Here is a 72089-nt window from a genome sequence, read left to right on the forward strand (position 1 = left end):
TATTGATGACATACTGCTTTGCAGTAGAGTTCTCTGTGTACATATCTTATTTCTCCTTCTAAATCCTATCTAATTTATCTGTAAATCCCATAGTGGTTAGCAAAAAACTTGATGTACGTTTCAATAAACTTATATATTTGTTTGATAAATATTTCCTGAGCACCTACTATGTACCAGAATTATGATAGTCATGTTATAACCACAGCAAAAAAGTAAGAGGGATGCAGTTCCTGCTACTGTGGGTTTCAGTACTGTGGAGCAAGCAAATATTAATTAACTATATAAATATGTATAGAATTCCAATTGACTGCAGTGTCATAAAGGCACTGGGTCCAGTGAGAAGACAGAAGAGGCAGGTATGATCGTGGCAGCAGTGACTGTGCTCGTGAGGAACCAGAGAGAGGGAAGAACATGTCAGGAGGCTGTTGAATTAAAGCGAAGAAGGTAATACTGAAACAAGGAAAGTAATCACTTATGCTACCGTGTCTCTACTATGAGCAGTCATATAAATATTTACATTGAAACAGAATTATTGATGAGGGAGAGTCACCTGATTTGCTTTTCATTAATATCATGTAACTGTTATATAGATGTTAATTGTACAATATTTGGTGCATTATGCATACGCACATGCACGCTCATGCCGCCCCCCCTCCCCCAGTTACTCTTCCAAGCCCTGCTCAACTAGGAGGATGGCTCTGTTTTTACAAAACCAGGGAACTCATCCTCAGAAGTTGCCTCTGAATTCAGAGGTCTCACCAGATTCTAATCTGCATTCTCCTGAAGAGGGGATGAGAGTGGAGGTTGATCAAATGTCCCATTTGGTTGGGGTTCCTCGATATGACTCTCCAGCAGTTCAGAATCTCTGCATGGGGGGAGGACTGGAAACTATGGACCATCCCCAGAATTCTTCTTGAGCTTCATCATTACTCTTTGCTAGCTTCTGACTGAAGCGGAACTCTATAAACTGTGCTTGAATGGACTGATGTCTCCCCAGCTCCTTCTCACTCAGTTGATGCAGTAACTACTGTGGACTAGAAAGCAATAGAAATTTCATCATTCTGGTATGGTTCCACACAACTTCTCCCTTAGGGCTTTAAGAGTGCCCTTTGAACACCTCCACACCATCCTGTGATATGTGCTCTGCCTTTGCTTTAGACATAAACCTTGTCTTGAATTTAACTGATGGAAAGAAATGGTGGTAATTTGAGATAGCACCAGCATTCTGATATTTGAGTCAGATGAGCTTTCTTCAGATTGTTTTGTGTTATATTTTTAGGCTATCACTAGGTGTTTTTTTCTTTCACAAAGAAAAACATGTTTTTATTAAAATTATATACAGAATATACCTTTGCCCCAAGACAGTATGCGTGTTTATTTTATTGCACGATCTGTTTTCTTAGTGAAACGCAAGGTCGGGGGAGCTGCTAAATTGGGATATTAGCTTTTATGAGGTTCATTAAATGACTGCGAGTAGAGAATCAGAAGAAAGGAAATTTGGCAGACTTCTTACCAGAGGCAAAAGTTGCTGTCCAGCTCAATAGAGAGACTCTTGGTAGGAGTTAATTTGGTCTTGACTGATATATTGGTCACTGGCTGGACAGTCTTATTTTTTCTTCATCACCAATGCATGTAAAACAGTGTATTTGCACATCAGTTCATCACTACCTATTTTACAGAGAAAATGTGACTCTTAGTAGGTCATTTTATATTGCTACAGATAAAAATTGATGCTAGCAGTTAGCAGACGTTCATAAGTTAATCTTTGCTCTCTGTCCAGGAGTTGTATGCAAACTGATATATTGTATCAAATCGGAGAATTAGTTCTCCCAACCTCAACACTTCATAGAACATGTTTCATCTCAAGCTTTTATTTTTCTTCCATGTATAGCAAAAACAATTAAAGTTAGTTTTAATTATTAGTAACAGATAAATTCAAGATGTCAGTGCCTTAAATTTTCTGGCTCAGTGACTTTAAACTATAATTCTGCAATATTCAAAGTATTTTCATATTCATTTTCTTCCTTGATTCCTACAACAGTTCTGGAATGGAAGCAAAATAGATGTTTGAATGTGACTAAGCTCAGGCTCCGAGACAATCAGTATTGTTCCCATCTTAGAAGATTTCACCAGCCCAAAAGAAGAGCCCAGACTTAAGTGAAAGCATTGGGAGCATGGAGTCCTTCTGCTGCTGGCCTATTGGATCATTAGAACAGATGAGCTATCAACATATAGATCTTGTATGACGTGGATAAGGCTGAGATAGATGGGGAAGTAGAATAAATATAAGTTCATAATCCCTCAAAATATTTTCAGTGAGTTATTTGGTTAAATCTTGTGCTGCCATTTTTGGCTAGCAGTTATTTCAAAAGAAGTTTTGCCTACTGGAGATGATCAATATTGAACCTGACTTACATGAAAGGGCTTATAAATTGCACTGAGGTCCTTACTATTAGTCTGATCTCTAGAAGTAGTCAAGCAGAAAGAGGAGAAAGACATTGGACATTGGACATTGGACCCAAACAGAATTAAATCTGGGCTATGGCTTTGCCACTTCCTTGTTGTGTAGCCTTGGACAAGTTATTTAAGACTCTGGCCTCTGGCTCATAGGGTCGTTATGATCATCTGATGAGATGATGTCTGTGAATGTACCTGGCACAGTGCTAGGCAATATGAAGGCACTCTCTAAAACGTAACTATTATTATTCAAAGGAGACTAAGGTAGAGTCCAACTACTCCATCTCTTTTGCTGAACTCAAGTCTAGAAACAGACGGAAAGGGGTCAAAGAAGTTAAGGGATTCCAGATGTAGCCAAAGCCACAGGGTGGTAGAAGGTTGTCTGAGAGCCTGGATGCCAGAAGGAAAGTGGGAACCAGAAAAAGGAAAAATTCCGCCTCCCTACCCTGCTGCTACTCAGTCCTCTTTTTCTTTTTTTTAAGTCTTTGAACTACTTAATAAACACTAATTAACCCTGTGCCCTGTGAGACAGACTTGCCTAGAGCACCATGCTCTTAAGAACTATACACATCTCCTGTAACTGACTCGGGTACTCTCGTTGCCTGGGATATCAGGAAAGCTTTCTTTCGCCAGCATCTTAGGACCATCAAGAAAACCTTGCATAAGTGTACCTATATATGATCTCATGAAATTGAGAGTTTAGTCCAAGTGCAGCAGAGAACAGATACCATCCTTCTAGCACAAAAAACAAAAACAAAAACAAAAACAAAAAACTCCTGACTTAAATTAATAGAAGAGTATTGACCCCAAATGATTCTTTAAGTCTTATAAAAAAATAAGTGAGCAAAAGCTAGCACCTAAAACATCATAACCATGGGTACACTTGTATGTATAAGACATGTTTGATTATCTCCCTCTGTGGCCAAAGCAACTGCAAAGGATCTTTCAAGCTCAAATCGTGCAGTATTAAAAACTTAGTTTTAGTGTTAAGTCTTTTCTGCCAAGCACCTGCTGTCTTCTTGCATATGTCTGTTTTATAAGGTTCTCTGTTTATTTTTGCATGTTTATGCACCTCAGGTCGATCACCTTCTCCTTGAAGATGGAAACCTGGTAGTTCCTGGTTTGACTCCTCCTTACTGCCTGGTCTGGCAAGGCACACAGGGTATTGTTAAGCATCCGACTTTTGATTGGCTCCTGTCCTATTTGACATACACACTCTCCGCCTATGTGGTCATTCACCTGGGTTTTTCTGCCTGGTTTACGGCTTCTTCTCACACTTTCTCCATGACCCCGATTCCTCTCCCATTTCTATTGTCCATCCATACCTCAAGGCCCAATTCTAGCATCGGCTTCTCCGAGAAGATTCTGTCCACCGGATCATTCCTTTTCCTGGATTCAGATCAGGCTACCCAGCATAACGTTCAATTATCCCCAGTTGCTTAATGGTTTCTGGATTTATTTCTACAACTAAGTGCCTTAAGGAGAAATGCTTTTGTCTGAAATGTCTTTCATTGATTGATTCAGCAAATATATGTCTTTTGTTATCCCCAGTTGCCTAACCAGTACAGGATAGAAACGTAGTAGATACTCAGTAAGTACTGGTTGTTGGTTCAGACCAGCCACAATTTCCAACAAGGGTCTAATCTCCAGTAGAAAGCCTTTCCTTAGATTTTACTAGGAAAGTGATTCTAGTTTTAAGTTGCACTTGCTTTATGTATCTGTCCAAAAGTTTTACCTTGCATTTCTTGTTAAAATAGGACAGACATTTTTTGGCCATTAAAAGGGTGGGGGGAATAAATATTATGTTGTTATAGTTGTCAGTGTTGCACGTGTTTTTGGTTTCTGTCCCAGTGTTCAACACTCCTCCTCTGATCTACCCACTGCCCGTCTCTGCAGCCCCTTCTCTCAACATTCTGGCCCCTGACCACTATTTTCCAGACATTCTCACTTCTTTGAATTCTTGTAACTCGCCATGGTCTCTCTGGCTTTTAGATCTTTCTGCACAAGCTGTAGAACCTTGAAGAATTATCTCCCAACTCTAGCCCCTCTTATCTGTTTTCTCCTATGTTGCTCTAACTGACCTTTCAGGATTCAGCTTGAATGTCACTTTTTCTGGAATGTCTTTTCTGATGCTGCAGCCTAAGGAGATATAAACTCCCAGAATATGTTTTACTTCCCCAGTGAGAAGATGTCATCCATTGTCAATGCCTGAAAGCTAAGCTTGAGGAGACAGGTCCTATGTCTGTTTTGTTTACCATTAATATCTTCAGGGCCCACCCAGTGCCAGATATAGATGAGGTAGGTGCTCATTACCTACCAGTGAATGAATGGTCATAAAGGATCTCTGTATGAGGGAGTCTGATGCTCTGCTTCTCCCAAGTAACCCAAATAGCAGGGTCCTGTTGGTTTGTTCATTCCCTAATTTATCCTAATAGCTCAGTTTACTTTCTTTTATTTTTTTTAAGTTTTGGAACCCCCCAGTACATAAAATTACATTAATCATAATCCTTGTTTCATTTTGAATTGCATAATTGGAGAAATTCTGGCAAGCGTTTTTCTAGAACAACATAGTTCTTTGTGGGATGGCACGTTCTCTTTGAACATTTTCCAAGTGTGTGCCCATTTAAATATTTACTTGGAAGTGTCTTTTGTTTTTAAGAAACTTATTTGGAAATTCTGAGTGCAAATTATGGCTATGTAATCCATTTGGACAAAAGCAAGCTGGTTGCCAGGTTACCATTTTAAATGGGCTCATAAAATAGCGCTTGGTAATATCACTTTAATCCAGTGTTTACTGTACCTGGCAACTGTCCTCCTCCTAAGCCTCGAAAGTATTTAGATAGGATGTGGTTTCTAATGACCAAGGGACCACCACTGCTTGGTAAATAGGATTAGAGGCAAGACTAAGATATTTTGCTTCTCATAACATGCATTTAAATATAAGAGTTAAATTTGGCAAACTGGATGAAGTTTCTTTTATGTAGATGAGTGCTTTTCTTGCCTGGAATATTTTATTTATTGGAATCCTAGAAGGGCTACTTAACACTTTAGGAAATGCTGTCATATGTGGTTCTGCTTCTGGAAACGTTCAGAAAGGAGGCCCAGGCGCACGGTGCGGACACCGGCATGCGGCTCGGTGTGCAGGTGCGTGGACGGCCCCGCGGCGTGCCTGCAGCTGCATCTCTCTGGCAGGTGGCTCTGTGCAGCACCCAAAAATAGACACTTTTCCCTTCGCTTCCTTTCCTGACTCACCTCAGGGATAACGAGACTTTCCGCTGACAAAAAGCACAGTTTTCTTTATTTTTCTGCACACAGAATCACCTCCTAACACTAGAGTGCCAGGGATTAAAGGCAGGCAGTTTGATGTCTTCTCTGCTGGACCCCAAACACACCGGCTTCTGGGCCTGTTGTATGCAGCGGGCTTTAGTCTCAGGGATCTCCGAGGCTTCTTTTGAAAGAGCTAGCTGCCCTTCCTGAGACCTTTGCAAAAGAGTTGTGGAGAGTGTCTGTGTGACAAAGTTCCTGTTAATAGTTTTGTGCAGTAAAGAACGAGTCCCCTCCTCCCCCCACCTTTTTTTTTTGGCTTATAGCAGAGTCTGCTAGTTAGTCACCAACTGTTTGCCTTTTCCTTCTGGGCACACACAACTAGGCCACATGTCCCAGCCTCGCTCTCGGGGCCAGGAGCAGCTGTGGGATGAAGCTCGGCCAATGCAATGTGGGCAGAAGGGATGGGCACAATTTCCAGGCGTGGCCAATAAGATCTCCTGCTCAGCCCTCCGCAGCCTGCCTCCTGCCTTCAGGGACAGTGTTAGGGTCTCCCAGGCTCTGAATAGAAGGAGTCGTAGTGGAGTGTTCTGCTGACCACCACTGGACCGTGACGTGAGCAAGAAATCTACTTGTATTGTGTAAAGCCATTGAGATTTGGGGGGGTTGTTGGGGCAGTTGACCCAACCTGACAATCGCAGAGCTCTTTAACTCCTGTGACCTTCACAGACTCGTGAAAACCAGTGAAAATGGCTAGCATGAAAGAAAAACAGCAGTCCACAGTCAAGCTAACATGCAACCTGAATGGGGAGGGTGGACCTACGCTGGGGTGGCTGCCTGTCACTCCTTAGCCTGCCCCTGCCCCTTTACTGCACCAAACTATTAACCATGTCCCCTTCCTCCTGCCTTATTTTGCGGATACAGCATGCACCTCTTCAAAACGTGCCTACACACGGTCGTAGCCTTTACAGACCACCCATGCATTGATAATTCTGACTTGTACTGTAGAGACAATTCTACTCAGGCCCTTCTCTTGCTCCCTTCTACACAAGGACATTTTCTTTAATGCTGTGAGTAGATGTACTTGGCCTCGAGACCGCAGGGTCATTGCAGGCTTTTGGGGTCACAAGTTGTGCTTGTAAAAATGCTGGTTGTACCCATTGGACATGCTTCCCATTCTTTGTTTAAGCTTAAGAGTATGTTCAAGAAGCAAAAGAAAAAAAATTGAGTGTAGATTTGGCAACGATTCAGTTAATCTGATCACCGTAGCCAGAGAAACCAGGTAATTCAAGCTGCAAATGAAAATTCACTTAGATAAGGCGTTTTCAGCTAGGGCCACACATGAACATCTGCTAGCTTCTAGGCTGTCAAGTTTTTGAAGAAGTGTTTTATTTTCTTGGGAAGTACAAGTGTAGAAGTATCCAAGTACTTGAAATAACCTTTTCTCTCCCCACATAGCCTTGGGCAACCAGGTCCCAGAAAGGAAGCAGGCATTTCCCCCTCTGAAAAAGCTTTCTCTCAGGAAGGGGGAAATCCTAATCCGCCTCCCCCCACCCCCCAGCTATATTACAGCCCTGGCAATATCTCAGCCACAGTAGAGCTGGCTGTCTTTTAGCACCTGCGTTGGTGAATCTCCCAAGGCCTCTAAATTCAATTTTTAAAAATTGACTCTAAAATTTTCCAAGGGCTATGGGATGGGGAAAATTGGAGATTAGAGTCCAAAAGGGGCTGTCGAGGATACAGTAGAAATTTAATCTGCCTTCTGTGTGCACAGCTGCCCCGTGAATAATGCTTTCGCCCAAGAACATCTGCCTCAGGCCTCACCACACACCCCGGGTGCAGGCTGAGGGTTCGGTAATGCAAACCGTGCTGCGGGATTATCCTTGCGTGCCTTCTCTCCTGAAACTGTGGCTCGTTCCAAATGGAGCTGTTGATGATCCAGAAACAAAGTGGACTCCCTTCCAGGAAGCTGTACTAAGGAGATTAAGAAACTATGGAGGCCTACGAACATGTTCCATGTTACTTAGAACTTGACCAGACTTAGCTTTAATCAAAGTTAATCAACCTACGTGAGGCAGATCAGAGGAGAGATCCAAACGGGGATGAACGCTAATGCAGTGGGGGCGCTGAGGGCCTAACTGGTAATAGGCAAGAAAGCCTCTTTCTCCAAATGTGAGAGATGCTCTACGGTACACTACCATATGTCTGCTGCAATCTGCAGCCTTATGGAGGAAGGACTCTCTCGACCCCAAGGCACCATGTTGAACATGGGACAAAACTGACAGTGCCCAAGGGTGAAAGGCATTTGCTGTGTTTCAAAGACAATCGAAATATTTAGTAACAAAGGTGTTAGTAAATGAATATGCCAGTGATGCTGATTGCCGTCTACATTATTTGATCCAAGTGAAAGAAGAGAGAGCTTTTGTTTTTTGGTTTTTTTTAATTTTCTAAAATTGACCACTATAATAGCAGGGGTTTCATTTTCTTTTAAAACACAAGAATACCTTAATCGCAGGAAACAAACTGAGTATTGTTGGAGTGGGGGGTGGGGTGGGAGGGATGGGGTGACTGGCTGATAGACACTGGGGAGGGTATGTGCTCTGGTAAGCGCTGTGAATTGTGCAAGACTGTTGAATCTCAGATCTGTACCTCTGAAACAAATAATGCAATATATGTTAAGAAAAAAAAAAGAAGAAGATAGCAGGAGGGGAAGAATGAAGGGGGGGAATCGGAGGGGTAGACGAACCATGAGAGACGATGGACTCTGAAAAACAAACTGAGGGTTCTAGAGGGGAGGGGGGTGGGAGGATGGGTTGGCCTGGTGGTGGGTATTGAGGAGGGCACATTCTGCATGGAGCACTGGGTGTTATGCACAAACAATGAATCATGGAACACTTCATCTAGAACTAATGATGTAATGTATGGGGATTAACATAAGAATAAAAAAAATATATATATATATAAAATAAATAAATAATAAATAAATAAATAAATAAAACACAAAAATACCAACATATCCAAACATTCTTGGCGAAGTTACAATTGGTGAGACTCTGCACACACCACCAATAAAATTGCCAGGTTTTCAAATAATGTTTTGGACTTTTCCTCAGAAGTGCCTTCAGAAGCTGTGGCATATTTTATCTAAGAATCAGGAGTGGCCACTCTCCATGTATAAACTGCAGATTTGATTTTTTTCTAAATAGCCAAAAGTTATAAACCTATGAGTAATGATTAGTATGTGATCAAAGTGTTGCATTGGGTGAGTTGGGGGAAGGAACTATTTAACTTTAAAAGTAACAAAATGCAACTTTGTAACCAAAATTAACTTTTGGCTGATTGGCGAAGTGACTCTAAAAACAGCGATCTAAAAGGAGTTTCTGAAATGCTTTGCACTCTGGTAAAATGCTGGAATATGTGGCTAACTCTCAAAGGTGATTTGACAGGGAAATATTTATTTGGATGTTTATACCCTAGCATAATTGTTTAAAAGGCCAATGTGACAGAGTTTAAGGAGGGCTTCTTGATACTCACTTTCGGTAATGAAGGATTAGATAATCTGGACAGCCTCCTGCCGAGGACAACTAGGAGAGATGCATATGTGTGTGTGTGTGTGTGTGTGTGTGTCAAAGGCATGGGGAAGCCAATAAGGCATGGTAGGATTACAAGGTCAAGATTTTGTAAAAGACAGACATTCAAAGAGAAGAATGCTGCCTTGGGGGCAACTTTTCCTCTCTCAGTTCCGGAATGGGTGGCTCGGTAGCCAAGAAGACTTGATGCTCATTATAGAAAGTCATATGGAGTTAGGGGGACAAAAGCTAGAATACACGGGCTGCTGCTGGTGCTGGTAAAACCAATATTTTGGGTTAAATCCCAAAGATGTCTAGAGTAAGGATTTTAAGAGTCAGGGTGAACCAGAAGCACTGAGTTTCTCAAAGGGATTGAAGTTCAGATGTAAATGATCAGAATTCTTAAAAATAGATTAAGATGTGCCTATATTTCTAGTGTGCTTAGCTGTCTGCAAAAAAAGCCATCGTAAGTCATCTCTAGGGAAAGATAACATCAGTATAGGGCTAACTTTATCTCCATAATTTTTCATGTACAATATTCAGCAAGCAATCAAAAATAATCAGGCACATGAAGAGACAAGACAGCGTGAAGGGAAAATGGACCATAGAAACACTCTGAACTACAGATAAAGACTTCAGAATAGCTATGTTTGATATATCTTAGGAGGTAACAGATATTACGGAGAAGTTAGCCAGAACTCCAGAAACTATTTTTTTAAAAACCACATAGAAATCAAGAACTCAATCAGAGCAATAGCATATTAGACACAATTGAAGAATCAATAAATCATTCAAAAGCTAGATCAGAAGGAAATATCCAAAATGAACAACGGTGAGTAAAGAGAATCTGAAATTTAAAAGAGAGGGAAAAAAACACGGAGGGCAGTATGAAAAGGTATAATGGACAAAAAATTCGAGAACTAGAAAAGATGAGAGAAAACAGGGCATTAGTGATCAATGATAAAATGATAATAGCTGATTATTCTCCCAAACTGAAGAAAACATCAACCCCATATTCAAGAAGAATCATGAACCCCATGAAAGATTAAAAAAATAAAATTACACCCAGATGCATCATAGTAAAACTGCTAAAACTCAACAGAAAAAAAATGTCTGAAAAAGGATAGGGCAAAAACTAAAAGAAAGATTTAGATTGACAACTATCTTCTGAAAAGTAATAGTGAAAACTGGGTGAAAATACACTAACATCTTTAAAGAAAAGCAAACAAATAACTACCAACTTAGCATTCTAGAGCCAGTGAAAACCCCTTCAAACATAAAGGTAAAATAAAGGCTAAAATTTAAAAAAATATTAAACCCTGTACAAATTCATCACTACCAGACCTGAACTAACATACTAAGAAACATTTTTCAGGCAGAAGGAAAGCAATCCCAGATGAAAAGGTATAGATTCAGGAGGAATTAAGCAGCAGAACACCATCCACCACAACATAAAGTAAATATGCGGGCAAATCTAAAACAATGCAAATTTTAATAAATGATACCAGTGATGTCTTATGGAGTTTAAAATATACAGAGAATTTAGATACACAAAACCAATGGTTCAAGTGTCCTAAGGTCCTCATGTTGGCAGAGGTAAGATTAGTAATTTATATAACAGCTTGAATAAACCTAGGGTGCACATGGTCATCTCTAGGACCAACAGTAAAAGAATAAGAAAAGCTAATAGAAGTGAATACCTCATATAAGTTGAATCATGCAGTTTTTGTCTTTCTATGACTTATTTCACTTAGCATAATGGTATCAAGATTCATCTTTGTCACTGCATATTATCAAATTTCCTTCTTTTTAAGGCTGAATAGTATAGACACTATGGAAAACACCTACGCCCTTTTCCATTTGTAACGAAATTTATCAATTCACAGAATCAAAGAATGGAATAGTTTTTCCCAGGGGCTGGGGGGAGAGGAAAATTGGCAGTTACTAATCAAAGCACAGACCAGCTGTGCAACATTATACCTATAGTCAACTATAATGTGTTGTGCACTTAAAAATTAGTTAAGGGGGTAGATCTCATGTTAAGTGTTCTTACCAAAATAAAATAATAAAATAAAATGAAATAAAATAATAGAGGTAGAACTGGAATAATTGTTAAAAATAGCAAATATTTCCAAAAGAAAGTGGGGGGAGGGGCCGAAGGCAGGGGAAGAAAACGTACATAGAGCAGGCAGGACAAATAAAAAGCAAATAGTTAGATAATTGATTTACACCAAAATACAGTAGTAATTGCGTGAATGTAAATAGGATAAACAATATTGAACAGGAGGTCTTGTTGATTAAATATGACTAAAAAACAAAAAGTATAAGGTTTGGAAAGAAAGAAGGCTATTATTATCAATAGATGCTATAATAATATATATGTCAAAAATCCAGAGAATCTACAGATAAATTATGGGAATAATAGATGAGTTTAGCAAAACTGCTGAATGTAAGAGCAATTTTAAAGTCAGCTTCTTTTCTTTCTTTCTTTCTTTCTTTCTTTCTTTCTTTCTTTCTTTCTTCTTTCTTTCTTTCTTTCTTTCTTTCTTTCTTTCTTTCTTTCTTTCTTTCTTTCTTTCTTTCTTTCTTTCTTTCTTTCTCATCCTCTCCCACTTCTCCTCCTCCTCCTTCTTCTTCTACTAAATTCAGATGTCGGTTTCGAAATAAAAAGACTCTGGCTTCTACCTTGGAAACTCTTTCTTAGGCCCTTGGTCTCTCTCTCCCTTTCCCTTGCTTTCTCTTTGGTTGCCCACTTCTAGGGAAAACAGAAGCCATCTTGTGAGGCAGCCCTGTAGACAGGCTCACGTAGCAAAGTTCTGCCAACATGAGTCAGCTTAGAAGTGATGTTGTATTTTTTTGTAAAGACTCATTTATTTGAGAGAGAGAGAGAGAGAGAGAGCACACATGCAAAGGCATGAGCGTAGGGGAGGGGCAGAAGGAGAGGGAGAGAGTGAATCCCCAAGAAGACTACTGAGTGCAGATTACTGGCGTAGACCTGGTATCTGTGTCCTTGGGAGCTGGTCTGGTGCTGGAGTGAGTGGGAGCCTGGGTTCACAGGAAACATCTAGTGATGGTATGGGCCTGGTAGTGGGATCCATGGTGAAGTTGGGAGTTCACTTTACTCTCCTTCTCACGTGGGGAGGGTGTCTCTCTCCAGACAGGGCTGCCCTTGCTTGAAAGAGGAGAGATGGGGGTAATGTGAAACTGTTTTCCTACCCTCTTCAATGCATCTTTGCTCATTTCTGTGCTCCACCCAAGTGCTGTAGCCCCTCACGTGGAATGCTTACTTCTTGTGAAGGTATTTTTGTGTACAGATAGTTACTCCAATTGGTGTTTCTGAGAGAGGATGAACACTAGAAATTCCTATATTGGAATGTTAATCTCCTAACTCACTACATTTATCTTCCATAATAAAAGTGATTTAAATCACTATATTTGAGTAACAAATCTAGAATATTTAGCCTGTAAGCACAAAGTATTTAAAATAATTAATTAACAACTTTTCAAATAAATTACACAGTTATACTAGAAAACAAAATATATTAAAATAATTTTTAAAAAATCTAACTGCCCCAGGGGGTAACATGACCAGTTATTACCCTATAAACTTAGTTAGTCAATCTTCAGGTAGACAAACACCTTTTAATTTATTCTTTCAACATTCAACATTTAGTAAATGTTGGTCTCTCTTAGAAGCTGCTCCCTGAACACAAAGATAAATAAGATTATAGTTTATGACTGAGCAACTCACATTCAACTTAAGAAAAATAGTCAAGAAATTCATTCTGTCATCTACTCAGAATTTATTGAGCACTACTAGATGATGGATAGTCAAAGATGAATGGTTTTCATGGTCTCTGCTCTTGAAGAGCACACAATCTAGAGAGCACAATAAATTCCGATAACATGGTCTAAGTTTTATGATAAAGGACAGAAGAAGAAACAGCTGACTCCCCCTGGGTAAAACGGCGGTCAGGAGGAGGTGACAGTTTGAGCTGTGTCCTAGACGATAAGTAGAAATAGCATTATGGACAGAGACACAGGCAGAGATGCAGGTGTACATCAGCAGGTTTGGAGAACTGGAGTAGTTCACAGAGACCAGAAGCTAGGTGAAGGAAGAGTATGAAGGGAGAAAGAGAGGGCCAGACAGCAAGTGACTTTTTACCATGTGCTAAACACATTGGACTTTATCTTTTTTTTTTTTTTTGACATCACATGGTTATTAGACAATTTTAAGGAGATGAGTGACATGTTCATGTTGCATTTTAGAAATGAAACCCGAATGGCAGTGTGGAGGCTATTCAGGAATTCAGGACAGCCTGCAAACCATGAGCGTGAGAGAAAGGATGGTGGTCTCTATAGGAGACATTCCAGATGGAGACCTAAAGATTCTGCCAACTGCTTGTGTGTGGTGAGGGAAAGGGCTGGATTTTTAGTGGCCCCCTTCCAGCTTTGGGACAAGCAAGAGCACAGAGGGAAACTTTTGAATTAAGTTTGCACTTGTTGAGTTTTAAATGTCTAAGGACTAAACAGAGAAGGATGACTTGGAGGGCAAGGACCACATTTAAATCTCAATAGATTTTTTACATAAATCCATAACCTTTTTTTCTTGATAAATGACAATAAGAATATCCTCAGAGTTATAAACTAAATGTGTTTATGTTAATGATTACCCTTTTCTAGTGGAAGCCTGATAAACCTTTTAGAACAAGAGTAAATTCTGTGGGCCCTTTGGGTAATGTACCATCAGTCCTCCATAAATAGCTCTATGAATATCAAAAGCTCCTTTCCTCTTCCTGAGAGTCTGAAATATCCTCTAAACATCCCACTCTTAACACTGACCACAAAACAATTCTCTGAAAAAGATTTTAGGTTGGATCTGAAAATAAAATAAAGCCTATAATTTTGAAATTATAAAGAGCTGAGAACTTACCTTGAACTTATCTCCTGCATTGATCTTCTCTTCCTCCCTCATGCAGTTGCTAGTACAAGAGAGCGTCTTATTTTAATTTTTTAAATTCTCTGGCCTTATTTTCCAAAACAAATATTTTCATCATCCTGTGTGCTGTTATTTCTTTCTTGAATAGTCACCTAATTTTTTTCTTCTGTGTAGACATTATTGCCCTAATTATATCATCAACTCATTGAGAGTGTGTCTTCAGTGTCTTTGTATCTTTGAAGGCCTTCAGTAGAGCATTGTTCACGGAGTCTGTGCTCAGGAATATTTGCTGATGGTTATTTGATATGCTATTTTGACTAATGAAATGATGTTATTTACTATTTTTAATAAGTCAAAGTTTCAACTTAAGCATCAAATCTTGGATTTGACAAATAAGATGATTGGATTTTCAAAATGTTGCCAACTTTCTTGGAAAACACATAACATTTCCCTCATAAAATCAACTTTCTCAATTTTTTTGTTGATGCATTCTCTGAATTATAAAAAGAAAATAAGTCTGATTCATAAAGGAGGTTGGTAACTCATGTTTTAATAGTTAGAATGTTAATACTGATTTTTTCCCCTGCTATTTTTTCCCGCAGTTTGCCAAAGAAAAGAACAAAAGCCACAAATGCCACAGTGACCTCACTCATGTCCTGTTAAGCCAACTGCTTGTCATAGTCATCAGGTAGATAGCTAGAACATTTATAAAGACCATGGGGCCTTTGCAATGAACTGGAGACAGGTCTATTTTAGTGAACCTTGGGACAGATATGCACAAGCACGTTGCTATTGTCAAGGGACCTTCCACAATCTCTTTCTATTTTACAAATTATAATTGAAGCATGCCACCAAGTTAAGGAGGGACAAAGATGATTTTTGGAATCAACCAGGTCTCTTCCCTGAATATTAAAGAGTTTTGTGAAACCTACTGCATGTGCGAAATCTTGCTTCTATAGAAGAAAACTGATTTTCTCCCCAGAAGGAATTAATCTCTTTGTAGATGACCAGTGAAGCATGAAGAGCCTACTCATCAAACAATGATGGTGACATATATGGGTCTGGGCTGTGTCTACCCATTGGGACATGAAGCTCAAAGGTGGTAAAATTGATAGGATTTTAAGGTAGCTCTCTAGGCAAAATAACACAAAAAAACACTAACTTCATTCAAACTGAGTGCTAAAATAAGCCATTTCTCACCCAGAGAGCTCCCTCAACAGTAACTAAAGTAAGGGTTAGTGTAGAAAACACTCTGAATCACAAAGCCTCAGAAGTCTGTGTGTCTTTATGTAGATGGATGGCCTGATTCTTTCATTGTATGTTGGTTATAGTAACATGTGAAGTCCTAGGATATTCAGGACAGTTAATTCAAATGCTTCATGCTTTATTTACTCTACCTTTAGAGGATTTTTTAAAGTACCAGTCATCTATTAAATCCATAAAGCTGATGTGTCGACTGGTCCAATTCTTTGGTTGCTGTTAAGTGTTTATTGAATAAGCCACAATGTATCAAACATAATATAGACAGAGTCCATTCTAAGCTTACAAACTAAATTGGCTTAAGCATTATTGGCTTAAGCATTACTCATAAAAAAACACAGATCCTAAGCAAGCATATATTGATCAAATTTTAAAGTTAGTTTGTGGACGATGGACTTGAGTGAATACCATAGGGGGAAACAGTTGCCAGAAAGGAATTTGTGGGAAGTGAGAGTCTTCATCTGACTTGGCTGTACTGAGAAGAATTTCACAGGTTAAAGTGTGGCTTGATGAGAAGTCTTAAATGTTGGATGTCAATGGACTTTGCAGAAGAAGGTAAAACAATCCATCTAGAAAAACAAAAATCCAAAACAAGTGTCCTCAAACCTAAATCTGAAGCAGATTTCTCAACTAAAATAGAAAACTAGCTTAAAAATTGGGCAAGATTAGTAATTATCTGGTCACTTTGATCAGTATTAATCACGTGAGTAAATGTGGAAGTAACCAAGGCAGCATTTTCTTTCTCTCTTAGTCGTTTACACACTGTGTAATTGAATTAAGCATATACTTGCGCTCATACTTCTGAGGGTGTGGTTATCATTTCAACCAAGTCAAAATCCCCCAAACCTCACACAAACTGTGATGCCCAAGTCTTTCTGTTTTGAGGACCTGGAAGCACATTTATAAGGTTTATTTGCCCTGGGAAATAGAAGGCTATGCATGGGGTGGTTTGTTCCTCTAAGACAGAGGTGGAACTTTCAACAAAATCTCAAACTCAAGGGTTCTACTATTGCTTTCTGGAACCCATCAGTATGTAACATTTCTTTTCTGATACAGAACAAAAATAGCAAAGTTATTAGTTATAGCTCAGAAGAAGCTGCTGGTTTTATGAGGCTTAAAGAGCTTATTTTAGAAATAATGACATTACTGTGTAGTTACTACATTTACATTGGCATATGATATAGGCAAGCTCCTTTTCCTATAGCCTTTGACTGTTTACAAAACACTTTTACATTTATTACCTCAGACTCTCATGTTTACCCTTTGAAGTGACTCTTAACTGTCTGTATTTAACAGATGAGGAAAATAAAGCTCAGGAGATTGACTTGCCCAACCTCATAAGTTCATACAGAGGCCCAATTTAAATTTAAATGATTAAATATGTATATTATAATATCTGCTAGAATCCAGAGAATAATCATGCTGTGGAATATTTCTGGAACTTGAGAGATCAGTTCATAAAACACTGAAGAGCAATCTTAAGAACAGGCTTCAAAGGTGATGGTTCTAATGGGTTTTTTAACAAACGGGATCTGTCATGGGATTCAGGAAGGTTCCTTTCCCTTTCTGCACTTATTTAGTCCTCTTTTCTCCTGACCTGGCTGTTGGAAATGAAGTAGATGAAGTGACCAGGGCACTGCAGGGGTAATTGTAGATTGGCCTTCATCTTTGGGTAGGTACTGAACCCAGAATTTTTCTCAGTGAAGATGGTAAAAAAAATAAAAGAAATATAACCTACAGGATAAAAAATTGAACTTTTCCATTGTAATCACAGTAGTTTACTGGGATGAAAGCCAGAGTGGGTCAGATTCATCTTCATTCCAAAAGGTCATGGTAGTGGCTGAACTAGTATCATTCGACTAAAATGCTCCAGTTTTTTGAACTATAAATGATAAAGCACTACTGCTGTGGAGAATTAGGGGTGAGGGAGAGGGATCAAAAAGAATTTGTTTACACAAATTTACTCCCACATGTCCTAAAGTATGCCCCCCAAATAATCATTTAAGCTGTTCCACACAAAAAGTTTGTAAGCAAACACATTTGCAGAATTGCTTTTTTTTTTTTTTAATCAAAACGGAAGTGTTAAGGGGAAAAAGACATGAAAGCTTAAGCAGTGATTAGTGGCTTTTCAGCTCTGCTTCAGAAATACCAGATACTTTTACCAAAGAGAAGCCTCACACAAGGGAGAATGGACCAACGATTCGCTGATTTAGTCCAACTGCAGATTTCTGTGCACTCCTTACAAGATACAGTCAATCATTATTATTGGCAGACTCCATATTTGCAAACTGGTCTACTTGCTAAAATTTATTTGTAACTCCCAAATCAATACTCAGGATACTTGTGAGGTCATTCACAGATATGTGCAGAGCAGTGAAAACTTTGAGTCACCCATGTACACAATCCCAGCCAAGATGGAACAAGGCAATATTCTGCCTTCCTATTTCAGCCATCATAGTGTATACAAATGTCCTTTTTGCAGACGATTGAGTACCAAATCTCTTCATTTTTGTGGCTTTTTTGCTGATTTTGCTGTTTAAAATAGCCTTCAAGCATAGTGCTGAAGTGTTGTCTATTGTTGTTAAGCACAAGAAGATTGTGTTGTGCCTTACGAAGAAAATATGTGTCTTAGATAAGCTTGGTTTTAATGAATCAACAATATATATTAAGTACTGTGTCTTTAAACAGAAACACACATCATACAAATTTATGTATTAATTCGTTAATAAAAATGTGACCAGAGGCTTGCAGGAATCTTGCTCTATCAGCAGTGGTCCAGCATTCCCTAATTCTGTGTTTATAGGGACTTTGTAGAACATACGGCTACAGCAAAAAATGATATCCAGCTATAGTTTTCATTTCTGGTATCCAGAATTATTAATCAGATAAAAGGTAAGAAGAAATAATTTATATTACCACTTAGAATGACAGGAATTGAAGCTACAAACCAAAATTTTGAATGTAGTTGTAGGTTTCAAAACAAGAACATTTTAAATGTATAGAACCTTGGGGGATATGTGCACGCACATTTTTCAGACTCACTTTCTTTTAATAGATACATAACAATTTGGAAAGTAATTCAAGTGAATAAAACATTTTACAATGTTGTGAAAGGGCAATGTTATCAAGTAAAATGAGACTTCTATAAACATGTCCAAGCTATGTCTTTAAAAGGAATCAGTATTATAACAGAGTTAGTGTTATTGAAATATAAACCCCCATGAGTATTTTTAATGTACATTAATTTTTATTGCTGAATAATAGTAATGCTTTGTATTTGTATGGCTTGCTGTGGTTTTAAAGCCTGTTCATGTGCATTAGATCACTTTCATCCTCAGGTATTACTACCAAAATTTTGCGGATGAGAACTGTGAGCTTCTATGGGTTAAGTGAGTTGCCCATAGTAAGAAGTTACTAACATGTCATTGTTGTGGTTAAAATTCGGAAGACTTCAGATAGTATCCTATATTTTGTCCTGTGTTGCCATGCCAAGGCCCATTTTTAGCCTTGAGAAATTTTGACCACACTTTGTCTATCGATATCCAGATCCAAAGACCATTTGAAAATGTTTTAAGTGGACGGTTGTTAAATGTTTCCCATTTAAATTCCATACACCTATATTTGGAACACTGCTTTTTAAATAACACATTTCATTTTACATTTTCTTCTGACTTAGAAATGCATTATATTATGTCTATACTATAAGAAGTATTTACTGAGATACATATTGCATTTGTAACCTGCGTCTTATGACTCCATGCTAAAATTTTATTCCTTAGTTATGTAGGAAATCCTGGATTGGGCAGTATAGACTTAAGTTTGGGAAACACGTAAGTTTGGTTCATATCTCACACCAAAGAACATTTCAGTTTTATGCTGAGCAGAAGAGAAACTCCAAGATAAGCCAAATGTGTCTACCAGAACAAATAATCTTCTCACCCTTGAACTATATTGTCATCCTTGAACTAAAAAAAAAAAAAAAAAAAAAAAAAAAATTGTAGCTGTTGTTTGTTTGGTAGCCATAATGTTAAGAAAATTTGGGGAAAAGCATTTCTTTTTGCGGGGGGTGTCTATGGCACATATTTACTTGCACTTGGCAGATTATCTTATTTTAAATGGATTCAACAGTCTGTGAGGGGGCAGATGTTCATGGCAATGAAAGGAGGACAAATTAGACTAAGTTAAAAAGGGAGCATAAGGGAATAAATACAACACATGATTATTAGCCTACAGAAGTGCTATAAGAAATAAAAACTTGACATGAATGAAAAAGCAGGGTGATGGTGTATATCAGGGAAGTAGGAAAGGAAGCCCAAATGGTAAGATGTTGTTAAGTGAAAAAAAAATTTTTCTGCCCCAATTTTTCAACATCCCAGGAAATACTTTCTAGGATTCCATTCTCACCCACCATCCTCCCCTGGACCAGCATAAAAGAAGGATGTGTAAAGTCAAAGTTCAGTGTTCAAACTTAAGGCTATAAAGATTTCTCGACAGGTTGACTAGGTCAGAGAGTCACTTGGAGTGCTAAGTCATAATGTTTGCTCCTATGCCATTTTCAAGGAACAACGAAATTCAGTTCAGTGGCCTGAGCTTGTTTTTGCTACACCCATGCTGACATACCTGTTAGAGAAGTTTCTATCGGAAGGTTGAAAAGGTGGAGGGATATAGAATTCCACGTGAGTTTGCTGGGGCTTGAAAGAACTTGGCTTCATGAGTATTTTAAATGGTCAGGGCTAAAGATGGTCCTGCTCAAAAACTCAGCGTGATGCAAAAGGGTAGCCAAATGAAGTGTGCAATTAGGATGCTTTTGAAGACACTCTGTGATATTGTTGTGCTGTAATGGCCATTGTGTTGTAATTACTGCTGATTTGTTCACTGTTGTTTTGAGCCTCTTAATCCCTTGAAGTATGCTGCCAAAATTAGAGTATTAAAAGTGTGACTCAAACACACTGAAGATTACAAACAGCTTAGATGAGGTCTACATGAGGCCGACATTGTCAAGTCAGCCATTTGATCCAAAGAGAGAACATGAAAGAAAAGAGCGTCTCCCGTCTTTGAAAAAGTAGAAGTGAAACATTTTCAATAACACAGTAATTTAATTTTTCTGAATTCAAATAAAAGAGGCCCTATGGGTGAGGCAGGTGAGACTTTGCTCCGAACACTCCATTGACAGTTAGCGATCAGCCTCCTGATGCCTCATCTGTGAATGTATATTATTAACATCATGGATTAAAAATAGGATGGGCTCATTTGGGAAATACAGTTGTTCCTCCCTCCACCCCACCCCAGGACACTAGAGGATATTCTTCATTTTAGAAGTATGTAGCTTTACCCAGTAGACAAATTCCTGAAGAGTTATTTGGAAAGAAGTTTTGGTTAGTAAGAACATTTTTATAAGCATTAAAAAGGCTGCACGGAATGTGAAGCTATAGTAAATTCTAATTGTCTTTTTGACAGAGCTAGATTTTCAGATCCCACATTTATATAAAGTGGAGTGGGCCTCTATGCAGAACTCTTAGTGAAAGAGTTAATCCTGTTTTCTCAAGTGCCTAATTTATCACAGAGTTACCTTAGGCACTGGGAGCATCTGGCTCAACACGTACATATTTTTCAAGTACAAATTAAGGACTGAGAATGAGGCCAGGAACACGCTGTTGTGTGCAGCAATAGGATGGACTCACCAAGAGGGAGAGGCATAAATATTGCCTCAGATTTTAATAAGGTTGAAACTCCATATATCATTAACAATTCTTCCTTCAATGTCTTGAAAATCCTCAGTCATTATATTAGATCCCTGCTTAATATTCTGCATGTGTGAACCAATGTGGGTTGAGGTTGCATTAAGCAGGTGGGGCATTAAACATATACTCCTCTTTTATTGTTGAGATGTTTTTAAAGAAAGCCTGCTTTATGTGACTTATCCTGCAATATTCCAAGATATGTACTTGCATACCCATTTATGTTTACCTCATATGATTTTAGATGGAAGACTAAGCAGGCATTTTGCTATTTACTATTTGTTAACAGTAAACAGTCATTTACTATTACTTAATCGTATTGATTGTCCCTCTCTTTTTATTTCTGTTTTTTAAAAATCAAGCTTAATCATGATCAGCTGGATGGGGGACAGGGAGACTGAACACATCTTTTATAAATACCTTTATTTCTTCACTAATTCTCAAAAGTAGCCACAATAAGGTAAAGAGTGTTGGGGGAGGGGCAGGAAGAAATGTAATATTTCACAGGAAGCTTTGATGAGAGAAAAAACAAGGATACAGCTTATAGGATCCATTTTTCTGATGTGATATTATCTATTTGGATGATGCTTGGGTCCTTAAATCAGAAGTAATGTGCTCAATGAACTGAAAGACCCTGTCTGTTCTCAGCAGAGTTTACAGGCACATGCTTAATTGTCTTGGGAGGGTGGGGAGAGGCCTATACATCAATGACTGGATATAGAATATGTTTAAGTGCATAAAACTTGGATGAAAAGGTTTCATGTAGAGAATGGCAATGCCATGACCATGCATTAGCTAATGTTGCTATGTGGGGTGACCTGCCAGCCAAACCTCTGTCGAGTAGTCTCCATATCTACCCTGATACAAAGAGAATTTCACTTTGGGAAATGAAACTCTAGTATCTCATAAAACATAGTTGTTCTTGTCCCAAAGTCAAAGAATAAGGAAATTTTGGAGATACCAGGACAGACTCTTTTTTAGGGCACAGAAAGGCAGGAAAGAAAATCCTGCCCTCATATACCTCCAAGGTGACTGCTTGACTTTTCTCTTGAGGACTGTCTAATTTTTTTAAAAAAGCCCTTAAAAAATGCCAACATGCAAATTGTACATAAAATATTTAAAGCGTGAGTCCTCACTTTGAAAAGGTGAATTAATGAATTCATCAATCAAAACCGTGAAGTTCTGAAAACCTCTAATTTACTCTGTTATAATTTAGTGGGAAAAAAGTAGCCTTCCACTGGATAGCTCCACAGAAATGTAATTAACCTTTGCTTTAGATGGAACAGGTGGGACAATTGGTAGAGTAAGACGATAAATAAGATACACACATACATATGCACACACACACACACACACCCCAACACACAATCTTATAGGGTTCTTCCTCCCAGAATTATTGTGAGGATCAAAATCTGAAAGTACCTGTGAACTGTAAATTACCCTATAAAGATAAGGTGTTGCAATAGTTGTTTTTAGCTAGAAAGATAGATGGATAGAGGCAGACAGATGTTTATAAAATATTGGATAATTATTTGTTATGGAAATTGAGAATTTTCATCTTCACTGAATTTCTTAATGATTTTTTTCAATTAACATGTATTTCTGTGAAATAAAACAAAAGGAAAGATCAATGTTCCATTATTTTCTCTGTAGGTACCACATGTATCATGGCAATGGTGTCATATATTTGAGCGTAAAAACAGTAGCCTGTAGTCGGACAAGTAGAGTGTTTTCATGGAGGCAAGGGGTCAGAGTATTTGGAACTGAGACCATCCATACTGTAGGTCTGATTCAGTTCAAGAAAGCAGGGAAGCTAATCCTCTTGAAGTATGTAAATTAAAACAGGACACTGTTAGAACTTCTCTACCTCCTAACTTCTGAGTTAGCCTGTTTCCCCCACTATTTCTTACTAAACTTTCAATTTTCTCTCCTTTGTTTAAATGAACTTGGAGTTCATTTATAGCTGATGCAGGCCTATGTTAAGGCTTGACAAGAGCTTAGTAGGAGGGCAAAGACATTTCGTATCACATAGACCCTCTGATGCCATACAGAGAAGAAAGATTTAGTCTTCCAATTTTTACAAGTTATTGCTCCTTTAATTAATTTTACTTCCACAGGTGAAAATGGATGTACCATTTCTGGGAAAAGAAAAGAGCCCAATTAATAGTGGGATATGTCATTACACTGAGAAGAAATGAATATGTCTTCTTTAACATAAAAAACTCATATATTCCCGTGGCTCTGATTTATTCCTAGGTTTCTTGTCTCACTCATTAAGGAATTTTCTAGACCACTAGTTTTCATGTGTGTATGTGTGTGCATTCACATGTGTCCCAAAATAGAAATATAAAAAAATTAATATTCTTTTTTTCAGTACAAGTATAGTTTATATTTCAATATAAAACCTAATTTGACTAAGCAGTTAGGATTTATGCATTATCTAATTTCATTTGCCTTAGTAGAAATAAGTAAATTCAGATCAGAGTTTTAACATGTTCCTCTTTCTTTGAATACACCCTTTCTCCAAATGATTATGTGGTTAGTAAAAATATTTATGTATTGTGGGAGATGGAAATATTTTAATAAATCATTGTATTAAAAGTTCCCTTCAGGAAAAAAAAAATCCAGAACAAGCCCAAGAAATGTCTCCTGTTTGAGGGATCTGGCTGTATTAAAAAAGACTATACAAATGACTATATATATACATACATACATATTCATATATATGGGCATGTATACATGTGCATATATATAAACAGACTTCAAAAGGTTATATACAGGTGTGTGTATAACTTTTATTAGGGCTAGTTGTGTGTATGTGTGTGTGTGTGTGACTGTATGATAAATTACACATCAGGAAAGTCCTGGAATCATTCTCATTTCTCTCCCATCCCACATATGCTTTTGTTCTCCAAATTTTTTGTTTTGGGAACAGATATTTAGTGGGAGACCTTTTTTCTGTCTTGTGTTGATTAAAACTTCTGTCTTTTTGTTTTTAATCAGTCCCTGCACATTGACTATGAGGCTCAGAATGTGATACAACTGTTTTTCTAGAAGCAGTGAACAAATACGAGACTGTGTAGGTTAGCTTTCTTGGTTTCCTTCTCACAAAAAAAAAAAAAAAAAAAAAAGCAAATCTTTAGTTTTATTATACCTTTTAATTGCACAAACAAAAATGGTCAGAGTGCCATGCGTGGTGCGTTTGGCTAGCAAGACAGTTTCATGCAGTAATGAGATTTCCCCCCTGTAGGAGGGCTATGAACTGCTAATTAGCATCTATGACCTAATATTCTCTAGCAACCAAGAGTAATAGCAGTAATTTCCAGTTTTATGCAGAGTACAAGTCTCCAATATTACCAGCACTTCTGTTTCATTTGTAATTAACTGCAAGCAATTATTACAGTCAAGAAAGTATATCCTAATGCTACTATGTAGTAAAATAAAAAGAAATTATGTTTATAAAACTTATATATGTGTCATGCTGACTGACTGGAGTTCTTTGAAAGCCCAGAGGTTATGTATCTATCAATTAAAGTTTCTTTTTGTCCACATTGGTATCACTCTTAATTTTAATTTGTAACTTTTAGTTCACTACTTAATTCTTTATTCTTTGCTTGAAACCAAATGTTTATTAGATTTGGTTTTGAGTTCATAGAAAAAAAAAGGAAACATTTAAAAGCTAATAACTAGGGGAAGATGTTGTGATATTAGCTGGCAATGTGTTTCAAGAGACCGGTAATGCATACTTTTTTTTTAAAAAAATTTATTGTTATGTTAATCCCCATACATTACATCATTAGTTTTAGATGTAGTGTTCCATGATTCATTGTTTGTGCACAACACCCAGTGCTCCATGCAGAATGTGCCCTCCTCAATACCCACCACCAGGCTAACCCATCCTCCCACCCCCCTCCCCTCTAGAACCCTCAGTTTGTTTCTCAGAGTCCATGATGGTGGTGATGAAGGCTCTGTGGAAACATCAGTTTGCGTGGCCCTCCAGGCAGCCCGTGGATGCCGTCAAACTGGGTCTGCCGGATTATCATAAGATTATAAAACAGCCTATGGACATGGGTACTATTAAGAGGAGACTTGAAAACAACTATTATTGGGCTGCCTCAGAGTGTATGCAGGATTTCAACACTATGTTTACCAATTGTTATATCTACAACAAGCCCACTGATGATATTGTCCTAATGGCACAAACGTTGGAAAAGATCTTCCTACAGAAAGTGGCATCAATGCCACAAGAGGAACAAGAGCTTGTGGTGACCATCCCTAAGAATAGCCACAAGAAGGGGGCCAAATTGGCAGCACTCCAGGGCAGCATCACCAGTGCCCATCAGGTGCCTACAGTTTCTTCTGTCTCATACAGCCCTGTATACTCCACCACCTGAGATACCTACCACTGTCCTCAACATTCCCCACCTGTCAGTCATCTCTTCTCCCCTTCTCAAGTCCTTACGCTCTGCTGGAACCCCGCTCCTTGCTGTGTCTGCAGCTCCCCCAGCCCAGCCCCTTACAAGAAAAAAGACGTAAAGCGGAAAGCAGATGCTACCACACCTACCCCTACGGCCATCCTGTCTCCCGGTTCCCCAGCTAACCCCCCTGGGAGTTTTGAGCCCAAGGCAGCACGTCTTCCCCCTATGCGTAGAGAGAGTGGCTGCCCCATCAAGCCCCCACGCAAAGACTTGCCTGACTCTCAGCAACAACACCAGAGCTCCAAGAAAGGAAAGTTGTCAGAACAGTTAAAACATTGCAGTGGCGACTGGGTGATGGACACTGGGGAGGGTGTGTGCTCTGGTAAGCGCTGTGAATTGTGCAAGACTGTTGAATCTCAGATCTGTACCTCTGAAACAAATAATGCAATATATGTTAAGAAAAAAAAAAAGAAGAAGAAGAAGAAGAAGGTAGCGGGAGGGGAAGAATGAAGCGGGGGATATCGGAGGGGTAGACGAACCATGAGAGACGATAGACTCTGAAAAACAAACTGAGGGTTCTAGAGGGGAGGGGGGTGGGAGATGGGTTAGCCTGGTGGTGGGTATTGAGGAGGGCACGTTCTGCATGGAGCACTGGGTGTTGTGCACAAACAATGAATCATGGAACACTTCATCTAAAACTAATGATGTAATGTATGGGGATTAACATAAGAATAAAATTAAAAAAAACAAAACAAAACAAAAAAACATTGCAATGGCATTTTGAAAGAGTTGCTCTCTAAGAAGCATGCTGCCTATGCCTGGCCTTTCTATAAACAGGTGGACGCTTCTGCTCTTGGCCTGCATGACTACCATGACATCATTAAGCACCCCATGGACCTCAGCACTGTCAAGGTACCCACTGCATGGGGCAGATGGGATGCTCAGGCAGTGATTGGAACTTTGGGTTCAATAAAACGGATCAGTCACTTTAAAAAAAAAAAAAGTCTCTCATGGTTCGTCTCCCCCTCCGATTTCCCACCCTTCATTCTTCCCCTCCTGCTATCTTTTTCTTTTTCTTTTTTTAACATATATTGTATTATTTGTTTCAGAAGTACAGATCTGTGATTCAACAGTCTTGCACAATTCACAGCACTCACCATAGCACATACCTTCCCCAATGTCTATCACCCAGCCACCCATCCCTCCCACCCCCCACCACTCCAGCAACCCTCAGTTTGTTTCCTGAGATTAAGAATTCCTCATATCAGTGAGATCATATGATACATGTCTTTCTCTGATTGACTTATTTCGCTCAGCATAACACCTTCCAGTTCCATCAGTAATGCATACTTCTTAGGTGGGGATATACTCTGCACAGGAAGAGTGGTTTATGAGGTGGAAATAAAGGACTTTTATTTGAGGTTTTCCCATGAAAGTTATACTTCTGTGAATGTCAATAGAGTTGTTCTATAAAAAAAAAGACACTTAAAATGATTTCTTACTTAAGGAAAGGAGTAAAACCTTATTTATCTACAACTGTGAAGGACTGCAATTTTCTATATGAGTGATTTTTTCCCAGATAATTTACCTCTTAATGCACCAAACTGTATTTTAAATATTTTTGATGTGCATTTTCTGAGAAAAAAATTTTAATCCCATGCTTTGCATCATTTTCTAAGAGCCCACCCGCAGTTCTGGAAGACCCCCTCTCACGCAACAAGGATGTAGGGTAGATGGGTGCTGTTAGGGTTTTAATCTCCACTTGCCACATCAAGAACAGCTCTACCTGTCTGCCTTCTGCACTGTATTGGCTTCCACCTTAGACCCAACTCAAAGAACATATTTTGTTATTCCATCTTAGCCTTAAAAAATTCTCTACCTTAGGAAACAGAATTTATATAAAATATATAATTGAATCGATTAAGCAGGGTCATCGTTATGTACATCATTTATTGTATTGTGCAGAGATATGATAGTATGATTGACATGTAGAGATTTGCTCTTTTCCCCTACACCGAATGGCTTCAGATGTCTGTGTTTTTTGGATATTATTTCTTGTTTCCTTCTTTATGGATAACTGCAATCTGAACCTGGTGTCCCAGCTTTAAGCCATCGCTATCTCTGACTCTCACCTATTATAAAGCCAGGGAAGGAAGAAGTGAAGGTGGCCAAGGGAAACCATAGGAAGAAGTTCAGTAAATTGTAATGTGATTATGTGAGAGCACAGTGCAAAGCTGTTGGATACTCTAGCCCCATAAAGCCTTGTTATTAAAGGGACCCAGACTAACAGGCAGCAATATGGCAGTGCAGATATAACCTCATACTGCAGAGGGACTTGCTTAAGTTGTAGTAGCGGTTATGGGAATGATGATGATGATATTGATTTCACAAATGTGTTTACCGTGTCCTCTGAGACAGGCACTGAGCTGGCCCATTTTCTACGGCATTGAACTGAATGACATCTAAAATGCTAATGGTCAGCCACCATTATTAATATTATCAGTACCGTGATTTTATATTAGAAAGTTCAGACTTTATTTATATAATCTTAAAAATAATACACAGATATTAGGGAAAAGAATTTGGGATCACACACGAGGCTGTTTGATTTCAAAGCTTGCATAACTAACTATCGAGTCCTTCTGCCTCCCAAGTATGGTAGAGTATCAGAAAAGGAAGCATTTTTCATAAGCATCAAGTCCAACTTCCTTATTTTAGAGTTGAAGACACTGAAGATCATCGTGTTGAAAAAGTGTCCTTTTTGCATCCAATCTTCTCCTCTTGGGGCGGGGAACTTTTTCTTTTCTTTTCTTTTCTTTTTTTAATTTTGTTTATTTATTTGACAGAGAGAGATACACAGTGAGAGAGAGAACACAAGCAGGGGGAGTTGGAGAGGGAGAAGCAGGTTTCCGGCAGAGCAGGGAGCCCGATGCAGGGCTCGATCCCAGGACCCTGGGATCATGACCTGAGCCGAAGGCAGACGCTTAACGACTGAGCCACCCAGGCGCCACCGGGAACTTTTTCTTAATTGCCTTGAATATGAAGCCTTTACTCTGTCTTCATTTCTCCTGCCATCAATCTCGCCTCCCCACCTGACCTCATTTCTTGAAACTGCTCTTTCAGAGATCAGTGGAGTCCTTCTCTTGCCAAATGCAATAGACTCTTCTTGGTGCTCAGTTCTTTGCCTGATGTATTTGGAGTAGTTCACATTGTTGACCGTCCTCTTTTTTTGCATTTCTTGTTCTTCCTACCTCTTGACCCTAACTTATGCTGGCTCACTTCCTCTGTATCCGTTAGGTCTTACTGCATGACGAGCTCCCCCATAAGTTAGTAGCTTAAAACAACCATTTAGTTCACAATTCTACAAGTAGGTAATGTGGGCAGTGTTTAGCTAGGCAGGGCCTCTGGTTTCAGCTGGGCTCACTCATGTATCTGTGCTTAGCTTCCAGCTTGGCTGGCGGATGGTCAGTCCAGGATGGCCTCAACCAGCATGGTCTGTCTCTGCTACAGAAGACCTCCCATCCTCCAACAAGCCACCCTGGGCTTTGAAGCTGCTCCAAGTTCTATATGGGAACATACACTCTGCAGTGCCTCTTGGTGGCAAACCATCAGTCCTGCTGCACTGTCTTGGCAAAAGTAAGTTCAAAGGCTGACCAAGATTCAAATGAGGGGAAATAGACTCCAACTCTTGATGCGAAATCACATTGCCTGGGGCACAGCCGTAGGGAAGAGTGAGGGAGAACTGGGGCATTTCCTGCAGTATACAATAATCTCCTTGGCAAGTTCCACTTCTCTTACTTGCCTTTCAAACATAAGTTCAGCTCACGCATTACTCTTGGCCTCTTTCCCTCTTCTTTTACCCTCTCTCTTTCAACCATCACATCTATTACCATGGCTTCAGTCAGCACTTGCTCATGAATGATTCCCAAACCTCTATATTCAACGTTTATTTTGTTCAAGAGCTCCAGACTGGGGTTCTCCACTGCCTGCTGGAAATGTACTTGGTTTCCCACATGTGCCTTCTGTGCAACAAGTCCAAAACTAAACTCTATATTCTACCACAAACCTATTCCTTTTGTAAACCTTCACTCTCTGACATTTATGTTATTTCCCATCTAGCCTCCCAACCTAGAGACCTCAGAACCATTTTTGGTTCTCTCTCTCCTGCCAGCCCCATGTTTAATCAGTCAGTGAATCCTAGTCATTCCACCTAATTGTTGCTCAGGCTTCTCTTTGTTCATTTCTAATAATACCCTGATGTGATATATTGTTGCTTATTATATTATTTATTAATTTATTAATTGTCCTTTACTGATTCACATGTAAAATCTAATGTAACAAACCCACTGTTCTCAGGATAGTATTTCTAAAACAAATGTCTGTCCATACAGATTTCTGTGTAAAAATCTTTTCATAGCTTTCCATTATCTGGGACAAAAGGAAAGTCTACTGGTCCTTGTTCTTGGAGATTGGGTATTCTTGGAAATCTGTAAGGTCAAAAATCATAATTATTTTATGTATCATTGTTATATCCCCAGTCTCCAGCACCCTGCCTGATTCATAATAGTTGCTCAGTAAATATTTGGAGAAAAGACAAGTTAATGAATGATGGACAGGCAGCAGAACAGTAGTCAGAGTTCCTATGTGTTGTGTTAGAGTAAAGAAGCTTAGAGAGCAATAGGCCTGGGTTCAAATCTAGCTCTGCCACTTCCCAGCAGTAGGCCTTGGACAGTTTATTTAATCCTTTTGAGCCTAGGTTTCTTTGTCCTAAAATGGAGATAATTATAGTTAACATGCAGAGTTGTATGATTAGCAATAGCATATGTGAAACTCAAATGTCAAGTTCCTTTTAATACATAGGCATAATACCAATTATCTCCATCATTATCCTCAGTCCAGGCAAGATAATCATCAATTTCAGGTGTGACAATATGTGACAAGGACCCATGCATGTGGTCTGGGATTTAAACTCAGTGGGACTCAAAGGGCAAGATACTAGCCAAGTCCTAAAAACTAGTAAAACAAAACAAACACAGGGCTCAGGGCAGAGAATCCCAGCAGGAATTCAGACACAGGGAAAGAAAACTTGGAACTAGATTGGACGATAAAGCCATAGGGGAAGAAGTCTAGGCATCACTATAGGAAGCCTGAGTAGAATCTGAGAGGACAGGGTTGTTTGGTTCTGGAGTGACCAGCTCCTCACCTTGCTATCCTATCTTTCCCCAGAGTCTGGACAGGAATGAATCTACAGAAGTATCAGGAAGATATGGATCTATCTGCAGACCAAAGAGGTTTTGGGGGCAGAGCACACAGCTGTTCCTTTTATCTGTAGGGTCTTTATTGAGCCGTCACTGTGTATGTTTAAGAAATCATAGGATCCATACCATCTGCAGATACACAAAAGAACCAGTCACCTCACAGTCACCATATTTTAATTTTGATCTCTTTTTTCTCAAAGATTACCTTTATTTTAATATTTTAAAAAAAGTTTACTTTTCTCCTTCTTCCAGTTACTAACAATGTCATTCTCCTTATCAACAGGCACAACTGTGCTTTTTGTTTGTCTTCTTCTGCCCATCTATATGCTAAATTATATGAACATCTTAAAGAAATGCAGAATAATGACATCTCAAATTAATGTATTTTAGATAATATATAATAAATAATAAATCACCCATAATATTATGACTTGCCTTATACTTTTATGTGTAATGTGTTCCTAGTTACAACCTTTGAAGTAGGAAAGGCAGGCATTTCATTGGAGAGCTGATTTGATTATTTAGTATTTACTTCTTCATCCATCCTTTTAATCACTTTAAATATCTCCCACCTCTGGATAGCAGTTTGGTTTCATCTTGTAATCTTAATTTTGATTGATTGGTAATGGCTACCTAGAGCAGTGTTCAGGAGAATTGGAAGGCATTGTCCAGACACAGGAGCCAAGAGTGCCATGATTGATTAGCAATGTCTGCTATGGGTAAGTGAAGGGGGAAGGGCAGAACTATTGCAGGGTATCTGACAAAACTGTTCTATATAATGATATCACCATTTTTTCTACTACTTATGTTAGTGGTTTTCAAATTACTCATAGCCTTATAGGTTTTCTCATCTGAACATAGAAAGTGAATTGAGTGACTATTTTTTTCAATTCTCTCAAGAATAGTACATAGTTGGTCCTGTACTAGATGCATAGAAGTTAAATTTATACATACAATGGATAATTCAGGGCATTATGGCTTATATGTCCCCAGATTGAGAAATACTGAGGTGGTCCAGTAAGTAACCCAAAGGCTGCCCCACACATAGGTAGGGACCAAGAGGGCATAATTTTGGTCTTCTATTCGTATGTCAACCAAGTCAACCTCACTTTCACAGGTGTGTGTGTGTGTGCGTGTGTGTGTGTGAATGCATGCGTACATCTATACACACACTGGCATATGTATATAAACACACAACACACATACACAATTCAGAATTCATTTGAAGAAAGTATTCTACAGTTTTAAAAAGTTTTAAACTAAACAAGCTTGAAAACAACTGAATAAGATTTTTCTTCTGACTTTGGAAGTTTATTCTCTTCTTTTTCATTCAATATAAGTTTCTGTTTATTATCTGAGATGAATTTAAGTGTTTCTGTATGTCTTGCTATTAAATCCTCTTTTCCACCATGAGAATACAGAAATTTCCTCTGATTGTCTAAGAAAATATGGAAGATAGAAAAAAATGTCAACTTGAGAAAATAAAAACTAGATTGTGTAGTCAGTAGGAAAATCAGGCCCATTATATCACGATTAACAGAACTCTTGAATTAAAGGGTTGGATGTGAATTTCCATTTTCACCTTAGCACCTGGACCCTGAAACAGCTGTCCCTTTAATCGTTTACAAATCTCTTCAAATAGTGTTTCTTTTTCCTGTGTTGTGTGATAGCTGATGTGATTAATATAATTTCAGCAAACCTGTAATAATCCGAGTGTAGATTTTGTGAATTGTGTCTAGCAGTGCCTTCAGATAGATTAAAGCTATTTGAAGCAGGATCAGCTTTTTGGCACTGATCATTTCAATGCCTTATAAATATTAATCACAAAAAAACCCTACATTAATGCAGCCCTTAAATCATAAATTGGGACCTAGAAGCTATATGAATGCAAAGTTCACATTCTCCAAGAAATATTCATTTTCTCACATGGCTTATTTTACACAATTTATTTGCTCTATATTTAGAAGCTCAATTAGCAGCCCAATATCATATGCACAGTGTGGAAAAAATCCTGTTATTATAAGCACCCTGCATTGCATTTATTTATTCAACAATTATTTACTAGGGTCTGGACGAAGAGGATGTGAGAATATGAGATGGTCATGGTCAGGGCTTTACAGCCCAATACAAGAGGCCAAGTATTAAAAGTAAATAAGAAAAATAGTCATGAAAAATTGTGATCAGTGCTATGAAAGACATAAACAGTAGGGCAGGCTCCTTTGGATACGGTTAGAAAGTGCTCTCTGAGGAAATGACATTTGCCCTGGGCCTTGCATCTTAGTATGTCCAAGGTCCCCAAGGGGAGGGTAAAGCATGAGCTAACTCTGCAGATGTGTGCCGGGACCTGAACATAGAGCCAGGGGAAGTCATTGATGGGGTAACTGAAATGAGCTGCTTTTTGGTTTTCAAAGATGCCTGTAGCATGAGGATTGTAAGTGAGCAAGAGCAGACAAGGGAATATGTCCTAAGTGGCAGTTGCAATAATTCTGGCCAGCAATGACTGAAACCCGGGCAGAGTGAAATGTAGAATAGATGGCTATGATGTTTATCCAAAAGTCATAGTTGATAGGACTTGGTGATGGATCATGTGGGAGGAAGTGGAAGACTCCGTGAGGGAAAGGAAGGGACTAGGAGTAAATCCTGGGTGTCTGGCTTGACAGAGCAAATGGGTGATGGTGCCATTTACTAAGATAGAAAAAACTGAGCAAACGAGCATTTATTGAGAATATTGCGAGTTCTAATTGGGTGAGTTATGCTCGGGAAACCTGTGAGACATCTACAGGAGATTTGGAAGGGATAGATGGGGAGTGCTCTAGGTGTGAAATACACATTTGTGAGTCACAGAGAGATGCCAGTTAAAGCAGTAGTACTGAATAAGGTCACTAAGGGAGGAAATAGAGAGAGAGGGATAAGAGAAGTGGGCTCAGAATCTAACCCAAAGAACACCAATTTTTAGAGATTTGTTTGAAGGAAGCCCTTGCAAGAGAAAAGGGAAATAAGAAACTAGTAGCTTGGGAAATGTACCAGGAAGGTGTGTTATCATGGAATCCAAGCAAAGAAAGTGTTTAAAAATCAGGGGGAAGCCCAGCCATGGACAATGGTATTAAAGAGGCAGATGGAGCTGAGGCCAGTAGCATGATCATTGGGTCTGGTAGCATAGGAGTTGTTCATGGTATTGAAAAGGGCGGTGTCAGTAGAGTAGCATTATGTGATGGAGATGACTGAGTAAAGATAGAAGATCAATGGACCAGTATGAGATGGATGATAGCAGTATGAACAAATTATTTCAGAAAGTTGGAGGATGAGATAGGATCCAAAAGACAGATTGAGGATTGGCCTGTGATGAAGAGTTTGGAGAGTCCCCCATACCCCTTTCCACTGATTCTCTTTTCTCAGCCAAGTGGGCATTCAGCTGAGGAGAGAGAATAGTGTTGATATTTGTGGTGAGAATAGAGGGTTTCTCTGATAAGTTACATTTTCATTTGGCTATCCACAGAGCCAAAGAAATTGTCTAAGAAAGCCCACACTGCCAGTGACCCACAAGATGACCACCAGGCAGAGCAGAAGGTGTGCTAAATCTCATTCTTTTAATTCACTTGGCAGGTAGTATCTTACATTTTAAAATCAAAATGATAAAGATTGAGAAAATAGCGCAATTAAATATTTCTTACTTTCAAATTTCAGTTTTAGAGACTGAAGTCTAGAAAGGTTTTGTTTCTTGACTGGGCTATAAAGAAAGAGCTAGTCACTTCTATTTAAACATTGAGTCTTATTTGGCTTAAGTTCAATTCCTAAGTCCTCTGGAAAAGTTATACAGGTCTTTTAAGAAGAAACAGTTTTTTTTTTTTTTTCAAAAGAACTGCAATTCTGCTAGAATGTTTGAAAGTGATCTCAAACATTTCAATGCAAATTTTTATACCAGCTCTAGGTTAAAGGAAATGGGGCTGAGGGAAAAGAAGAGTGAAGGGAAAGAAAATTACTGCCTCCTGACTGGAAAGAGATCATTATTAGGCCATTGTGTGTGGTTTTACACACTCCTGGGTCAGGGCTCCAACTTCTGCCTCCATGAATGTGTGAGGAGCTAACAAGCGCTCCATCTTATAACTTAAACTAATCTATGCAGAGCAGAAAGACACATGGAGCCAAAACGGATTTGTCTTGTGCAAACAGTCAGAGAACCCCAATGAGCAAAGGGAGAAACTGTGCAATCACATGATCCAGAATTAGTCAAGAGCAAGTAGGACTGAAGAAGAGGTAAGACTTTCAGTGTTTGTGATGCTTTGCTCAAAAGCATAACTGGGAAAGCATGGGTAGATCACTCAATAATAAATCATTGAAATTTGATGCACAGTTCCACGTTTTACCTTTGCTTTGAAATCTAATATTATGTAAATATGTAAAATAGTGTTATGACTGATTGTCAATCTGGCTCATTTAAATAATGATTTTACATTTTTATAGAAAATACATTATGTTAAAAAACACAATTAGCTGAACTATTTGCTCTATTCTTTTTGTACCCTATGAGAAATTTAGCTATTTATATTATGCCACAAACATTTGTCAATACTATCTACCATCTCCCTGATGTCAGCTACTGATGTTTGAGGATTAGTAAATGGAACGAAGTGCCTTTGCAAGTCTAAAACATGTGACACTTCTCATATAGAACTTTCTGAAGAGTGATTCCATTTGGGCCCTGATATGGTAGGCATAGATATGACTTTAAACTTTCTAGCTCCTAGTCTTTATTTCTATAAAGTTACAGTTATCAAATTCTTCTGAGTAAGATTTTAAGAAAGCAGTAAAAGCAGGGCTTCCCAGGGTTTTCTGCATCAAGCCCCATGCCAAAACAAAATTCCACAGCATAACTGCAATAATTTTGAAAAGAATAGCATCTATGTGCAGGATCTGAAGCTACTATCAATGAATACAAACAACACTAATAAAATTCTATATGTATGTCTGGCATCCTGCTGTGTGAGTGAAACCACTAACGCATTTTTTCCAAGTATTTAATTCAGTCACTTCATGCTTAACTATCTATCTATCCTTCATATAAAACAAAAATACAGATTTCTGATTCAACCTCCTTTTTTGAATTGTTTAGTAAGGACAAAACTAACGCTATAGGAAGCCCCTTCCTTCAAGGAGATAACAATCTTCTGATACATAGAATGGGCCCAGTAGAGTCTTTCTTTGTTAAGATTTTAAGGACCAAGGACAGTTACAGAACATCTGTATGGATCCAGATTACAAATCAATTTTACAGTTTTTGCTAAAATGTATGAATCATTATTGCCCAGTGATAATAGCAGAAATGTAATTGAAGAGTAATAGCTGCTGATTGGAAAGAATAAATTCACATTTACTATATTCTCTTGAAATCAAACCAAAAACCTAAAATGAAATCTTTTTAATTTTTTTTCCAGAATTGCTCCAATAGTCCAGGAGAGAATTAGAACATGACACTATATGCACTGTATTCAGCCCCTCAGTACACTGGGGAATGAAGTCATATGAGGAAGAAAACTGAGAATTGGAACATGAGCACTTATTTCCTGTGTAAAGTCTGGAGACTAAGGCTTACCTTAGGAGGGCATCCAAACCTGGGTCTGCTTCTGGGCATGCAACACTAACTCAGAGAGGAGAAGGGAGGTCTGGGCCCAATCCTGTGAGGCAGATTGCATAAGATATGCCCCAAAGGTCCATGTCACCACAATGCTCAGGGTCAGAGGAGGGGTGTTTTTGTATAGGGGGGTTGTGTGGCAGGGAGGCATGTTAAGTTGTTCCCTGTGAATTTTATTTTATTATAAGCTAAGGAATATCAGAATCAAGCATTGATGGCTGGAAACTTACTTTCAAGCTACTTATGAATATGCTAAGATCTCAGCCAAGCTACTGGGCTATGTTGATTTTGGAGACCTAGGGGTAGAGAGGTGAAGGATACACAAAGTATCTAGCTAGAGGGAAGACACACACAGGCATACTGACCTCCTCATTAAAGGAGAAAGGTAGGACTGAATCTCCATGCTAACTAATCTAAATGAGCTTCTAACTAATCTAAATGAGTTTACTTCTTCTGTATAATGAGGATAAAATAATCTATCTTTTAGATTGCTATAAGTTTAGACAGTGTATATAAAGTCCTTTGTGCATAGTAGATGTTCTGTCCAAAACTGTTATTAGTATTAGAGAAGTTATTCTCTGATTGTGTTTAAGAGTTTAGGAAGTGGTTACCTCCACAAACCCCACCATTCTGGAATAGAGCTATTTAGGTTACCCTCTGAGCTCCAAACTCAAGAGCAGTCTCATTGAATTTAGGAAGGGAAACATATGCAGATGACTGGGAAGTCTGCAAAGAAGGGATGGATGGAGAACTAAAACTTCTGTCCTTTTTGGGAAACAGTAATTCTCCCTGAAGATTTGAACAATCTTGATCACATTAGAGCAAAGTGAAGTGAATACCCTTGGGAACCTGAACAAGTTTTAGCACAACCACATTAAGCACTTGGTAAGTAAACCTAATTTTCTCAATCAAATGAATCTCACATTGTCTAATAGCCTCATTTGCAACGGGTATTGTTGATTCACATGAATGTGAAAATAATGACTTGAATCCAAGAATCCAAAGGACAATGATTAGTTCTCTAAAGTTAAAGTGATAATCAAAGGTCTTTTCAAAATGCTCCCTGGTCTTCTTGGTCAATTAATTGTAGAATAAAAAAGAAGAGCAGTTAAATTTGGAATTTGATTTCTGCTAAGTTGTTTGCATATGTGGTGACTTGCCTTTGTGCCCAGGCATTCTTCTATGTATAAAATAAGAAGTCATATCAGGTCTTATGTCTTTTGTCACCCTGTTCACTTTGAATTTTTTAATTCATTAAAGAGTCAATGCAAGAAGACCTGATATACTGAATTTTACTAGTAATATTTGTTATATGAGTATTTAACTTAATAGAAGTTATTCTCTGCCGTAAAAAATAAAAGTATCAAAGAATATAATTCCTAGGTATTGAGAAATCTGGCCATGTTCTAGGTTTAGAAAATGATTAAATACTAGTTTTTAAATGTTTTGGTTTTGGAAAGTTGCCAAATGGGTTTTGCCAAACACATTTTTCTGTCATTTCACAACCCATGTGTGTGTTTTAATGAATGTGTAATCCGTATGTTCTGATTCACTTAAACTTAACTTGACAAAATCTGTTTTAAGAATAATATGATTTCCAAGAAAACTTTAGAGCTGTCCTAAGAAGATACATCTTTAATTTTAAAAAAGGAGTCGTAGTTGATGATGAATAAATGGAACCAATCTATAAATTTGGAATACAAATCTAAATATGAGATCCACATTTTAAATGACTTGTAACAGCTTTACTAACTCATGCTTAGTGAAATAAATAAGAAGATTCAACTCTGAGTTATCATTATGCTGTGTAAAATGGAAGGTAAATAGAAACATAGTGCATCTTTCCACTTCTATTAAACATACCAAGGAGAAAGATAGCAATGGTGAAAAGACAGAAAAAAAAAATTAAGCTTATGCTCCTTTTCCATGGCATACTCAACCTCTATAGTACCTTCCACAATAATTTACAACTAACATATTTTAAAAGTAAGATGAACTGAAGGGGTGCCTGGGTAGCTCAGTCAGCTAAGCATCTGCCTTCAGCTCAGGTCATGATCCCAGGGTCCTGGGATTGGGCCCAGGGCCCTGGGATAGAACCTGAGGCAGGCTCCCTCTTTAGTGGGGAGCCTGCTTCTACCTCTCCCTCTGCCGCTCCCCCTGCTTGTGCTCTCTTGCACGTGTGCACGCTCTCTCTCTCAAATAAATAAATAAAATCTTTAAGTAAATATATTAATTAATTAATTAATTAATTAAAGTAAGATGAACTGAAAACAGAAATGGGGGGAAGCAGTGCACAGTAATGCAAAAGGAATGTGCTCCTAGGGGAAAATTCAAGTACCAGCTAGAATCCAAAATAATTTTGGGCTCCACAACAAAGAGGAGCTGAACCTGCGATAAGGAAGGACAACCTAAGATAGTCCCACGTTGGTAGCAGCCCTTAGATCAAAAGTGAAGAAAATAGATTCGCACTGGATGAAAGCATTCCCTAGCTAGTCCCTCCAAATTTTTACAGAATAAATTATGTGATATAAAAGTCAATGTACCTAGAAGGTAAAACCTCAAGTTATATACAGTATGTATTTACAACTAAAACAAACAAACAATAACAACAACAACAACAAAACAATGACATAAAAAAGCAAGCTACCATAAATGAAAGTCAACAGAAATGATAAATAGCAGATTAGATTTCAAAGCACTTTGGATATTGAAAATATCAGATATAGAGTAATTACATGTAACGAGTTTACAGAAACAAAAATATAATTTAAAAATAAGCAACTAACATATTCTCAAAAATAACCTATATTATTTGAAAAAGAGCCAAATGGCACTTTTAGAAGTGAAAAATAAAACCAGTGAAATAAAAGAAAAGCACACCAGATGTATAAAACAATAAAATATATAGTTAAGAAATGTGTTGGTAGAATGTTACACAAAGATACAAAGAGATGAAAAAATTTAAAGAACATGGAGGAAAAAAAAAGAGAAACCAATATTCTGTGTCAGAATGAGATTTTCTTTGTAATTTTAAACTTATTTTTTAAATGGAGAGATAATAGTCAAAGCGATAATAACAATAATTTTCTAGAATAGGAGACATGAATCCAGAAAAAACAAAAGGTACAACAAGCAGGGTAAATAAAAAATTAACTCATATTGTAGTAAAGCTTCAGAATATCAAACACGAAGGGAAGATCTTTAAAGCATCCAAATAGAAACTTCTCAAAAGCAACAGTGGAATGCCAAAAAAATGAATGATATTTTTTAATTATGGAGAGAAAATAACTGTAAATCCAGAATGTTGTACCCAGCAGAGATTGGAGTTATATAGCTATAAACCAAGGAATGTCAACAGTTGCCAATAGTCATCAAGAACTAGGAGAGACATGGAAAGAATTCTACCTCAGAGCTTTCAGAAAAATCTAATATGCCCACAGCTTGATTTTGGTCTTCTTCAGGCATCCAGACCTGTGAAAGTATAAATTTCCATTCTTTTAAGCCACCAAGTTTGTGATAATTTGTTATGAGAGCCCTAGGAAACTAATACAAAATCTTGACTGGTAAGAACAGAAAAAGAAATTAGACATATAAAAACTGGAAAGGAAGAAATAGAACTACCGCAGATGATATGATTGCCAATATAGGCAAAAATCTAAAATAATGTACATAAATCATTAGAATTTAGAGTCTAGCAAGGTGACTAGTAAATTAGTATAGGAAAATCAACTGCATATCTATTTACTGGAGAATACAAATAAATTTATCCTATTTATTATTATACCAAGAAATAACAAAAAATAAACCAGAGCTTCTCAGATCTTTTTATTTTTACTTTATTGAAAACATTAGAGAAAACTTAGATTCAATATCATTCCAATCCAAGTTCTAATGGGACGTTTCAAGGAGCTTTTCAAGTTTTTCTAAAATGTGAAGGAAGAGCAAAGTTCTGAGAGCTAAAAGTAAAATAAGGATAGAGGACTTGCCCTACCAGGTATCTACATCTGTTTTAAGGCCATACACAGCGATTCTCAACTAGTCATATAATCAATGGACTCTTTGAAAATGGTGGAAGTGGTCATGATTTTCTATTTTTTTAGTTAATTAGTTAGTTAATTAATTTTTTAATTTAAATTCAAGTTAGTAAACATATTCTGTATTATTAGTTTCAGGGGTAGAATTTAGTGATTCATCAGTTGCATATAATACCCAGTGCTCATTATATCAAGTGCCCTCCTTAATGCCTGTCAACAATTACCCCATCCTCTCACTCACTCCCCTCCAGCAACCCTCAGTTTGTTCCCTATAGTTAAGTGTCTCTTAAGGTTTGCCTCTCTCTCTGCTCTTATCTTATTTTATTTTTCCTTCTCTTCTCCTATGTTCATCTGTTTTGTTTCTTAAATTCCACATATGAGTAAAATCATATGGTATTTATCTTTCTCTATTTCACCTAGCATAATACCTTCTAGTTCATCCACATCATTGCAAATAGCAAGATTTCATTCTTTTTGATGGCTGAGTAATATTCCATTATATATAGATATACCACCTAATAGTGGGGTATATATATTTTATATATAATATATATACCACATCTTCTTTATCTATTCATCAATGGACATCTGGGCTCTTTCCATAGTCTGGCTATTGTGGACCTTGCTGCTATAAACATTGGGGTACATGTACCCCTACGAATTACTATTTTTGTATCCTTTGGATAAATACCTAGTAGTGCAATTGCTGGGTTGTAGGGTAGTTCTATTTTCATATTTTTGTGGACCTCCCATACTGTTTTTCTGAGTGGCTGCACCAGTTTTCATTCTGACCAACAGTGTAAGAGGGTTCCCCTTTCTCCACATCCCCACCAACATCTATTGTTTCCTGTGTTGTTAATTTTAGCCATTCTGCCCAGTGTGAAGTATCTCATTATGGTTTTGATTTGTATTTCCCTGATGACAAGTGATTTTGAACATTTTTTTCATGTGTATGTTAACCATTTGTATGTCTTCTTTGAATAAATGTCTGTTCATGTATTCTGCCCATTTCTTGACTGGATTTTTTATTTTTTGGATGTTGAGTTTAATAAGTTCTTTATAGATTTTGGATACTAGACCTTTATCTGATATGCCATTTACAAATATCTTCTCCCAGTCCATGGGTTGCCTTTTAGTTTTGTTAATGGTTTCCTTCTCTGTGCAAAAGCTTTTTACCTTGATGAAGTCCCAATAGTTCATTTTTATTTTTGTTTCCATTGTCTCTGGAGATGTGTCTAGCAAGAAGTTGCTGCGGCCACGGTCAAAGAGGTTGCTGCCTGTGTTCTCCTCTAGAATTTTGATGGATTCTTATCTCACATTTAGGTCTTTCATCCATTTTGAGTTTATTTTTGTGTTTGGTGTAAGAAAGTGGTCCAGTTTCATTCTTCTGCATGTGGCTGTCCAATTTTCCCGACACCATTTGTGGAAGAGACTGTCTTTTTTCCAGTGGACATTCTTTCCTGCTTTGTTGAAGATTAGTTGACCATAGAGTTGAGGGTCCATTTCTGGGTTCTCTATTCTGTTCCGTTGATCTATGTGTCTGTTTTTGTGCTGGGACCATACTGTCTTAATGACTACAGCTTTGTAATATAGCTTGAAGTCTGGAATTGTGATGTCTCCAGCTTTGGTTTTCTTTTTCTTTCTTTTTTTTTTTTTAAACTTAATTTAATTTTATTATGTTATGTTAGTCACTAGAATGAAATTGTGATATATTCAGACAAAGGAATATCATATAACAATGAAAATGAACTACTGCAAAACATCAGTGAATCTTAGAAATATTACTTTGAAGGATGAAAACAAGACATGGATTAATACTTACAATATAATTTTTTAAAAGCTAATACAGAAAAAAATAATCTAAATTTTAGATTAGATACATACATGGTTAAATTTTTAAAAAGAAAAGAGAAAACAAAGGAATGCTGAATCCAAAATTCAGAGTAATAGTTACCACTCAGCAATGAACTCAGAAATGAACTCAGAAAAGTATGCATATGGCTGCAATGAAGTAGTTCTCAAGTCAGAGAGTGGGTTTATTTCTGTTTATTTTATTACTTTGCTTAAAATTTACCCAAATATTATACATCAAATATTATATAATGAAATCTTTTTTTAAAAAGCTGAAAAATAACCCTTTAATAGCCCAAGGTTTTGAAATTTGAGATGCCATTGAGGTAGATGCTAACACACACTTCTTAATTTCTATGAAATAAGTAATAGATGGCAGGGGAGAGCCATGCAAGAACTTTCTGGCAGTTTTATTGGATTCTGAATGAGTTACAGAGGGAGGTGTATCTCCCGGGACACTTTAGTGTGTGTTTGACAGTCATATGTCTTCTGTGGTTTGGGAGTGGTCTTGTCTAAGGCAAGGATTGATGTTCAAGGGATGGATTAGATGACCTCTTTGATCCTCTTCAGCACATGGTCCTTGGTCTTTCAGTCCTGGCTTGACAACAGCACAGCCTCAGTCTCTGCCTCTGTCTACCTTCAACAGTGTGCCAGGGGACACACGCATTCTATTTTCCCGTGAATGGTATCTCTTGGACAAAACATTCATCAGAGGGGGGCAGATAAATCTAACAACCTCAACCATCAACTCTGGACTTTGAACTTTTCACCTTCCTCAGTGAATGTGATTGTCCATAGGGACTAAAAGGAGTAGACACAAACACATTCTTACTATGCATTACTATGTTAAAAAGTCTACGTAATGTACTTACCAACAAAATATTAAGAAAAGTATGTATAACAGCAAATATATGTATATAACTAAATGTACACAATGCCTATTATACATATACACAGGCATACATGAAAAAGCAATTTCTAAAGAAGATCCTGCAACTAATAACCATGGTTTTAGAGACTGAGAGTGGTAACATTCACATTGCCAATCCTTGATGGCACCCTCAGCAGTATCTTGATGAAGGAAACCAACAACTCAACATCCTTAGTTCTCGAGGATGCTTCTGCATGCAACCCAGGCTCGTTTCACTCCAGCTACAAGAAGGAACTTCAGAACCCAAAACCAGTCAAGGGCTTCTCACTTAGATCACAACTACAGGAAAATATGCTACACTACTGCACTTGATGATTAGCTTATACTTCAAAATAATTTGAGGTTCAGGTACACAAGTATCTTCATATTGAACTTTTTAGGCTCATCAGACAAATTCAGTAATCTTCCCCACACCCCACTCTGGGACAATACACATTAATATACAGCTTTGCTTCTCACAGGGTGTTTTTATTTTGTGATTTAGGGTGATTTCATGAAGTTATTTTTCTTTAGTTTCTTCCATTTGGAAAAGCTTGGAGGGCTTTGAATATCTGTTCACAAGCAGAACATAAAACAAGTTTGTTTTTTAAAGAAAGGAAATTCCAACTCCCTTGAAAATGTCTCATTTATTATTTGGGCCAAAGAGAGGAGGGTGTGCTCAAGAACTTTTTTTTTCTACCGCAGTAAAAGATTTTTACAATAATGATATATCTGTATATTAGTTCTGTCCTTTAAAATGAATAAATAAAAATGGAGTGAAAAAAAGAAATGACTGGAATGAAATGAGACGTGAGCGGTTCATATGATGTAACTCACATGACCAGTTTTTCGTTTTCAAGGCAAATGTCTGTGTTCAATTTGCCACTGGAGTCTTACAGCAAGCATCATACTTCCCCCAGCTACCCCCACCCTTGGAGCGGCAGCCAGCTGCAAGACAGATTCCCACCCAGACAGAATGCAGGTGAAACATCAATACAGCAAGAGCCCAGGCAAAAAAGGGCATGTGGAGTTTGGAGAGTTTTAGAAAATTTTATTGCAGGAACACATGTGTTAGTGCAGCAGATGGAAGCAATTATGGCAGGAAAACTTTGCCCTATTCTTAAAACCAAATTCCAATAGTGTGAGCTCAGGCTAATGACTATCCTTGAGGACAAGTAAAATCAGACCACAGTGAGTTTTGAAGATTGACTTCACATTGCATCAGGTCATGATCTGCACTGCTAAAAACTCATCAAAACCTGATATTATCTCTACCTTATTTCTAATTGGAAAGGGATGTGACCTCAAACTCACTCATCTAAAATTAACATGCTTTCCTGTAGTCTCTGCTAAAAACCTCATCTGACACTGGTATTTTATAGTCTGAATTGTAGGAAGTACAATTATGATTGCTAGTGAATTGCATGATTATTCCAGATAGGAGACATTTACTTTGTTTGGATATTTCTGTGCATGTAGTCCTCTCTGAAATGTGCTTCTTCTCTTTGAAGGAGACAGGCAGATACCTGACATCTCCCTTAATAAATAGTATCAAGGGAGCTAAGATGAAGAAAATAAAGCAGAATGAGGTTGAGTGGTAAATCTGTGACCTATAAAACAGTCAAAAGGATTAGAAATAAATCCAGCCCCATGAACTCTCTTGTCTAAGGGTTTATTCTGCAGACCTAGGCACTAAAGTAATTTTTCCCCCTCTTTGGTGTTGTCATATGATTTTTCTCTCCTTACTGGTGACTCTCAAAAAACCTGGCTGGTAATGATTATGGATGTATAGATGGATGTTTGTTTTACAGTGATATAGTATCGCTTGTAGGAGTAGTTTAACTCTTTTACTCTCAAGGGACTACTGGCTGAAGGATGTACTGGAAAAGAAGCAGAAGGACTTGAAAGGTACAAAAACTCAGGGCCAAAAAGGAATGAAGTAGGTTGTTCAGTTTCTTAATCAGTCTTCTGGCAATATGCACAGGCTAACTTCCTATTGAAAGATGAAATAATTTAGATAGTTCAGATTTGACTTTTAAAATATTTTGTTATTCTAAGCAGAGGAGTGGGTGATGATGTAAGCAAATATAATATTGGTTTTAAGCTAGTTAAAGACACAAGGCCAAATTCCAAAGGCAGTTCAGACAGTGATGCCAACTTTTTGCATATACATAGCTGGGAGGAGCGTGCGCACAGCATCATTGACAGAGCATAGACCAAAAGTTGGGAAGTGCGGCTTCCATTACTGGTTCTTCCATCCACCAGACTTGCTACTTTGAGCAAGTGACTTTACTTCTCCAGTTCTCAGTGGCTTTATGCAAAATGGGAATAATACCTGCCCTGCCTATTTCATTAATTATGAAAATGAGAGCATACATTTGAAAGTGTAAATTGAAGTGTGCTTGCCTAGATGACCCAAACAAGTACAATCTCCCTGGTTTCTAAATCTGTAACCCTTATTTTCTGATCTACTTAATGAGGATTCCTAGATAGTGATGTGTGTTTCATTTGGATACACCAAATTATCTCTCCTTAGCAAAATCCGAATCAATTCTTTAGAATTCTTTGTAAATATGTAAGCCCAGCAAATGCAGTTGTTGAGAAGAACAAAACCCTCACTGTGAAATTGACTATATTGAGCTTGTTCGCAATTGACTTACTCATACAAGCATTAGTTTAGCAAATAATCCAGAGCATTTGTGATCTGTCATACTTTGTGCTAGATACTGAGGATACAGTGATGAGGAACATAGGGTGACATAGCTGAAGTCAGACCAGATGCTCAACAGAAGCTTGGGGCTGGAAGGAGGGGCAGAACAGCATCAGGGAATTTCCCCAGGCTTGATCATTAGGTTGAAGAGCCTCAGATTGGAATCATGTGGTCCTAATTAAAAGGCAGAGACTGATGTTCCTGATTAGCTAAATTAAAAGTACTGAGAAGATAGTTAACCGTGGAATGCAACTTCATCATCCCTTCTGTAGCTAGTAGCCGCACTGGCCAACATCTAAGGCCCAAGGCTAGGACTCTTATCCCTTATCATTTGATTTGTCAGAAGACTTAGTCACTTCTATTTCAAGAAATATTTCAAATCCATTTAAATCTCTTCAGCTCCCCAGTGCCACCTCTCTACTGCACAGTGCCATCATATATCAACAGGACTATGAAAGGTCTTCCTATTTCATTTATTGTACTCATGGCCCTTCCAAGTCTATTTTTTTTTACAAAAGAGCTAGCGTAATGTATTTCAAGAAAAAATCAAAACATGTTACCTTTCCACTTAAATTCCTTTAATAGTTTTCAATTCTTCGAAAAGTAAAAAGCAAATCTTTCCATGGTCTGCAAAGTCCAACTTTCTTCTTAGCTTCATCTCCTTCCATATTCCACCTTTCAAATGAGCTGCCACCATACTGATTTTATTTTCTGAGAGCCCAGCATGCTCTTTCTATTCCAGTGCCTTCAGCCTACTTATTCTGCTTGGACTATTCTTTCCTAGCTCCTGAAATAGTTGGCTTCTTCTCATCTTTCATATTCCAACTCAAAAGTTGCCTCATCAGAGAGGACTGCCCTGAACATAAGGTGGCCTCTTACATCTGCACTCTAGTACTTCACTCTGTTGACTTGCTTCATGGCTGTAATATTGCTATCTGTAAGAAATATATATTTAGGGGCGCCTGGGTAGCTCAGTTGTTAAGCATCTGCCTTCGGTTCAGGTCATGATCCCAGGGTCCTGGGATCGAGCCCCGCATCGGGCTCCCTGCTCTGCAGGAGGCCTGCTTCTCCCTCTCCCACTCCCCCTGCTTGTGTTCCTGCTCTCACTCTCTCTCTCTCTGTGTCAAATAAATAAATAAAATCTTAAAAAAAAAAAGAAATATATATTTGGTCATTCAGATGCCATATATATTTCTCATATATATTTGTTCTTCATCCAGTGTTCCTGGTTCACAGCTCCTAAACCACTTGGAATTTCCAGTGATAAGAGCAAGAAAGGGGTGTTTTGCTATGTTAATGAGGTGACTTTGGGAAAGCCCTTAGGTAACTTAAGGATGGGGAACTGGTTGCCAGTGGAGCCAAACATGTGATTAGAGGGTTAGAACTTTCAGTTCCTCCTACCCAACCTCCAGGGAGGGGAGAGGAGATGAAGACTGAGTTCATTTGTCAATGGCCAATGATTTAACCAATCATACTTATGTAATGAAGTCTCCATAAAACCCCAAAAGGACAGGGTTCAGAGAGCTTCTGGGTTGATGAACATACAGGTTTGGAGAGAATGGTATACCTAGAGAGGGCATGGAAGCTCCACCCCCTTTTCCCATACCTTGCCCTCTGCATATCTTCTATCTGGCTGTGCCTGAGTTGTGTCCTTTTATAATAAGCCTTTGATCTAGTATATAAAAGGTTTCTCTGAGTTCTGTGAGCTGCTCTAGCAAATTAATCGAACCCAAGGAAGGGGTCATGGGGACCTCTGAATTATAGAGGGTTGGTCAGAAGCACAGGTAACAACCTAGACTTACAACTGGCATCTGAAGTGTGTGTGTGTGTGTGTGTGTGTGTGTTAGGGGAGCAGTCTTGTAGAACTGACCCCTTAACCATGGAATCTGATGCTATCTCCGGGTAGTTAGTGTCAAAATTGAGGTGAATTATAGGAAACCCCACTGGTGCCCAGACAACTGCCTGTTGGTGGTGTGGAAAGACCCTCCACATATTGGGAATTGGGTCTCAGAACACCGAAAGAATGATATATATCATAATCTGTCATTTGCTCTCTTCCATCCCCCACCTCCCCAATATTTTATTTCCATGATGACACGGCTTTTATCTATCTTACATATTATTCATTCTCACCATCTTATACTCTGCCTATCATAATGTAATGTAATGTAGGTGCTCAAATACTGACAGAATATATGAACACTCTAAACCAAAATCTGCTCGTACTTTGTTATAAACAAGGTTGTAAGAATACACAGGGTGAAACTAACTTGGAAACAGTAATGACTCAGAAACAGATGACGGAGAGAGGCAAGGAAAGAAAGCTTCTTAAAGCAGCACCCGGCTGGGTGCAGAAGGATAAAATGGCTATTGCCAGTTCAAAAGAGAAGTAAGAGACTATTCCACACAGTAACAAATTATAAATAATGGCAAGGCCTTATTCCAAGGAATCACACATTTCAGGGTTTAATATAAACAGAGCATCAAGTAGATCATTGGTGTGCAACATGTAAGGCTGAAATGACACCCAGCTCCTGAAGAGTCTAACGTAACATGCTAAGATGTTTGTGCTTTATTTAGGGGACAACGGGAATCAGCAAAAGTTTATTAGAAGGGGAATATATAATCAGATTAGATTTTTAGGAAATTAGATGTGAGAGATGATGCAATGGAATGAGTAAAGACTGGAAAGGGAAAGATACTTGAAAATATTTCCAGTTGACCAGGCAGCAAGTGATGAGGACCTATGGTAAGTAAGGCAGAGGTGGCAGGAATAAAGAAGGGGGGTCAGAAAAGAGACAAGTGATGGCTGATGAGGAAGTGAGCTGACAAGGAAGATACAGAGAGAAACTCTGGTTTTTAATTTATAGGACTGAGTGGATTGGGATTCAACCAGCTAAGCTCAAAAACAAAGAGAAAAATGAAGTTTTAGCAAAAGAACAAGACATCAATTCTGCTTTTTATTTTATAAAAATATTTTTTTAAATAAGCAGTAAATGTTTAATTCAGAAAACTAGCCTCATAAGATAGTACATTATCATATGGATACATTAAATTTTACTTGGCCAATTCCCCATTGTTGAATACTCAGTATTTTTAAGTTTTTATTATTAAAAATAATGTTGTAGTGAACATTTTTTACAAATTTTTTTTGAAAATACAAAAATTACAGAACCTGAGAGGCATACACAAGAAATAATAACTTCCATTTTAAATCACTTTCTATGTTCCAAATACTGCACTAAGTGCTTTACAAAAATCATTTTATTCAATCCTCATTACACTATGAGTAGATATTATTAACCTCATTTTGCAGATGAGCAAAGAAAGGCTTAAAGGAGGTAAGTATTTTTTGTGGGTTCACACAGTTAAGCACCAAAGCAAGGATCCCATTACAGCCTAAAAACCCACATTCTTAATCATCTCTCAGATGGCATTTGGAAATATGGATTTGAAGCTCAGTAGAGAGTAGATAGTAAGTTTTATGAGTCATCGGCATCTAGATGAATGGATCTCAATTCAGCTGTTGATTATCACCTGGAGAACTTTCAGACATATCATTTACTCCAAAACAATTTAATCAGAATTTGTGGTCCAGAGAGGGTGGAACCCAGACATTAGTAGGTTTTAAAGGGGCTATAGGTGTTGCTAATGTGCAGCTATTGCTGAAAATTATTAATCTAAAGCAATTGAAACCAAGGATGAGATTGCCATGAGGCAGCACACAGGAGGAAGCAAGGACACTGCAGAACAACTCCACTCAAGTTGTGAACAGGGCTCTAAGAAAGGATACTCAGCAATAGCACACAAAGAAGTGAAAAGCAAGCCAGGAGAGGTATTCCGGGGGTTATGGAAGAAAGAATTTTAGCAATAATATGTATATGAAATCTAACACACACCCAGAGATATCATGCAACAACTTCATATAATTTGCTGTAATAATCTCTGGGTGATATATTGCTATAAATCACTCCTCCTTGATTTGCCAACTAACCTTCTCCAGGATAGTTCAGGGTACAAGTCCTTTGTCATCCTGTTTCTACATTGCTCTGTTGTCAGTCTGGTTAGTTCATTTCTGTATCCCATACTGGTCCACCTGACAAGGTTGCTTATAAGCTGATGGAAAATGCTGTGTTGGAGTAAAAAATTAGTTTCAGTTCAATGCAGTGACTTTCTGCTACTTGCTTCAAATATAGAGACGTCACTAAGCACACTTTTTGTTGTATTAAATCATTTATTATATATAATATATATTACATAATAGTATATATAGTTTATTAATGTAGTTATGTAAGTAAACCACATATTATGTTAAATAATGTGCTAATTAGCAATTATAAAATATGTCAATCTCCTCTAACATTTTATGAAACAATTTATTTTTAACTTCTCACCAGCATATTCAATATCGGTATCTTTGTCATCATTAGAGATCTTTTAGTCATCTAAAATATTTTCCAAAGCCTGTCAAGTTCCTTTCTGTTTTTAAGACAATTATTTTGAAACTAGGTATAAGACTGTAACCAGGAATTTCAAGCCATATAAATATGTTGATTGATATTTTCTATATTATCTATATTTTCTATAATATCAATACAGGTGTTTTATTTATCCTAAAGCATATATAAGACTTAACTATGTACTATTCTAATTTAATCTATTATATTTGACAACATGACGTCTTATATATGTCATTTTTTATTTTGTTTGGATCCTCCCACACTTAGGACTGAGAAGGACTTAGGGGTAGGTAGCTTATTGTGGTGGTGACTCCAGAAAGCAGGAGTGACAGCAGGGAGAGTGTGGCCAAAAGGGAGAAAAGATTAGGTATAAAAGACAATATAGGTGTCACTGCTGTGGGCAGCAGGACTGCAGTAGAAGGTCAGTTCCAACAGGATCTCCTGAGAAGTATCAACAATATCTTCCAGATTGTCTTCCTGAAGGCTGGAAGGCTGGAAGATCCATCCATTGACTCCCATCCTCCATTGGTTGAGAGTGATGAGGGGGTCTTTGTTTCCCATCACCTGCACTTCAAGGATGCTGTTGTGCAGTGGCTCCAGTGGGCCCCATGGCTCTTGAGAGGGTACTGGGGCAGAAAGTCTATGCTCAAGGTAGACCCTGTTAGCATCAGGAGTGCCTGCACTCCCAGAAATGGCCAACATTAGATTTGGATTGAGCAGGTGTGATGCAGGCCACCAGAGGCCTCTACTGCAGTTCTAAAATTCAGAGTATTACACGCTGTTCCGACTTACAATGGTTAGACTTAAGATCTTTCAACTTTATTTTTTTCAACTTTAAGATATTTCAACTTCAACTTGTGCAAAAATGATACACATTCAGTCGAAACCATACTCAGGAGGTAAGATCCTCTCTTGTGATTCTAGGCCATCAGCCCACAATCATGAGGGTCAACAGTTGATACACACGAAACCATTTTGCACCCATCAACCCTTCCGTTTTCACTTTCAGTCCAGTATTCAGTAAGTTACATGAGATATTTGACTCTTGTAAAATAGGCTTTGTGGGAGATGATTTTGCCCAACTGTAGGCTAATGTAAGTGGTCTGAGCACGTTTAAGGTCAGCTGAGCTAAACTCTGAAGTTCAGTAGGTCGCATGTATTAAATGCATTTTTGATTTAATGATATTTAACTTACAATGGGTTTATCAGGAGGTAATCCCATTGTAAGTTGAGGAAGATATGTACATGGTTTATATTGAAAAGCAATAGAATCCCCTGCCTCATACTTTCCAGTCCCTCATTTCCTGCTACCCAGAAAATAATTTTCAACTCATTTGGCTAGTTGTAATTTTATTTCTAATAATATGATTATTCTACCTTTTATTGATTCATCAATTTTAGACATTTTCCATTGACTTCCTATTACAAATAATAAAGATTTAACTCTCTTCCCAACATATGGCCTCCACATGTAGAAAAACCATTGCCCATCCTCCTAATATATTTAAATTTTGATTTGGGGTATTGTTATAAATGTTCTAAATGTCATTAAGTGTAAATATATAAATATTATTCACAACTGAACACTACAGTGTTATGATTATATTTCATTTGCTGTCCAACTTTTGTTTTCCTGAAGTTATAGGGATTTTTTTTTCAGTTGCTTTTCACCATAAGGGATTTAACTTTATACTTTTTATCAAACTAAAAACCTCACCATATATTCTTTCAAATTCATTTTTCTAAATTGGAAGCAGTCCTGTTGGAGCCCTTCATTTCTTTCTTCTATTCTGGAAAACTGTCCTAGGTCATTGTGGGCTTTTTCACGATCATCCTGAGTTTCTCTTTCTTTCTCATCTTTTTTTTTTTAAGATTTTATTTATTTATTTGACAGAGAGATAGAGAGAGAGCACAAACAGGCAGAGCAGCAGGCAGAGGGAGAGGGAGAAGCAGGCTCGATCCCAGGACCCTGGAATCATGACCTGAGCGGAAGGCAGCCAGCCACCTAACTGACTGAGCCACCCAGGCGCCCCTCTTTTTTTCTCATCTTTCCAGTCCCTCATTTGTGCAGTGTTGTGCAGTGGCTCCATTTCTCTTGCATCAACTTTTGTTTCCTTAAACCTATGCCTTCCTCTTACTTGTGCCTTCTTGGGGAAAGAGCATAGAGGAGTTGCTTTTATTTTTTGAGATCTTACTTATGTAAAAATATCTTTATTCTAATTACCCTCACTGATGGCTAGTTTGGCTGGGTACACACTTTTAAGTTGAAAATTCTCTTTGCTCAGAATATGAATGCTATTGCATTTTAGCTTTCAGTCTTGCTGTGGTACACTGGTGTCATCCAGTTTTCTTATTCTTTCAATATATCCTGCTGATTTTTTTTTCTGATTTTTTTCTTACCTACAATAAATTACATGCAGATTTTTATACAACATGCTATGCATTTCATGAGCCATTTCAATATGAAAATCCATGTCCTTCCATTCTCAGAAATTTTCTTTTATTACTTTTTAATAACATCCTTCTTGGTTTTCTATTTTTTCTAATTCATCATTGCTTTGTCTTCCTGGTTTATTTTTAGGATGATTTCCTTCTCTATTATTCAAATTTCTGTCTCAACTTAAAACTTTTTCTCAGTCTCAGATTTGTCCCTTGTGTGTTTTTGTTGTTGTTTGCTGACTTGTTTTTAGTATCCTACCCTTGTTCATTCTGCCTTGTCCTGAAGCTAATAGTGTTTCCTTTAATGTCTCCTGAATTGCTATACAAAAATAAATTCCCTAAGGATATAATTACTGATATTTTGGAAGTTTTCTCCTGCTCCCTGCACTGCATCTATTTCATACAAATTTTCCTTATCTGTTTATCTGAGCTTGGATCTGTCTTGTCAGAGGCATCCCATGATGCCCACCGATGTTTGGCAATCCACTAATTCATAATACCAAATCACTGAAAAGCCAGTTTGAAAGATCTGTGTGTGTAAACAGCATTTGTCACCTGGTAAGCGTCACTATAAGATGCCTAGGAGGACTTCTGGCCATTTTGATGGGAACTTGAGATGTACTTGAGATGTTGGAATCTCAAATTCTTTTTTTCTTTGTTTTTATATTAAGTGCTATCTCCAAGATTTTCTCTTAAAAGTATTTTTTAGTACACTTCTAAAGTATACTTTATTTGAATTTTTTTTATTAACTATAATGTATTATTTGTTTCAGAGGTAAAGGTCTTTGATTTATCAGTCTTACACAATTCACAGCGTTCACCATAGCATGTGGATGGAACTAGAGGGTATTACGCTAAGCAAAATAAGTCAATCAGAGAAACACAATTATCATATGATCTCACTGATATAAAGTGTATTTTAGAAGTAAGTTTTGCTTGACTGATTAGCAGAACAGAGGGAATCTACTTTGGTGCCTTGCCTAAAGGCTTCAAGTTTGGATTTATTGTTTTAACTCCTTCATATCAGTTGAGTTGCTGTATAATCATACAGCATTCTCAGGAAGCCAGATGTCACCGCCCCTAGAGGTCTGGCCGAGAAGCCTGAGATGAAGTTCCAAAAAAACGAAGCTCAATCCGTACGGGACATTGACTTCCTTATCCTAGAATCAGAGAACCATAGTCTCAAGCTGGAGGTGAAGGCAGGGTTGAGAACATGTCGTCCAGAGCTGGGGGAGCTGGGAAGATAGAGCTGAGAATGGAAATGTGAGGCATACTCGCTTATCATATTCTTCATTAGCTGCTTTTTGCCTGAGGCCAGGAGGGGTGTAATGTGCTGGGCTTTATGTTTGTTCACTTGTTCAGCTCTGTTTATCCCACTGGTTCAGTTATTTGCCACACACTGAAGAGGAGAGCTTTTCTCTCTCGGGCCCCTCCCAGTATCTTTAGTGCCAAGTGCCTGAGGAATACAGAGTTAAGGGCAGCATCCATTTTAGCCATTCATGTAGAACTTTCTCCTTTGATTTGATAATTCATTGGCCCTATGAGAAAGCGCCCTTATAAACTTTGTCCTTATGAAAGTGATGGCTCCTCTCTTGTCCATTTCTCTTTTTCTGTGTTTTCTGTATCACCTCTTACCTTATCCCTAACATGTGTGCGCACAAACAGACTCACATACACAACAGAATATGGATATAAATCAAATGCTTCATCCCAAGAGGCCCTAACTTATGTATAGAAAACAAGTTCCTTCCATTTCTTTCAAGTAAAATCTCTTCTGAGTGAGGCTACATATGTCCTTATTTCCCTTCCATTTAAGGGAGACTTCATTCAGAATGGAGTTTTTGCTTTTTTTTATCTTCAGTGAATATGCTTCTGGATTCCAAAATGCATTAGGGCTTTCATTATGATTTATAAAGACACATATGCACAAATACAGTTAATATATTAAATAAAGACTATAATACACTTCTATAGACATTGTTGTGGCACGGAGTCAAGAGAACTAATTTTATTTGACACCGTCTTTTAGCAGAGCAGAAATGTTACGCTCAGCATGCCATGTGTAAGGAATCCAGGGTGGAGAAGATAAAAATACACAAGAGTAAGAATCTGTGACAGCATAGTCTCATGACATGCTGCTTTATTATTACTCTTAATAAGAATATTGATAGGGTAGGAAGTGTTTCTGCACTGGAATATCCATGTAATTATTTCTCAGCTGTGTTATGTAAAGAAAAACAAGTATTCAATATGTTTCATATTGAAGTATTTTAATCAGAATGTATTCCCACCCCCAGAAATAAGAGGGGCGGGGGAAAGAAACCCAAAAGCAACAAAATAAAATAAAATAAGTGCCCTGGCTGAAGACCTTGCTTCACCAAGTGTTATTAAGCTGATGAGAAAAATGGATGCAAAATTCACAGTATTGAAGAACTTGGAGATGCTCTGGGGACAGAAAGTCAATTAAAGTCTTTTCACCTTTGTATTGTTGCCGCTAAATACAGAGCAGGTTTGTAAGTTGGAAACTGCTGATGCTGTGTGGGGCCCGCTGAGTGTTCTCTGTGAGATGATTTATGGTGGGCTTCAATTTATGGGTAGTGGGCAAGAGCCCCCTCTCACGTGTGACTGGTGCTAGTAGTTCTTCATGACAGCACCTCTATTGGTTTTCCCCAGTTTTACATCCTTATTCAACATTTTCTAGGAGCAATTCTTTCACTACCTGAGCAATAAAAGAAGCCGGTTTTTAATTATAGATTGCTTATGATGTGCCACGCTGTTTTTGACACTTGACTCATGTTGTTTCTAATCCTTAAGACAATCCTATAAAATGGACATTATTCCCATTTTACCCAAGAGAAGACTGAAGTTCAAAAGGATTAAACAGCATAACTAATGAGTGATAGAAGCACATCTCACACCAGGTTTGTTAGACTCAGAAGCCTCTGCCTTTTTCTTCTACATTAACACATATTCTCTTTTTAAATTCAACCTGGGAACTCACTTTCTGTAACGATTTCTAGAAAATGTCACAATTTTGATCCTGGGGGCCATGTGGCCATGTATACCCAGATGCCTCCTGCCACAGTTTGAGTAAAGATATTTGTAGAAATCTAGCTGACCTCAAAGAAAATAAACTTCGGGGGAAAAGGTAAGAAAGAAAGAGAGAAAGAGAGAAGGAAAGAAAGAAAGAAAAAGAAGAAAGAAAGAAAGAAAGAAAGAAAGAAAAAGAAAGAAAGAAAGAAAGAAAGAAAGAAAGAAAGAAAGAAAGAAAGAAAGAAAGAAAAAGAAAGAAAAAGGAAGGAAGGAGGGAAGAGAGGATGGAAGGAGGAAGGAAGGAAAGAAGAAAGAAAAAAGAGAAAAGAAAAAAACGAGTAAAAGTAAGAAACACATGCAAAAATGTAGACAAACGGAAGCAAACAGAGAAATAACCAAAACAGTGTGAGTGGCCCTAAAATCATCTAACAAGAGCAGTTGTTCAGAAAACAAATTAGAAATGTTCCGTGTGGAAAAGAAGCACTTCTGATGGAGAGTTGATCATTCCCATCAATACCTGAAAGGCGGACATAAGGAAGAACAAGTTGACCTGTGTGTGTGACCCAAGCAAGGGGAGAATGGAGACCCTGGGAAAGTCTAGGTTGGCTATAAAGAGGGATTCCCTGAGAATCCGAGTTCTTAGATGAAGCTGCAGGCAGAGGAGTAGCAAGCTACCTTGTATTAGAGTTGGGTAGGGAAAAGGCCTACCACTGAAGGGAATTAAATACAAGAAATTCAAGAATCAGAATAGTGATCAAAATAGATTTCCTTTAAAGTTTTCTAGCAGTCTTGATTGGAAACTGACAAACCCGATGCTGCTTGCCAAATATGCACCACAAACACTTCAGGATCGAAATCAACGGGCACCTCTTGGTGTGGGCAATAGTTTCTTTCTTTCTTTCTTTCTTTCTTTCTTTCTTTCTTTCTTTCTTTCTTTCTTTCTTTCTTTCTTTCTTTCTTTCTTTCTTTTAAAGATTTTTTTCCTTTATTTATTTGACAGAGAGAGAGCACAAGTAGGCAGAGCGGCAGGCAGAGGGAGAGGGAGAAGCAGGCTCCCTGCAGAGCAAGGAGCCCGATCCCAGGGCTCGATCCCAGGATCCTGGGGTCATGACCCGAGCCGAAGGCAGATGCCCAACCAACTGAGCCACCCAGGTGCCCCAGGGCAATAGTTTCTTAATAATAAAATGGGATGGCCTTATCAATGTGCTGTGCGGCATTTTCCCTTTTCTTTTGCATTTGTCCTCAGAGGTATGTGTCCTGCCACAGGTTTTAGGCCAAAATGGGTAATTCATCCTCACTCACCACAGCCCCTGCGTTGATTAGTTAATACTATATTTGTGTCAGTGATGAAGAAAGTGACAGACCGCACAGAAAATCAAGAGAGGGTGTTGAAAGTCAGACAGGATATGAACCCTACACCTGGTCCAGTGCTGGTCAGGACACACCCTTCCGTCTTCTGTTCAGGATTTTTTTTTTTTTTTTTTTTTTACCTTCTTTATGTGCGTTTCTGCTTTGCCACACACAGCCTGGAGCTGGGTGGTGCCACATGCCTGTCTGCTGCTGGGGTTGCCTTATTTCCTTCACGTGTGACTGCCAGCTCTTGCGAAAAAGAAACAAACTCTGAGCACATCATAGAGTTCAAACCGCATGTAAGAGTGTTCGGTTCCTTTTTACATCCTTGAGGGAAGACGGGCAAAGAATCAGAGAAAGCACAGCAGGTCTAAGTGTAGTGAAAACCGGGCACTCTGGAACTGGTCTCCTTTATAAGGGTCAGGTTGATTATCGTCATGAGCTGGGTAGCCCTGATGTTATGGAAGAATGAAGAAATAATGCAGGTGAATATTTTTTTTCCCCCAATGCTGGGAACTGAGAGAGTTCTGGGTGTTACCTGAACTAGATATTTCCAACTTAGCATCAGAATGAGACTGTTGCAGTATATATATATTTTTAATTCATTGCTAGATATCAACACCAGTACTTAAATTCTTCTTAAGCGAGAGTCTATTTCTTTTTTGCGACTAAAAACTTTTCTAAAGCAGTTCCTGCCAAGGCAATTCTCATTTTTGTTTGTGATCATTCTGAATAATCCAGTAACAGGGTGTATACAGAAACACGTTTTAAGTCTGTTTTTATGGAGAAGCTATTGAAAACACTCTACCTGGATCAGTTTTAACACACAGTCCATATACTTCTGAACATGTAAATACTGTCATGGGACCCGTAAACTGTTGTTCTTCTAGGTGAAGCTACAGCAATTATTTTTTCTTATTATGTTTTTCTTGGCGGGAGGAGGAAATAGAGCTCACCCAGAGTGGAAAATTTTCTTCCTTGATAGTAAATGAGTTTAATGGAAAAATCTCAAAACATTTTCACCCAATTTCTGTCTTGGCCTAATTGTTTTAAGATACATGCAGATCAAATGCTAAATAAAACCTTTAACTGAAGAACGAAAAACTATTCTAGATTCTATAGGAATTGTCAAGAACCAATGCATCCTTCCTTTGTGTCTCAGGGCTAGGTGATGAGACCCTAGATTGGCTCAGATTGTGATCTCAGATCTGATTCCTCAGGCAAAGAGAAAAAAAGATTTATATATGGAAAAGCATTAATGAAAAGGTAAAATTGCAGAGACTACATTTTCCCCCAGGAGGAGTCATTTCTAGAGAAATATTTTCTCAGTGTTCTCCCCTCCACCTTTCCCAAGATTTGCAATGTACTTTCAAATTTGCTGTCTTTTTGCTTCTGAGAAAGCACCTTCATATTTCTGCGTGCGTGCGTGCGTATGTGTGTGGTGTAAACCTGTGCCTTAAAAAACCATCTCCACAAACAAACCAAATACAGAATTTTGATCACAAATTAGAACTGGAATTCCCACTTCATGAACGTGACCCTCCCTTATCCGGTTCCTGGGTCTGGTGAGATCCAATGAGACAAAGTAAACCTTTGTACGTGTACAGTGCTGGGTTTTGATCTGCTTTATTGAAAGATAATTGGTTATTTTAAACTATTCTTGTCAGGACACCTGAACCCCAAATACATAGCGAACGTTCAGGAGATTATGAAGAGTTCCCCCAAAACGTCCACCCCATCAGGAGTTAAGAAACAAAGTATTTCTGGGGGAAAAAAACACGAAATTGTGCTGTTTGGGCAACGTTTTGATAGCGAGCCTTCTCAGGTTCTTACTCCCCACAGCCTGCTTCTACCCAGCATAAACATAACCAAACTGCTGTTCAATTACATAATGGCCATTTTAATTATTATTTTGTTTAAGTCAAAATGCATATTCATTCCCACAAAGCTCATTTTTATCGGGACTGTGAAACAGCATAGCTCCAACAGGCAGAGCTTTCCTGACTGCCCCGCCGGGGGTCTGGGTTTTCAGGTGGCCCTCTGTTTCTCCCTGCTCGTTTGGCAGGTCTTTTGCCATTTTATTTCAATTATTACCAAAAGCTATCCATGTAGGAGTAGTTCCATAAAACTGAAAATTGCAGTTTAAGTTCACATCTTAGCAGCATTTCAAGTGCACATTGTAACAGAGACTCCCAGTAATCAAGTTGCAGGAAGGCTGTTATAATAGTCTTTCTCTCTCTCTGAATTGCAGCGGGGAAAGGCAGATGTGGAAATTATGAGTAATGTAATTGATGATCTTAAAGCTTTTAAATACCCAAGCTCTCAACAATCAAGATCTATTTGAGTTCAGAATCTAATAAGAAGTAAATACAATAGGTTTCAATAAGACATTTTATCAAGAGCTCAGCAGCACTTTCTCTCCTGCTTTTATGGGCAACATTATCATCTCATCAGCAGACAAGTTGGAGAATTTTATTGTGACACATAATCATTTTTAGTTCATCATATTTCTCTCTCTCCTTGTGCAGCTTTTTCAAAAATAAAGTTTGGTCATTAAATACACTATTTCAGAGGATTTTTTTGTCCTTAATAGACTTAATAGGGAAGGAAGCAGGGTGTTGTTAAAACAAGCTGTTTATTGACAACTAATTTATTGTGTCCCACGGTAGGAGGCTCTACAAAACACATCAGTGTGTTAAAAATAATACCGCTAAGATATTTTCTAGATACCTGGTTTCACAAAGCCTAGCTAGTGACAATTATTCCTAAGTTCATCCTGCAACCTATTCACTAGCCTGGCCCCAAAGAACTTGCATGCTATTAAGAGTTAATTCAAATGCCACGTTAAATACACCTCGATATTATTTTCGTTAATATGCAAATCATTCATAATATCAGGGGGATCTTATATTCAGTGGGAACAGCAATAATGCCTGCTTAATGATGTATTCATCAGGACCGTAGGTGTCTTCATACTATTACTGTTACATATTGTTTTCAGAAACAGGCTTGACTACAAAGAAAATTGTATTGTCTCTGCAATAATGGCTTCAAATATTTTTTTCTCTTTTGGTGGAAAAATATCTTTGTCAAGCATACATACGTACTGGTAATCTTTCCAGTGCTATCATTTTCACATCCAGATATACACTGCTACCAGCTAACGTGGTTTCTGAGATCTGGAATTATTAGCATTACATTTTAATCATGAAGGAAACTCACAAAAAATGGCTTGTTTTGTTTGTTTATGAGGAAAAATCACTTTCACATTTCCATCATTTTTTTCTCCTGCATTTTCTATTAAGACAATAGAGAAATTGTTCATAGATGGGTTTTTTTTCCTAACCCGAAACAAAACAAATGTGTGTACGTGAATGAATACATAATTTTTTTTACAAGATAATGCAAACTTTTCAAGGCACCAGTAACATAAAATATAAATTAATGTTAATTTTTCTGAACATGTTCTGTCACTTCCCAGTGGAGCAAAAAAGAATAAAAATAGCTTCTGGAGAGACAAACGTGAAATTTCATCATGATTGCTCTGTGTTCTAAAAATTCTTACGTGTGGTGTCCAGGCAAATCAGCAAAAACCTGCAAAAGGCTTTTACGTAGCTCTGTCTCTTGCATTTACGGCTTTATTTTCTACAAAATTTAGTAATTAGAAACCCCCAAATTCCAAATTATTCTCATATGGAAGAACAACAACAAAAACCCTTCTTGTTATTGTAAGCCCCAGGTTAAACCATGAACCATGTCAAACCTTAACGCCTCTCCTCAGAAGGTTGACTTTCAATCAAAAACCTTCCTGCTCTGGTTGTGCACTCAGCTACAGATGACAGGAAGAGTCCATCGATTGATTATAAATAGCATTCAGATTAAATGTACAGTTATGAAAAAGAAGGTTAAAAAAGGTGGAAGAATCCTCGCCCCTCCCCCCGCCACACACACACCTCCCACCCACGCTCTCCATCCCAGGAGTTCCCAGAGATAAGAATTAAAGCAAAACTAAAGGATCTTTGGAAGCAGGGTTGTTTTGCCATGGATGAGGGATTACTGATTGGCTTTTTAACTTCAGCTTTTCCAAATAGTTTTTCAGTTATTTAATTTACTCTACATGGAGTCTATTGATTATTCAAGTTGGCAGTCAATTTTATAGGGCACCCTGCTGTTTCTTTGCTTAATGTAGTCAATGATTGTAATTGCTTGATCAGTGCAGCCCATGAAATAGGTTTTGTGTCTTTTTTACAATGCATTGATGGCTTTATCTGATGCAGCCTTGGCAGGGCCGGGTTTTACAGAGCTCCCCGGAACTCCCAGAGGTCTCTAGATTAATGGCTATGGCGAGCGCTGGAGCTGCTGATGCTGCGCTCCAGAATGTGCTCACACATCTGGCATGCCACTTGGCAGTGGCACCAGCTTTGTGTTGTGCAGTTACAGAATCTCTCACCAGTGCCTAGTTAACTGTTTTCACTAAGGGAATGAGATAAAAAGCCATCCAGAGAGCTGTTGGCACCCACTCTCTGTCACTGTAGTCACACATTAAAAAATTCTTTTTCAGTCTTTTTTTTTTTTTAAGAGGCAAATGATGTATGGAAACAACAAATTACGTGGAATGTTTATGTGTTGAACTCTGTTTGGATTCTGAAAAGCATCCCATGGGTGTTCGGATTTCCTGTAAACCAACAAGCAGCCCCCCTCCTTCCCTTCACCACCGCCTTCCCTTGGATGAGAGCATGATAGTATGAAACGCATCCAAGTTTTCCGTGTGAGCTGACAGGGGCTTTAGATTTCGAGAGAAAGGTGGATAGCGGAATCACGAATGTGAAAAAGCAGCCTGAACCACCCTCCATAGCTCATTACAATAAAGGTAATTCTCCTGTCCTTTGGTGAATCAGGTTAAATTGCTCAGGCATCATTTCCCTATGCCTCATGTCAGTGTTTCATATTTGGTACAATTTGAATTGCATTATTAGACATGTAAAATGTAGTTTTAATAAGTAGACCAAGAAAAAGTAATGAAATATGCAACAGAGTTGCATAAATCCATGGACAATATAATTATATAGTACACATACACGATTTACAATGCCCAGGATGATATCCACAAAAAAAAAAAAAGAAAGAAAGAAAGAAAGAAAGAAAAAAAATGTGATAGATTTTTAGACCAGCTGGGCTCTGAGTTGATTTTCTCAGTAGAGTTTGACATTGAAATTGGACAGGTACAGTTTCCTTATTAATACTTTTCTCTCTGAGTAATAAACTATAAATGAATAATACATCCCTGAAAAGGAAAAGTCTACTAAGAAGACAGAAAATAGTATTTTAAATTCCTAGGTCTACATGGAACTGAAATTTCCATTAGGGTAGCAATTGTATAAGAATACCATAAAGATGTATGCCATACTAGTCTGCAAGCTTGTGTGCAAGAAAAACATTCAAATTTTCTGAAAATAACCATTCTTGGTTTTAGATTTTACAGTCATTGTGTGATGTCATTGCTAGGATAATACCACCATTAATTCAGATTTTAATGCGTTTACAATAGAAGTTCCTCCAGCAAATTCCCTCCCTCCTCCTTTACTTTCTTGGCCTTCAGACATAGTCTAAACATATTTTATCCACTTCATGCATAGCCTTACATATTACACAACTTTCTTTCCTTATATAGAATGTTATTATTTAATAAGTTGAACAGAAAGAAGCCAAGTCAGCAATTTACACTAGTTTAAGGATGGCCCAGGCTTTGAAATATGAAGAAACGCCTTTTTCTTAAGGATGGTGGAAAAGCATCTGACCACTCCTCCACTCTCGATTTCCTTTTACTTTGAAGTACTGTAAAAATGACCATCATTTTGAAATAGATGCCTGAGGCACTTTTCCCTGGCTGTGCGCACTGAGATGGTCTGTATGGCTGGAAGTCTGCTTCCCAACCCCCTCAACGCACACACACAGAGTGAGTGGCATAATAGCTGAACAAAATACTCAGAGGAACTGAGGGACCCACATATATGACAGCTCATGAAAGGCCTTTCTTCAAACTGATCGAAGATAACTAGTGATAGTGGATAAGTCTGGAGACGGGGCAACTTGAAGCCTGGGGAGTTGTCCTCGTTGTCCCTGTTTAGAATGAGCACACCCCACCCTCCTTCCTCACTCCCTCCCACTGGCACAAGCTCAGCTAGTCGGTCCCTGAGGGAGAAATACCCTGTGTATTCAAGTGAGGCCGATCCCACGGTGGGATCACCTTGATGCTGGGCCTCCACTCATGCTCAGCTTGCTGAGCACTTACTTGAGGGCTGGGTCGCCCTTTCCAGACCTTTCAACCATCTGTTCTTGATTGTAGAGTTCCAGAGGGCAGGGCCTTTGTCATTTTCACTTGCCTTTTATTATTCCTTTTGGTAGCAAGGTGTTATGCAGATGTGGACACTTAATAAATACTATAGGGCAGAGCTTTGTTGACCCTACAGGAAAGGAAACGTGTCCCAAGTGAAAATAAAGGCAAGTGGGCTTAATCACCCATCTGAAAGGATGGGAAAGTTATTTGAACAGCAAGGGACCTTGATTTGGATGAAGGGTTCTCTCTCCGGTTATCTTCTTCCCAGGGTACAGCATTGTGCAAGGGGTAGCAGGGACAGGAATAGCTATGTCCTAATCTATGTTCTAGACTTGAAACCGTGCTCTGGCATTCACGTGCTAGGTGACAGATTACTTAACCTCTCTGAACCTCGGTTTCCTTCGAGAGAAAGCCCTCGGCCTGCCCAGGGTTGCTGGAGGATGAACCGAGACCCCACAGAGAAGCACCTGCCACACATAGAAGCTGCTCCATAAATGTTAGTTCCACCGAACTATGCCTGCGAGAGAGCGAAGTCCAATTCCTTGCTCCTCCTCTAATTCTGAGCACCTGTGGTACTTCTATCTCTTCTACCTTCCTTTTGCCTTTGGTTTTTATTTTAACTTTCCTTTTCATGCCTGACTATACCAATTGCTCCCTGAAGATATAACCTAAATGTAATTCAGAACAACACAAGCTAATACCATGTGCAATAGACAAACAGCATCAAGTTTGGGAGAACATTACTGTTTCTCCTATATTACAATGTATTTCAAAAAATATCAGTATTTAATTGATACCCTTTTGTCACCTGAATTCCTGGGGTTGAGACACACACTTTCCTTGCCCTCGGGGCACCAGGCAGCAGACCGAGCTAGGATTTGAGACCCAAGGCCCAGCCGAAGCAGGATGTACTGGCCAAGGTACTCTAACCTGATGTGGAAAGAGCCGCAGAGGGGAGTCTTAACAAAAGTTCATAGATAAAGTCGAACAGTTAAGGCAATGGAAACCAAAAGCATAGTCTAAGATATGAGCGATGGATGTGAATATACTGGTATACATGGTGAAGGGACAGAAATGGGCAACCATCCAGGATGAGCAAGGAGACTCATAAACGGTTCTCATGAGCAAGCTGACCTGTGGCTTGCCCTCAGTTTACTCTGTTAGCTCCTAGCTGCTATGAGAAGGTGTGAGACTGTCTTAAGATAAAGGGTTGAGGCAAAAAAAAAAAAAGACAAAAGGTTGAGGCAAAAAATCCCAAGTCATGAACTCTGAGCCAGAATGCATGTGACTTCACCTACACAGAAGACAGCTCCGTGGTTCTCCCAGATGGCAGACTGATGCCCTGTTTACTATGCTGGCTAAAGAGGTCCTTCAGCGATGAGTGAGGTCTCTCGCACCCCTCGACAATCCAAGGACCTAACACTGATGCCAGGATAGTCAGACACGTAGTCCAAGAAAAGAAGTCTACTTTGGTACATGATGCATCCTTCCAAATCTACTGCCCATGACAGCAGGTTTTTGAGAAAGTCCATAGCTCTCAGGACTTTTTAAGAGAGGATACATGTGTGCATAGAGGACTCGGGGAGAAACTCTCCAGATACTCTGGCATCAGTGGCTGTAATGCTCTCGGAGACAGAGGAACAGCTGTCCCATTCTCCCGGGTTTGTCCGTCACTGCCGGTGAATATCGGAATGTGAGCCTTAAACTGGGAAGATAATTGTTAAATAGTAAACTGAAGCTTTACCCATTTTCTGGGAATCACATTGTGTGTGGTGTTTCTACCATCAGATCAAGGGTGTTCCGGGTATTATCAGGAAAGAACAGACACCAAAAAGTATGCAGGAGACGGGAGTGGAACAGGGGCCATGTGTCCAGGCATGGTAAGTTACAAAACTTGATCATAACCAGGTATTATTCTTAAATTGGGAAGGAGAGACCGTTTAAGAGAAAAACAGCCCTGATAGGGAATACATTATAAATTATTTGACTAAAAATTTACCAAAACTTACCCAAAGTGGCTGTACTCTTAACGGCCCCCTTCATCATCGTACCACATCAAACGAGAACAAGCATTCCTCTCACTTGCCACCCATTTCCACCACAACTAACAAGAATGGGGGCCTAAGAACAGGAGGAGGCAACATAAAAGTGAGAAAGTTACTTTTCCCACGATTCTGAGTCGCAGTGAATACACTTCATTCCTACTGTAAAGGCCTTTGTTTTACATTAATGCTGGCCGTGATAGGACAGTGTGGCTCATATTCCAGCAGAAGGGAAGAGAAAGGCATCTCAACCAGCATTTATTGATCAGTTAGCATGTCCAGGAGAGAATTAAATATGCCTGTATGCTTTTACACACACCTATGTATGTGTGTGGGTATATACTCCCTGACTTAATTTCTTGCAAATCTAGGGCATAGACATATTATATCTACTTCACTGGTGAAGATCTGAAGCTCAGAGAGATGTTAAGTAACTTCTCTGAGGGTTACACAGCTAATGAGGTGTGTAACACACATGATTTACACCTGGGGTGGCTTACTCCAAAACCATGCCTTTCGCCCTTCTTCTTCTTTTTTTTTTTTTTTTTTAAGATTTTATTTATTTATTTGACAGAGAGAGAGACAGCGAGAGAGGGAACACAAGCAGGGGGAGTGGGAGAGGGAGAAGCAGGCTTCCCACCGAGCAGGGAGCCCAATGCGGGGCTCGATCCCAGGACCCTGGGATCATGACCTGAGCCGAAGGCAGACGCTTAACGACTGAGCCACCCAGGCGCCCTTTTTTTTTTTTTTTAAAGATTTTATTTATTTATTTGACAGAGAGAGAGACAGCGAGAGAGGGAACACAAGCAGGGGGAGTGGGAGAGGGAGAATTGCCCTTCTTCTTTTTTTTTTTTTTTTTTGGTGTTCCAAGAGCTCTGTATTCTTTTTTTTTTTTTATTCTTATGTTAATCCCCATACATTACATCATTAGTTTTAGATGAAGTGTTCCATGATTCATTGTTTGTGCATAACACCCAGTGCAACATGCAGAATGTGCCCTCCTCAATACCCACCACGAGGCTAACCCATCCTCCTACCCCCCTCCCCTCTAGAACCCTGTTTGTTTTTCAGAGTCCATCGTCTCTCATGGTTCGTCTACCCCTCCGATTTCCCCTGCTTCATTCTTCCCCTCCCGCTACCTTCTTCTTCTTCTTCTTTTTTTTCTTAACATATATTGCATTATTTGTTTCAGAGGTACAGATCTGAGATTCAACAGTCTTGCACAATTCACAGCGCTTACCAGAGCACATACCCTCCCCAGTGTCTATCACCCAGTCACCCCATCCCTCCCACCCCACCCCCCACTCCAGCAACCCTCAGTTTGTTTCCTACAATTAAGAATTCCTCATATCAGTGGGATCATATGATACATGTCTTTCTCTGTTTGACTTATTTCACTCAACGTAATACCCTCCAGTCCCTTCTTCTTGATGCCTTGTGTTACCAGTAAGTGGTAAAGGCATGATTCAAAATTTGCTTCTTGAACTCTTGAAGGACTTAAATGTAGGTCTGACACCTGAGTGTGATAAACATTGGCTACATAACACCAAGAGCATCCTTCCTGCCCTGTCTCAGACACACTGGTCGTGGTCTCATCCGGAAAGGGTGTGCAGTAATTGTTCAGTTCTTGGCCTTCTCTCTACACAGTCATGTGGAACTTCTGTCTTGGCATGAATAAAGCCCGGTGTGGATATCATGGACTTTGAATATTCAGGGGGAAAAACACCTATTTATCAATAAGCTCTACAAATATTCTAAGCACAATTCTAGAAGACCTAGTGTTCAGAAAATAGTTTCGTTCCAAACACTCGCAACCCATTTTTTTTATTAAAAAATTTATTGTCCATGTAAAGATTGCATCTGATAAGAAGTACACCTACCTATGTGAATTAAAGGTTTGAAATTCTTTTCACAATAATTCAAGCGTTGCCCTTGGTTCTCACAAAATCCCTTTTCCCATCAAAACTAAGATGGCAAACTTTTTTTTTTTTTTTTTATGCCAGGATGATGCGGTTTTTATTTGGGTTGAATGCCTGGAAGGTGACTTCAACCTTCGGCAGCCCACACTGTGTTCATGTTGGCATTGGGAGCATTTGCTCACTCTCTGGTTTGCTAAAACATCATGCCCTTGAGTCAAATGCCCCAGTGGTACATTCACCTCAATGATGGAAACTTAAGCTGACTCAAACCCAAACATAGTCTTTATTAAAAGGGCTATTAAAAATACATATTTCCTATGATACTCTTAACCAATGTGCTCATAAACCAATTGGTTTATAAGCCGATGACCATTAATACAATAGAATTTTTAAACAAAAATTTCTGTGATTGGGGGAAATTTGTGAAATACCTCAAAAAATAAAAAAAAGGAAAAGTTTTATTTATCTGCACTTGCATCCTTCAGGTAACTATTCGTATGCTAAGTGTACATTTCACTTACCGTATTTTATCAATGTCTAGGATTATACTTGCATGCTTAAATCAGCTTATTAGTGAGCAGCTCTGAAAAATGCTGTCTCTATAGAAAAATTTTTATTTTTTTTCCAATCCCAATATCAGTTCTCAAAAAAATCCTTTTTTTTAATATTTACTATTCTTTCTGTTTGTCAATCAATCTGTTCACTGTAAGTAAGCAAAATCTTTAATTGTGAAGAGTATCTTAAATTCTTCCCCCCCACCACCATCCCACTAGAGATTGGACTGAATGAGAAGTCATTGGTTGTGAGTCTATGTGGACATCCTACATATGCTGACTTAAAGATCCATATTGAGAATGAATCATGGGAGGTTGGCTGGACTTCCACTCTGTCATTAGGGAAACTACACTCATATATTCAGTGTTCTTGTGAACTCCAGCCTTGTTAGATGTGCTTCCTCTAACATTTTTTGTGGTCCTTATTTGAGACTTTTCAATCGGTTTCAATTTCCACATCCCTCTGCACGTCCAGATTCTGGCTGTGCCTTGCAGAGGAGGTGCCAAAATTCCATGAGAACAACGGTCCCTATGGAATTTTTGGCTTGACCAGAAGCAGGAAGAACAGGAAACGTTATTTTAAAAAGTCCCGTTTTTCACACTGTTGATGTCTGGAGAGTTGAGATAAGCTTTGAGTCTACTTCCATATCTTTGGGTGCCCCTCCAAGCGTGCTCTAAATGGGGTGTGAAACGTAGCTTGCTGGGGTAGGATTGGACAGTGATCAAGATGAGACAGAATTGGCAGTAGGGCTTTTCTCCTTTTAGTTTCCAGGATGATGGAGGTGAAGCTGGAGGTTTCCCATCCTAATGCCTTATCTAGGAGACAGCTCTGTGAATACTGGCCCAAAATGTTACTTTTCTTTTTTGTAAATATTATACTTTGAGTTGTTGAGTTTTAGTGAGCCAGAGAGCACAAAAATAATCTTTATTCTTGAAATATTTATACATAGAAGCATTACTGAAATAAGAATGCATGATTCCTTGGATTGGGTTACATTGCTGTGACATGATTACTTTATTTTTAGTTCTTAGTGCTTAATGGAAACATGACATGGAAGTGGGTGTTGGGGCAGAAACCAAGTTCTAGAAGTGACTGTGAATGGTTAAAAAACTGTTCTAGACTTCCTCAAGTCTCTACATCCTTTTGCTCCTTTGAAATACCCACTTCTTTCTTAGTTTTACCTCCTTTGAAATATCAGCTATTTTCTTAATTTTACATAGAAAAGATGTAAATGCCATAGTGAGTTCTCCAAAGATCTTTATTTAATATATGAGTATTTCCAAATGTGAAACTATATTGTAGATATCTTAGAGCTGTTGAAGATCTAGCAAATATATATCAGGAGAGAAAATTGTTGTATAAGTTTAGGAAAGAAAAGCATCATATATAATAATTCAGTTTTAAATTTGAAAATTATGTGTTATGACAGACCACATGTATTTACCAATGTTCTTTAAGCAGAACGGAGAAAAGTTAATACTCCAGAAATGTACAATTCTGCAAATAATCCTGGAAGTGGTCATTTACTTTCTCAAAGAATGCAGGATGTGTGAACATTTTATTTCTAATTGTCTAGGAATTCACGAGAATAAGGAAGACTCAAGGCAGGTTTTAGGCATTGAAGACTGTTGCATGGCAATAACTGAAAACAAAAATTCATCTGCCTTTGCTAATATCCAGTGCCCCTCACAATTGAATTAGCAAGTGGATTGATTAAGTAATCCAATGACAACATTTACTAAGTGGATCCCTCACATATGCCCATGCTTAGGGCAATCAAAAAGTTTGAAATGAAGGATACTTTCCTACTAACCATGGACATTGACTCCTCATGAAATAAATACTGTTTCTAATTTTCTCCTCATCTTTCTACACTTCAATCAAAAAGCCATAAATTCTTTAATATTTCCTTAGCATGTGCAGTCTCTGGGCTTTTACTTGATCATTTGTAATACTCTTAAATTTTCTCTGAATTCTCGAGGTATATTACTGATTATCTATCATCTATCTATCTATCTATCTATCTATCTATCTATCTATCTATCTATCTATCATCTGTCTATCTATGGAGAGAAGCAGCTAATGATAATACATCTTAATAAATCAGAAAACTATAAACATCCATAAGATCTGTATTCTCACAGATTTATTACCATGGTTGGAGAAGATAGTCTCTGTAAGCAGAGGCTTAAACTTTATCTACTTATGCCTTCACAGTGAAATCATTCAGGAATAAGCCACATTAAGGTCACCTTGCTCATCATTTTAAAAGGATAAATTCTAGAATCTAAGAAAAACTACAAAGTTTGCAAAAATATTGGATGGCAAAATCCTGATTTTCAGAAGCAAGGAAATGTGAAAGTGACAGGCTGTTGAGGAGGTTTCCTTCCCTACAAATGCAATCATGTCAGCACTGTCAGCCCCATTTACTCAATGACTCAAATAGCACTTTTCCTCTCTTGATGAATATTAAATACCAATGCTATTTAATAAACAACTTGGGATCACGCAAGACAGAGAATAACGAGACATAGTCCTTTTCCTGCAAGCATTGATTTCTTCTAGGACAAAATGAGCACACAAGAAGTCCCACTTCTACATCTGGACATTAGGATAGTAAATTTGGGAAAAGATCTCTCCCATAGACTGTAATTAAAGAGCTACTTGAACTATCACAGGATTTGAAACAAGTCATAAGTATATAAATAAGTGGACAATAGGACATTGTTTGGGGGATGTTTTATGATCTTTAGCGTGCTTTCACATGCATATACCACAAACATGAAATGGGAAGGATGAAGTTTATGGAAAACAGAAAATCAGGGAAGTAATGAACAGAACTGGGTCTACAGGCAAATTTTCTAACTCATCATGTTCCTGTTTCCATTTCACACACTGTATACCTTCTCATTTGAGAATGGTTAGGGTAAAAAATGATTCTAAATCCTTAAGGGCAATGGAAGTACCATTATCATAAGAATTTTTTATATTAAAAAAAGAAAGGATGGATTCTCTGTGGTTTCCTGGCAGTACCATTTTTGGATAAACACATAGCAGAGGACACCCCTGAAGAGTTAAGAATGAGTTCTTCATTGATTTGCTTACCTTGGCATCACTTGCCACATGACTTAAAGGCAGTGACATGTGGCAGAGAGAAATCAATAACTAGAAATAGTTAGCTATGCCATGGCTCTCGTTGGAAAGGGCAATCATTTCATTTTTCTTTGGTATTTCATGGACTTTGTCACCTTAAATTAAAAAAAGGGGGGATTAAAGTGGATCTTAAAATTGAATGCATATTTGGAGAACTCTTTATTAAAGTTGCTAGCAGACTTCAGTGTCTCCTGGTTTTAGCGGATTGTGTCCATTTGTGACTATCATATACATTCCACAAAAACTAATTTGCGTTATTGAGGAAAAGCTGTTGGATTTATTCACTTGGCCTTGATTAGATTAGATCTGGCCATGTCGACTGGGTCATTGTGTTTAACTCCTTACACTTATGTTTTATAACATTATAATAAAAGGCTGAGAGCTTTGCATCCGTGCCTGTTCACAATCATTTACCCATAATGTGTCTAAAAGAAAGAGAGAGAAATGAAAGGAGACACTTTCTCATTCATGATTCTTTTAAAAACTGTTCCCTTGTCTTCACCCCTCCCATCCTGATATCGCATGCATGGCTTGTTCTCAGCCTGCTCTGAGACAAGCTAGGGCAGGCCCTGTAATATGATTCAAATTGCAATCTCATGTCTTGCATCCCCAAACACCTCATCTCCCATTCAACCTGGAACCTTCATTCCAGTCCCCAATTAGACTAATATATCTGCCCTGCTCCGATTGGGGGTGATGGATCGGCTGGGCGGGTAGGGAGAGACGGGGAGATTTTCTCAGCTCCTCTGCATTCCCACAGGCAC

General features: G+C 38.4%; 1 pseudogene; it reads left to right on the forward strand.

Annotated features, from left to right (window-relative positions):
* Nucleotides 1-25177: 25177 nt before the first annotated feature.
* Nucleotides 25178-28095, forward strand: LOC123858584 (bromodomain-containing protein 2-like; annotated as a pseudogene).
* Nucleotides 28096-72089: the final 43994 nt, after the last annotated feature.

Source organism: Mirounga angustirostris, unplaced genomic scaffold (assembly GCF_029215605.1).
Source record: "Mirounga angustirostris isolate CCGP_5_RB_7025 unplaced genomic scaffold, mMirAng1.0.hap1 SCAF_4, whole genome shotgun sequence".
Lineage (NCBI taxonomy): Eukaryota > Metazoa > Chordata > Mammalia > Carnivora > Phocidae > Mirounga > Mirounga angustirostris.